The 72,089-nt window shown below is 37.6% G+C and overlaps 4 protein-coding genes across 6 annotated transcripts in view; 2 read left to right on the top strand and 2 right to left on the bottom strand.

The window, feature by feature from the left end:
* Positions 1-3,353: 3,353 nt before the first annotated feature.
* Positions 3,354-7,266, bottom strand: thoc3 (THO complex 3). The gene is made up of 6 exons (XM_048176798.1): positions 7,039-7,266; positions 6,111-6,267; positions 5,831-6,035; positions 5,566-5,727; positions 4,194-4,294; positions 3,354-4,111 (listed from the first exon to the last, which is right to left on the bottom strand). The coding sequence occupies exons 1-6, from the start codon at positions 7,216-7,218 to the stop codon at positions 3,948-3,950; spliced, it is 969 nt and encodes a 322-aa protein (XP_048032755.1). The 5' UTR covers positions 7,219-7,266; the 3' UTR covers positions 3,354-3,947.
* Positions 7,267-14,267: 7,001 nt separating this feature from the next.
* On the bottom strand, positions 14,268-43,195 carry shtn3 (shootin 3). Of its 2 annotated transcripts, none has more exons than XM_048176987.1 (18): positions 43,078-43,195; positions 42,890-42,948; positions 41,565-41,625; positions 32,969-33,063; positions 30,307-30,469; positions 30,087-30,184; positions 29,773-29,854; positions 27,627-27,721; positions 27,274-27,420; positions 23,141-23,294; positions 22,892-23,051; positions 22,726-22,796; positions 22,527-22,630; positions 21,687-21,710; positions 20,080-20,184; positions 19,704-19,824; positions 17,710-17,986; positions 14,268-16,622 (listed from the first exon to the last, which is right to left on the bottom strand). In XM_048176987.1, the coding sequence occupies exons 1-18, from the start codon at positions 43,106-43,108 to the stop codon at positions 16,481-16,483; spliced, it is 1,989 nt and encodes a 662-aa protein (XP_048032944.1). In that variant the 5' UTR covers positions 43,109-43,195; the 3' UTR covers positions 14,268-16,480. The 2 variants fall into 2 exon arrangements, with proteins under 2 accessions (XP_048032944.1, XP_048032946.1); XM_048176989.1 differs by having other exon boundaries at positions 21,687-21,701.
* Positions 43,196-57,786: 14,591 nt separating this feature from the next.
* On the top strand, positions 57,787-69,222 carry slc26a2 (solute carrier family 26 member 2). Of its 2 annotated transcripts, XM_048176441.1 has the most exons (5): positions 57,787-58,096; positions 58,913-58,970; positions 64,143-64,748; positions 64,833-65,572; positions 66,384-69,222. In XM_048176441.1, exons 3-5 carry the CDS (start codon positions 64,161-64,163, stop codon positions 67,156-67,158), a joined length of 2,103 nt encoding a protein of 700 aa, XP_048032398.1. In that variant the 5' UTR covers positions 57,787-58,096; positions 58,913-58,970; positions 64,143-64,160; the 3' UTR covers positions 67,159-69,222. The 2 variants fall into 2 exon arrangements, with proteins under 2 accessions (XP_048032398.1, XP_048032397.1); XM_048176440.1 differs by lacking the exon at positions 58,913-58,970.
* A 1,835-nt stretch (positions 69,223-71,057) lies between these two features.
* Positions 71,058-72,089, top strand: part of LOC125258749 (5-hydroxytryptamine receptor 4-like) — a 209,375-nt gene continuing 208,343 nt past the window's right edge. The window contains exon 1 of the mRNA XM_048175761.1: positions 71,058-71,190. Coding sequence (XP_048031718.1) covers positions 71,121-71,190 — 70 coding nt within the window. The 5' untranslated portion in view covers positions 71,058-71,120. The remainder of the gene's footprint in view (positions 71,191-72,089) is intronic.

Genomic DNA, 72,089 nt, shown 5'->3' with positions numbered 1-72,089 from the left:
GCGTGCTGTGAAAGTCTGTCACAGCGGAGAAAGATTAATGACGGGGCTGTACCTAATCTCACTGGCAAACTATTCCCTGCTGACTGGACACGGCTCCAAGTCTACAGACTACTGCTGACCCCCCACCACACTGCCATCTCAGAGAAATCACCACATCAGCATTTATTAAGATTTGAAGAACAAAGATCAGAATAGCTGAACATGATTTCACCAAGTAGAATAAGTTTCTGGATCAACATCCTTGTTGATCCTGGAACAACTTTCCAATCAACCAATCAGATTCAAGGGATTTTACAACAAGGGCTTCTACATCATTCTTAGTCACCTTTTATTTCCCTCTGATTTTAGGGATAATGGGTAGGGTTAGGTTTAAGGGTTAGGACTATGTTTTTATGACAGGAATGTTTTTTCCAGGATCAACAAAAGATCATTCAGGAGCATGTATTACTTGGCAAAATCATTCATACATGGAGGTCACTACAGTGGACAGCTAATTAAAAAGCATTTTCTTGCTTATGGGTTTTGATGGCATAGTTGCACATCAACCACTACAGTGGACACTAGTGCATCATTCTATACACTGCCACCAAGTGGTAAGCCTTTGTATGTGGAATTTTTGTTTCCTCCCAAGATGGCCGACAGCTAGTCTGAAATGCCATGTTTCTCCAGAATATCCATCCATTCTTCTATCCTAAGAGAATCTTGAAGGTAAAAAATGTAATATCTAAGGAGTCATTTCATTATTACATTTTAGATTGGGAGAAAATTCTGACTAATCATCTGATTAAAGGCACAGTATGTAATTTTCTGCTGCTAGAGGTCACTTATTCAAAACAAAGGCGTAGCTTGATGAAGCCTTGATTTCACCGAATCGTAGGAGGTTGTCTTCATGTCTACAGCCAGTGGAAAAGAATCCGACGGGACTCAGGCAGAAATCATATGCATGGATGAGATAATGTATTAAAGATTTATTAACATTACTGTAGTATGAAGCAGGGTGTCGCTGAAAACCGCTGGAGCATTTGCTAATGAGAGATGAGCGCGACACACGGCTCGAGAGCAGCTGAGCTTTTATTATGGCGCAGACGAGCTCTTTCGCTTCCGGTCATGAGTATGTGGAGTAAAGCAGTGCTGTTTATCATATTAGATAGTTGTTATAATGCTACTGAGCGTTCACTCGGCGGCTGCTGTGAGACACTTGATGCACACTGCAGTGAGCTAGATCGATATTAGGCATGGTAAAACATGGTAATGTACTCAGGGTAAATCAAGAAAACTGGATTTAAACAATAAGACTTACTGTGTTGAGCTATATAACATGATTAGTTTTCTGTCAATGAATGTATCCAAACAGTTGCTCACCGGTGTAATAAAACATGTAATATATTAAAGTATCTTTGGTGTTTCCATGGTTTCAAGGGTAACAAAGGTATGACATCATAGATAGTCGACGCATGGACACGGTCTGTGTCCTGGTTAAAATTGCTTATTTCTCTGGATTTAAACATTCCTGGAAACATTTGGGATAATGTAAGTACAAAAGTCAACAAAATATATATAAAATCTTACATATTGTGCCTTTAAATTGGACATCATGCATCACTAGCTCAATAACTCAATTTGTCCATTATTTATTTCTAAAGATACACGACAATGTATAAAGGGCTCCATTACCTTCTATGTTACATTATGGCCCCGTAGAAACAGTTTTTGTAAAAATAGGCTAACGATTGCGTCATAACCACTCGACTCTCTGTCGCACAGTAGAGAAATTACCGTACAGACAGGAGGAGAAGCTCGCAGGCAATAGTATGCATTAACTTAATATGGTGTACTGGCGTTACATTTTAAAATACTATACAAAATAATTAATCAGAATAATTACTCCTGCTCACTCACGCCAAAGAACTCCCCGCTCAAGCTCGCCGTCTCTGCAAGATTAACGATGGCAGTTTGCACGCACAGCTACTAGAAGATTTACATCTGTCAGACAGGTTGCTGACGTCATCAAGCTTAGTTTGAGTCTGCGCATCAGAAACGGAAGTGCTAAAAATCGCTAAAAATGGGCTTCACTTGTCTCAATTGAGTTCCAATGGGGTCGCTGTGTCCATTTCTTTTACTGTCTATGGGCACTGGTCATTTCACTCGGCGGCCATCTTTGAAATGCAATCTGTTTGAATGGGGAAACATCAAATTCTCCAAAACTGTTCGCCAACCTTATGATTAAATTTCATATTTGAAATCACCAATGAAATCTAACAACAACCGGCTCATAAATTTAGTTTCTAAACGCTCGAATCATGACAAAAAAAAAAATGTATTTTTCATGCTGGATCAAGCTAATGCGCATGCGCAGACCTAAATGCGCGTCTCTTCTGAGGCTCGAGTCTGACTGTTTCTATAGAAACCGGTGATTCTAACGGCCGCTGAAGTGACGCGATGACTTTACCAGTCGACGATTGGCTCTTATTTAGAAGGCGGGACTTATTCCGCCATATTGCGCGTTACACTTTCTCCCATTCAAAACAATACGAGTGACACGTCTTGTGTTATTCCCCGCCCCTTTTCAGCGCTGCGCTCGTTGTCTTTTGACTTCCGGCTTTTATTTCCACAGGGATCTTATGTATTTATGAATGAACTACTCATTTTAAAGTCTTCCCGTTCTACTGACATTCGTCAAGACACCCGCTTTAAACATTACAATGCTCATGATAACTTTTGTTAACTCTACAACACGTAAATCCACTTCACCAGCTAATTATTCAACAGCGATGCCATAGAAATATACAGGGCTACCGCGAAAACGGAAGTTCAAAGACAATATTCTAAAGATGGCGGCGCGCATGTTTCTCTGGAAAATAAGGTCTATAGTCTTCGGTGTTACTCCCAACACTGCTCATTTCAGATGAGATTTGAAAACATCTGATTGCTAGTAGTAGCAACTTGTATGAAGTTCTTCTGTCTGGTAGTTGAACGGGAACAAACCCAGTTACGTTTGCAATTTAATTGATGCTGTTTTATATTTTTTTTGTACATATTTTATAGTTTTCACATAATTTTATAGCATTTTATTCCTTGGTTTGTTAAATACACACAGTATTACTATGTTATTACTGTATCATGTTTGTTTTACAGCATCTCCAGTTAAAAACAAACGCATACTGTCTACTAAGTGGACATCTGAAAAATAAATAAAAAGTTCATATCTTGTTTATGCCCTAAGAGCATTAAAAACACAAATGAAAAAAAATCTTGACAGTGGTTATAATTCATGCATGAAAGGGTTAATATTTTCCAGCAAAGGATTTTGCGTTTACCATAAAATCATAAACACACAAAACATGTCATACAGCTTTTAAGTCAACCATACTTTATGAAACAATTTTCATTAAAAAATACATTTATTTCTGTAAAAAAAGAAAAAAAAATTCCTGTAATGGACAGCAATGCCATGCCTTGCCTCTTTGAGCTTATGATGCCCTCTGCTGGTCACTTATAAAACTAGAGATACAAGACATGCGTTTGAACAAAAGAATGTCAAGATTCCTAAAAGGTAAAATCCACACATTTTTCCCCCAAAATGGTCAATGATGGAAACAGCAGCATGCTCTGAAAGTCAAATGATTTTCAAGTCCTCTACTCAGATGTGATAACACCACTCAGACTAGACTTCTATCCATGTCTTGCCATCAATTTTTGGAAAAAGACTAACATTCTTATGTTCTAAAAATGAGCTGCAGGCTGTAGTTATTTATACTTGCGATTTAGACCTTGATCATTCAGGAACACATCAAGTAATATGAGAGCAGAACACCACAGTATCTTTGAACTATTTACAGCATTTGCTTCAAAATAAGTTGAAATCTAATACAAAGTAAGTCAATCGAACGAACTATTCATTAAACCTCAAAAGAGGCCGGAATAAGCTTGGGAAAAAACACTAGTCCTCAAGAGTCGTTGGGAAGTCCAAAGAGCTTGACGGTCCCTGCCTCTCGGTTGCTGTCGTATTTGCCCTCTTTGTCATCGCAGGCATACGCCAGCAGCGGTCTCTTCGGATGCCACGCTACAGTGAAGGTTGGAGACTCGCACTGAATCTCCCACAGCTTCTCACCTACAGCAATAACACCAAACATGAATCAGCTGGTAAAACACAATTCAAGCTTTCATGATCATTTCAAAATGCTTCTGCTCACCTGTCTCTACTTCAGCAATGTCAATGAAATGGTCCTCCGAGGCGGATGCCAGCATTTTACCATCATGACTGAAACTAAGCGTCCGCACAGGCCAGTCTAGTCTATGGGATTCAAGATATTATAAAAACATCACTTTATATAATATAAGATTAAAACATATTACAATGTGTTTGCCTGTCAACAATTAACAATCAATATAGTATTGTGATATTTTGCGTGGGGATATTGTAACGATGCACAATACACAATACATATGTGCTATGTGCTCATAATGCAGAAAAATAATAATTTAATAATTGTTCTTTGTAAAATTGCTTATAACAATATGCATTGTAAAAACAAATATATTGAATTGAGTGTGCAAACATTATTTGACAACTGTAATTTCTATTAAAAACATGAGGGAAAATATTAAACGTGAAATGAACAGACTGAGAACTTTATATGATAAAAACTTGTGGACATTTGTGAGTTAAAGTAAAAAGGTAATAAATCACAATATATTTTATAACAACATTAATTGCATTAAGTCATTTAAATGTTTCGGTTTTGTTTTGTCCATAGATAATCATAAAGTAAATACACCATAACATGAGCCCAGTGTTATTTCAGTATTATTTATATACTATACTGTATATTACTGATATACAGTATTAACATTTTAAATTAGTTTTTTTTATATTTTCTGATTTCATTTTAGTTATATATATATATATATTTCTTTTTTCTGTATATGTTTGTGTAAAATATATATATATATATATATATATATATATATATATATATATATATATATATATATATATATATATATATATACACAGCTATGGAAAAAATTAAGAGACCACTTAACATTGATTTCTGAACTTGGAGTGGTCTCTTAATTTTTTCCATAGCTGTATGTATATATATATATATATATATATATATATATTTTATTTCTTTTTTCTGTATATATGTTTGTGTAAAATATAAGTTTTTGTATATATATATATATATATATATATATATATATATATATATATATATATATATATATATATATATATATATATATATATATATATATATATATATATACCAAAGTTAAAAATACTAAAATTCATAAAACATATATATGTTTTGGCATTTTTAACTTTGTTTATATATATATATATATATATATATATATTACATAATATTATATTATATATATTACATAATATATTTTATTTCAGATTTATTTCAATTCACTTTTTTTGTTATATACATAGTAATAGTTAACAATAACCAGACTGCATCAACTGACCTAGAAAATAAATAATAAGATACTAAGTCAAAACTAAAAATTATGATTAAAAAAAATAAATAAATAAAATTACGATCATCTGACCTGGAGAAGCAGCGAACACACACCAGCTCCTCCACATCCCACAGGCTGACCAGGGCATCTGCACTTCCTGTGGCAAAATACTTGCCAGTGGGATCGAATTTAATGCAGATGCAGTTGGACGGATGGGCATTAATGGACTGTATGAGCTTGAGATCAGGGTAACTGGAACAGAGACAGAAACATGACATTTGATTTCCCATTATAAAATCACCCAAAAGTTCTGCTCCGCACACCAGCAGTCCATCACAACTACAGATAAACATACCTTAATATATTGATACAGCCGTTGCCGTTTGTCAGGAAGAACATGTCATTGTCATTATTCCAGGAGATCTCATTGACCTCAAACTTGAACTGCTCCTCGGCACGTGGACGGTGCGTCTTGGCATCGATGAAGGTCACAACATCGTCCTTGTTGCCTACAGCAATGGTCTGACCATCAGGACTCCAACATATGTTGATATTCTCCCCTAAAAGATGACAGTCAGTATCCCACAGATAAATAAATCTCATGATAACAAAAGATGACAGGTTTAGAGCTTCACCTTTCGTGCTGACTGTGGCCATGCATTTTGTGGTGCGGACGTCCCAGATGCGGATGGTCTTGTCTCCAGATGCGGTGACGAAGAGATCAGGGTTGGTGGGATGCCAGCACAGCTGATCCACACTGTCTCCATGTCCACGGTAATTGTTTTCCTTCACCTGATACAAGCAATATAGGTTCAAAGGTGAGCAAGATCATGTCTAATAAAACAAACAAACACAGCCAGCCTAATGCTACCTGAATCACAGCAGTTACAGTTATCATGTGGTATTACTTACAGGATTAGTCCACTTTTAAATAAACTTTTCCTGATAATTTACTCACCCCCATGTCATCCAAGATGTTCATGTCTTTCTTTCTTCAGTCGAAAAGAAATGAAGGTTTTTGATGAAAACATTCCAGGATTATTCTCCTTATAGTGGACTTCAAACGGTTGAAGGTCAAAATTACAGTTTCAGTGCAGCTTTAAACGATACCAGACGAGGAATAAGGGTCGTGCAAGGCGATCATTTGTGTTTATAAAGCATATACAGTTGTATTTTTTTCGAAAATGACTTATGGTTTCTCTAGATAAGACCCTTATTCCTCGTCTGGTATCGTTTAAAGCTGCACTGAAACTGTAATTTTTCTGTAATATCTTTTCGACTGACAAAAGAAAGACATGAACATCTTGGATGACATGGGGGTGAGTAAATTATCAAAAATGTTATTTAAAAGTGGACTAATCCTTTAATTACAGGCTAATCAAAGTAACAGAAATCTTGAAGATCGGTTATCATGGATTTTGTTTGTAATATAAAGAACTCTAACTGCTGAAATGTCGCTTAAATATTAATAATAACTTATTATTACTATTTAAACGACATTTCACAATAATTGTCTTATATATTTCAGTGTATACTGCAGATGATGGAGATGATAAACCTCACCAGTCGGTCTTTTTCCAGGACAAACACACTGGCGGTTTTGTCAAATGATCCAGACGCCAGACGTTTTCCATCACAGCTCCAGGCCACCGAATGAACTTTAGCACTGTGAGCCGGGAACTCTCTGCTTTTATTGTTATTCCTGAAAACCTCCTGCATCTCCTGATAGTACGAGGACGCCATGTTAGCTTGTCATTCGGCGCTTATTTCAGCTGCATCTTTAGTTACTTACTGCCACCCAGCGTACGGGAGTGACATGACACGCTAAATCATGTAAAAAAAAAATGGTATTTGAAAAACTGATATTAAGGAAGCCAATTTTCCTCTACATAACATGCTTTAATAAATCATAATTATGATTAAAAAGTCATTATAATGACAGATGATGCCAGCTCTGAATCAACAAACACAACTGCCAAATTTTCTATATATATTTTTTAATCATTATGATCACAACTTGTAATAATTGCTTTAATGAGATCATTGTTTCTGCCTAAAATAAATACATGATGTTAGCTAACTGAATGATTTGTATTTATAACATATAAACATTATTTTGACAGTCAACTCCTTAAATTGTAATGTAGAAACATGCATTTTCTGTAAAGCTGCTTTGAAATATGTATTCCCACATGAAAAAACACTATTATAGTAAATACTATAGTGTTTTTGAAGCATACTATAGTAAACTGTAGTAGTATACTGTATATATTATGGTATTTAAACACTTTGTTAATGAATGCTGCAGCATACTGTAGTAATAACTATAGTGAACTGATCAACTGTAATAAATACTGTAGTATACTTTAGTTTTTACTACAGTAAACAGTATTGGAGTATAATATACCCTATAGTTGTAGAAAACTTAGTGCAGTATTGGGTAAAGTAATTTGTTTATATTATAATTGTTATATTACCACAGCAACTATAGAATTACCACAACAAATTAATTCAAGTTTAATATAGTATGGTTTAAAAACACTATAGTATTTACTATAAATTACTATAGTATTTTTATGAAAAAAGCGCTATACAAATAAAATTGAATTGATGTGAATTGAACATAAAAGTCAACATTATGAGATAATATGTACAAAATTAATTCAAAAAGATGACATAAATAGTCATAATTATGACATCCTAAGTCATTACTATGAGATAAAGTTTAAATTATGAAATAAAAAATTATAATTATGACATCTATTATGAGAAAAAAAATCAACTTTTTATTTCCTAATTACTTTTTAATCTCATAAGTTGCATCCCAAATGACACACTATACACTATGTACTTATACACTATGCACTTATGCATCCATGTAGTGTGTGAATTGTAAAAGGTTATTTTGTCATTTAACAATGGGGTCTGATTCCCTTTCCTCCTCCAATACGTAATTAAAGCTGCGACAGTTGAGTGCATGAAGTGTCCAACATTCCATACTTCCTTTTTTCCGTTAATAGTGCATCATCTGGGTATTTAAAGCTGCAGTCCGCGATTTTTCCTCTTTGTCGCCATCTCTTGTTTGAAACCTGCAATTGCAGTCATATGCGGAATAGTTATCTGTACGTGCGTTGTGCATCGGCACAGCTCGTCAGCGCGGATGAATCTAATGCTTGCTGTCAGTCACCGCACCGGTGTGGATACTGTACTTCAGAATCACAGATTGAAAGTATGACCAATATAAGAATTTTCACTGGAAAATATCATCTGAACAAGTAACATGTCTGCCACTTTTGTTCTGACCAACTGAGGAAAAAAGCATTAGGCCTACGTAAATCTAACGATCGCTTAGCTCGGATCATGCCAAACCGTGCAAATTATTATTACTGTTATACTTTGTTCTCAAATCTTTAATTTGAGAACAAAGTATAACAGACGAACTGCTGCATGCTAAAACTTCCCACGGAAATCCACCATGTCGCTCTTATTATAAAACATTATTACAAGCTTACCGTTATGAATCGTGCTAAGATAATGAGATAGTTTTGAACACTGGCTGGTTATGTACTTGCTCAAAAATTGATTTTGGATCATTTTTAACCCAAAAAAGTTACTTTAAAGTGCACTTTTTCTTTTTGGAATTTTCTGTGTGAACACTCCTCTCGCACTATTTATACTTAAAAACATCATAGAATAGTGCATAAGTACGCGAATTGGGACACACCTAAAATTCGACTGTCATGATTTCAACTTTTTATCTCATAATTATGACTTACAGCATGTTCAAAACACCAAACTGCAAAAAAACATGACCAACATAAGTCATAATTTTGTAATAAAACATTACTAAAACAATATAAAAACTAAAACTATACAATTCTAAACTAAAAACGTAAAACTTTTTATATGTTTTAGCTGTTCATTTACATGACAACGGTGTTTTGTGGGCCTGAAAACGCTAACTTTTGAAAATAGGTTATAAAGTGCAAGTTTTTGAAAACAATACCATTATTATCTCTGTGTAAACTACAAAAACACACATTTATGAAAACGGTGACGTCATGCGCATGCGTATTTCATGTTTACGGAGCCCCGCACATGACATGCAAGAAAAAAAATTAAATCGTGAGCACAATTTACTAATTCGCTCCTTCGATTTATTGAATCATGCACACGATTTACTAAAACGAAATAGTAAATTATGCGCACATTTTAGTAAATTGAGGGAACTAATTAATAAATCGTGTGCACGATTTAGCCTACTATTTTTTTTCTGCATGTCATGTCCAGGGCTCCATACATGTTCAATCTATAGGCGCATAGTGTTTCTTTACAAATTGACATCGCCATCTACTGGCCTGGCAGCAGAATACAACGTATTTAGTCGTTTTTGAATAAAAATGGTGTAGTCTGTACGCGAAAAATGCAAAGATTTTTGGTACACTGTTTTAATGTAAACATACCCTAAATGATAACTAAACTTTTGCAATGTAAACACTGCATTTATGATACATTTATTTATTTATAGAAATTCTTAATTTTAAATTTTAGAAAACTGAATAAGGGCAATAATCTGGAAATACAATTATTTTCCAGTACTCTGTTTTTCCTTATCCAGACCTGGAAATTACTTGAATCAAACTGCATACTTTTTCCAAACTGCGTAGGAGCCCTGGATTATGCTGTACTCTCTACACCAACCTGGAAAAGTTCATATAGTGTGTTGTCTCCTTTTCTTCTCCGTCAACTCCTGCCAATCCCCTTCACACTAATTGTCCAGGTTCTGTTTCTCACTGGCAGATCCAGTTGCATTACCTGCTAATGCCCTCATGTATATTTCAATGCGCTCTTTGTAATGTTTTGCACTTTCTTTTGTTACAATGTTAAACTGAACGCAAAATCCCTTTTAGTATACAAACCACTTAGAGAATCTACAGACCAACTACCTAGAGAAACACACCACTTAAATGTTATTTTATCCTAAGGTACAACTTTTGTGTAATTAAATATTCAAGTTCAAGTTGATAAGATGTGGTGCTGACATGCATTTGTTTGAAAAATAGAAAAAACGAGGTATAAAGAGCAGCCTTTATTTCTTTGTAAGTTTATTCAGTTGAGTTTAAAAGGTATGTTGAAGAGGGATATTTAGATCAGTTCAAATAAAAACAAATACACTCAGTTTAAGCTTCAAAACACACTCATTTCAAGATCACAAATCAGATCAATCACCTCTCAGAGCTCTTATACAAAATCAAGCCTACACTCCAATAAGGCTGAAAAGGAAGAAGTGGTGCAAACAGTAAGGCCAAAACACATTCCAGAGGTGGTGAGAAATTAAGGAGCAATTCAAACAAGTCTCCTACATTAAAAAAGAGTGTAATGAGTCACGTCAACGTGGGTTATTAGAAACTCTACTGATGACAGTGTGAAAACAAGAATATATAATAATTAACCATTCAGATTTCTGATAAGTGATACACAATTGCAACCACAAGTAATTCAGTATTTGCAATTAATGGCCATATATTATTGCAGCTGTCAGATAGCCTGATGTCAAGAGGTCAGACGACCCAGGTAACAAAAATATATTCTAAGAACGTTTTGCTAATGTAAGTTATGAAAACGTTATTTCTTAACGTTCTCTCAGTGTTCAGAATGTCCAGTTTTTAAATGTAAAAAAAAAAAAAAACGTATTGGTTATGCAAATATTACAGAAACGTTACTTTTAAGAGCCCATTCACACTAGTGCGTTTTCGTTTTAAAAACGCATACATTTTGCTCAAAAACCTCGAAAACAGAGACTTTCAAATACGTTGCAGAGCCCATTTTAGTTTGAAAACACCAGGCTGAGGCCCTGTTTACAATAGTACGTTTTCATTTTAAAATGCATACGTTTTGCCACGGTTACGCCAGTCGCCTACACTACGCCGGCGTTTTCCAACCTCGAAAACAGAGACTTTCGAAAACGCTGCGGAGCCTGTTTTAGTTTGAAAACACCAGGTTGAGGCCCTGTTTACACTAGTATGTTTTCGTTTTAAAACGCATAAGTTTTGCTACGGTTACGCCAGTCGTCTACACTAAGCTGGCATTTTCGAACCTCAAAAACAGAGACTTTCGAAAACGTTGCAGACCACGTTTTAGTTTGAAAACACCAGGTTGAGGCCCTGTTTACACTAGTGCGTTTTCGTTTTAAAATGCATACGTTTTGCTACGGTTACACCAGTCGTTTACACTACCCCGGGTTTTTCGAACCTCGAAAATGGAGACTTTCGAAAACGCTGCAGACCCCGTTTTAATTTGAAAACACCAGGGTTGCATTTCAACGGACCAAAACTGAGACTTTTGAAAACGATGGCATGGCTGCCCACATTCGCTCTGCTTATCCTTGACAACCATGTAAACAATAACATGGAGACTGAACTGCAATCTTTGCTGGCTTTGTTGTCATTTTTAGCAGTCATTGTGCAGTTAAACTGCATTTTTTTTAACACTGCAGCTGCCTACATGCGCAAGAGGCAACCGTTTACACTTGTACGCACATGCCCAGTGTGCATGAACAGTCATGTGACATGCGTTTTTGGTTGGTTGTGCAGTGTAGACGAGGATCGTTTTCATTTTAAAATGCCGTTTTAAAACAAAAATGCACTAGTGTAAACGTGGCCTAAGTGTTCTCCGAACATTCTGAAATGAGCAGGAGAAATGTTAGATGAATATCCAACTATTTCAGAGGGGGAAAAAAAGCATAAATAACATTTTGAGATAACTGACGAACATTCTATTAACATTACTGGGAGAACCTTTATTCATAACTTACAAGAGAATCTTACCAGAACATTAGCCAAAGTTCTGAGAACGTTCCCTGTTAGCTGGGCAGTAAGAACAGGACAACTGAGATGGCCAGAACTCTACTGTCTCATTAATATTAATAATCACGTCGCACCATTTACACGATCCGCTTAGAGTCAAGAGGAGTCACAAGGCAAATATTCGCAGTTATTAGAGGCAGCCTGATCCTGCACAATATTACAATTTTCAGATGATATTGCATTGGATCTAATCAAGACGCAATTGTCAATCAAAGCCAAACTTTTGTACAGTGCATTCATGCAGTGCAAAGTTTTGGAAATGGCGGAAGACATGCATGTGTAGCCCTCCATGACTTGATGGTATTCATTTTCCTAATATCTAGGATGTATGATCTCAAATCCCCAAGAGGTGAGTGTGTCCTAAGAGGTAGACAGAACAGACCACTACAGTTCCTCTTTAAGGTAAGAATCGATTACATGGCTTATAATTGCATCTCTTGATTAATTTGGATAGTCTAGTCGACACTTAGGACCTTTTTAGAACAGCAAAGGTGCCATGATGTGCAGTGCAGTGATACTGTCAGGATTGTTCTGCTGCTTTGCATTGAATATGAAGTAAATTCTGTGCTACTAGCAGCATCTGCCATTGTTCAAACAAATAATCTCGCCCCAAACACACACCATTGATTGAGCCAGTGTTTCCAATTGGCCCGAGGCTTCAAGGTTTGACTGGTTAGCAAGCAAAATGCACCTTTCTTGAAGAGATTGTTCAAGGTATAGCTCTGTGAAACAACAAAAGAAGAATGTTTCAACTGCTCAAGTCAATGGGGTCCAAAACAACACTAGACCACACTGACATTCATTGTATGGAGAGAAAAAAACACTGAGGCTGCGTCTGAAATCGTATAATCTCTTGAGTAGGTACTTATTTGCATAAGTAATTACTTCCTGGCCACTAAAAAAGTGTGTTCTATATAATATGAATGTAATCTGGACGTACTACGTGTTGTCATTATCACGTGACCTACAAAGAGTCAGCTGTATCGCTTCACTGCCATTCACAAATCTTCTCCCGTGGCCTCATGGGATAGTAAAGTTTCCATAGTTTGCACACTTCAGAATCTCGCTGGACGTAGTAGATCATCCGGGTACTTTTTGCCTACTCTTTTATGAGTACTGTGACTTTGGGCATACTTCTTTAGTCACTATAGTATGCAAAAAACAGTATGTGACAAAATAAAAATGTAAACCCTAATGCTCAAAACACTTAATTGGTTTGAGTAGGACAAACTTAAATTAAATAAATTAGTTCAGTTAAATTAACTGTTATGAATATTTATAACTTGATTTTTTTTTTTTTTTTTTAGTTCACAGCACTGGCATATTTCAAGTAAACTGAACTGTTTCATTGTTTTGAGTTGTATGAACTCATTTCTTTTCATTTAGACAAACTTAAGTTTAACAGAAACTGGGCTGGGATTTCTATTTCCCAGCATGCTTTGCCCATGGTACTCGAAATGGAGAGTAAATGCTAAAATTACGTGTTATATAATGTTTTTTTGTGCAAGATTAATTAATAAAGTGAGATTTAGTACTGATTAATGTTCTGTTATGCTTCAGTAAGTGCTATACCATACTATTGTTAACATGTTAGCAAATTAGCAAGTTGGCATTTTCTGAATTGGCTTGTTATAGCTAGCAAAATATTTACATTAAGATAACCTCATATTTTAAGTTAAATGTATAAATTAGTGTATTCAAATATTTCAAGTTAAGAACAATAGAAATGTATGAGTACAGAATTAAAATCTTTCTTAAATTAAAAAAATTCTCATTCAAATTTTTTGAGTTCTGACAACTTATTAGGTTTTACAGTGAAGTAAATAACTAATTTGATTTGCAAGAACTCAAAATAAAAAAGTTAATTCATAAATCTTATATGTTAATTGCTATCAAAATGTATGAGTTAGCTAACTCAGTACTTCAAGTTAGGAGCAATTAACATGCGTGAGTACTACAAACTCAAAACTTGATAGTTCTGCTTACTTAAAATTGGATGTAACTAATTACCTCAATTTTTTTGAGTTAGCCCAAATTATTTGTGTTTATGTAACCCTTCCTGCTTGAAATGCCCGCTCTAAGAGGGACTCGAACCCAGGTCCGCCGGCATGGGAGTCGGGCGCTCTAACAAGGAGGCTAAAGACCGCAGTCTCTAGAGCGCCTCTTGAGATCAGGTGAGTAAAGTTTACATGCACAGCTCTTACCGATCTACGTCCGTCACACTCACCCCCCTAAATCTCACTCCCATCCGGGTCACTGCACCAATGTAACCCCTCCTGTTCGAAACCACCCACTCTAAGCGGGACTCGAACCCCGGTCCATCCACATGGGAGTCGGGTGCTCTAACAAGGGGAGTAAGGTTTACACGCACAGCTCTTACCGGCCTACATCCATCACACTCACCCCCCTAAATCTCACTCCAATCCGGGTCACGGCACCAATGTAACCCCTCCTGTTCGAAACCACCCACTCTAAGCGGGACTCGAACCCCGTTCCATCCACATGGGAGTCGGGCGCTCTAACAAGGGGAGTAAGGTTTACACGCACAGCTCTTACCGGCCTACGTCCATCACACTCACCCCCTAAATCTCACTCCAATCCGGGTCACGGCACCAATGTAACCCCTCCTGTTCGAAACCACCCACTCTAAGCGGGACTCGAACCCCGTTCCATCCACATGGGAGTCGGGCGCTCTAACAAGGGGAGTAAGGTTTACACGCACAGCTCTTACCGGCCTACGTCCATCACACTCACCCCCCTAAATCTCACTCCCATCCGGGTCACGGCACCAATGTAACCCCTCCTGTTCGAAACCACCCACTCTAAGTGGGACTCGAACCCCGGTCCATCCACATGGGAGTCGGGCGGTCTAACAAGGGGAGTAAGGTTTACACGCACAGCTCTTACCGGCCTACGTCCATCACACTCACCCCCCTAAATCTCACTCCCATCCGGGTCACGGCACCAATGTAACCCCTCCTGTTCGAAACCACCCACTCTAAGCAGGACTCGAACCCTGGTCCATCCACATGGGAGTCGGGTGCTCTAACAAGGGGAGTAAGGTTTACATGCACAGCTCTTACCGGCCTACGTCCATCACACTCACCCCCCTAAATCTCACTCCCATCCGGGTCACGGCACCAATGTAACCCCTCCTGTTCGAAACCACCCACTCTAAGCAGGACTCGAACCCTGGTCCATCCACATGGGAGTCGGGCGCTCTAACAAGGGGAGTAAGGTTTACATGCACAGCTCTTACCGGCCTACGTCCATCACACTCACCCCCCTAAATCTCACTCCCATCCGGGTCACGGCACCAATGTAAATCCTCCTGTTCGAAACCACCCACTCTAAGCAGGACTCGAACCCCGGTCCATCCACATGGGAGTCGGGCGCTCTAACAAGGGGAGTAAGGTTTACACGCACAGCTCTTACCGGCCTACGTCCGTCACATTTACAGTGTATATAGTAGGGAAGTATGCGATTTCAGATGCAGCCTGAGACGTTTCTCAAAATATCTTTTTGTGTTTCGCAGAGGAAAGAAAGCCATACGGTTTTGGAACAACATTGGGGATGAATGAGGACACTGGCTGCAACGATGGCAGATCATAAATCACGTATATCCATGGGGTCCTTCACCGTCACCGTGAATTGAGATGAATGGGAATGCTAAAGGATCCTTCAGGTATTACAGACTTCCTTATTCAGGTCTCTCAAACAGACTTAAATTCTTCTGCTAGTGGCACAGAATTTACACACTTCATCATTAAAGTTTCCTTGCTTGCATTCTTATGGAAATGCGACTCAGATGTTGAATCCATGAATCTAAGATGAATCTAATAGCAACTATTGTGCAGAATGAATCTGAAGTGTATGACAGATGTTCCTAACGTCTAAACACCCTGTGTTTATTGGTAAAGGCAAATACAGTACATTATCAGTGAAAGGAACAAAAAATGTGTCTGGTAAGATGTTCTTTTTTTTATTCAATCTGTAATTGTAATCAAGCTGCAAATGATGAAATGACCTTTCTACAGTAATTTAAAATATGAACAGCTGATTTTAAATTTGGAATAAACTAATTTTGAAAGCATGGTTTTGTGCAAATAATGCAGCTGTCCTTGCAGCGCCACTTGCCGTTAACATTCGGCATCTGTGCTACCGTTTGCTGCATTGGGGCTTTGTGCAGAGGAGCTGATGGTTTGCAGGTCGTCACTTGCATCCGTATGGCCAATCCCGTTGGGCCCCGTCCACTTCTCTGGATCTCCGTCCTTCACTTCACTGATTATAAAAGTACATGCAAAAATGACAACAAAATTAAACACAGAATATAATATTTGTTGCACTTTATTTTACAGTCCTGTACATACGATGTACTTATTACAGTAATTATAATAACTGGGTTATAACTAGGTACTAACCCTGAAACTACCCCTAAACTTAACCTTAACCCATGAAGTTACCTTATATTACCCAGTATTTTCTTAGGTAAGTACACTGTAGGTACACGTACTGTAAAATAAAGTGCAACCGTGTAACCATATACAGATGCCATATTAAAGTGCCCCTAATGAAGGATTAGTTCACTTCTAAATGAAAATTTCTTGATAATTTTCTCACCCTCATGTCATCTAAGATTTTTATGTCTTTCTTTCTACAGTCAAAAAGAAATTAAGGTTCTTGAGGAAAACATTCCAGGATTTTTCTCCATATAGTGGACTTCACTGGGGTTCAACGGGTTGAAGGTCCAAATGTCAGTGCAGCTTCAAAGAGCTCTACATGATCCCAGACGAGGAATACGAGTCTTATTTAGAACAGATATCGTCTGATATCTAAAACAACGATTTTGAAGTTGGAGGAAAAAATGAGATGGAGTTTTTCGCCCTACCGCGGTACTTCCACCTACATCACACGTAGGTGTGATGTAGGTGGAAGTACCGTGATCCTGGACCCTTATTCCGCGATCCCAGACGTGGAATAAGGGTCCACGATCACGATTCTTTTTTAGAAAATGACATATCGTTTCTGTAGATAAGACTCTTATTCCTCGTCTGGGATCATGTAGAGCTCTTTGAAGCTGCACTGAAACTGACATTTGGACCTTCAACCCGCTGAACCTCAGTGAAGTCCACTATATGGAGAAAAATCCTGGATTGTTTTCCTCAAAAACCTTAATTTCTTTTCAACTGAAGAAATAAAGACCTTGAATGCATGTATTGTAGGAGCCCTCCAAAACAAAATATATGAATCTTTAAAATAGTATAATAGGGGCACTTTAACATTTAGCAAAATAGAGAACAAAACCCAATCTTAATCGATTTATTGTGGTTTAATGCTGAACAAACAAGTTGTGTGAGCATGACCTTACCCTGAACAGCAACCGTTGGTGACCGTCTCAGTGGGCTCTTTCTCAGAGAGAGATCTGCAGACACTGTCTGTCTGAGCGCCTCCTTTGAACTCCATGCCAGAATCTGAGCTCTGTCGAGCCATGGCTGGCTCTCGGCCCGAGTCTGAGCTGGTTCTTGATCCGCGCTCACTGCCTGACAGAGAGCTGCTGCCCAGCCCTTCTGTGTCTTTGCCAGAGTCAGAACTGTGTCGCCCATTCAGGCTGTTTGATGAGGAGACTTTACTCAGCTGCCCATCATCTACAGAGCAACAGATGAAGGACCGTCATTATTCGCTCAAGTTATGCTGCATGCTCAGAGTATTTTCAATAATCTTAAATCCAAACGTGATTCTTTAGGTCAACAATAAATATAAAAAGTTTACAGTACCAACAAGAAGACTCATTGTACTTATACTTGAAACATATTATTCATAAACATCATCATCACCACAACTTAAAGTCATCAAGTATGATGTTTGTTCAAAGTTATCTGGTCTTTAATCATTTTCTCTAAACATTAGCACAAAAACATTATTTATATATCTGTCACATCCGCCAGCTGGAGTGCCCATGATATCCACTCCTCCCTAGTCCATTGCTACCATTTTAAGGAACTACATTTCCCATAAACCTTTGCCTGGACTCATGTGCTGATTACTTCCACCTGTTTGTCATTAGCTCGTTTATGTTTGCCTATTTTTACCCTGTGCAGTGTTGCCAAGTCTGTGGTTGTCCCACAGAATTGGGTTAATTTAACGTTGTTGCTGTGGGTTGGTTTTCATGTCCAAGACCAACGTGATATTTAGTCTATGGAATAGCGTATTTTATCAGGGGGAACACTGCCAAAAAGCTAGTGATGGGAAACCGAGGCTTTCTGAAGCATTTGAGGCTTTCATCAAATTATGCCGAAAAACGGTTTATTACTCGAAGCTTTTAACACAGTGCGCATTAGCGACATCTGGTGGTCAGACTTGTTTTCTCCACCATATCTAAATCATCACAGAGCAGATACGGTTTGAAAAAGCATGTGACCAAAGCTTCGGAAGTCCATGACAGAATCACTCTTGTCTTGAATCAGTTCTATCAAATCTGATGTAATCTCATCTAAATTAATTTGTGACAATGAGACCACCACTCGTGTCATGTGTAACCTGGTCAACGGATTCACATATTGATCAATAATATAAAATATACAATTATGTGATCATAATTGATGTGAGTAGTTGAAAAAATATTTTGGGTGAGCTGTTTAACCCTTATCTTCTGTTCGGGGTCTCTGAGACCCCAGCAATAAAACATAAATGCATTTTCCTTTTATGCATCAGCTGAAGCGCCAATTTTTTCAAACCAGTGGTCTCGACTTTCCGATACTGCATGATGTTCGAAGCTTCAAACGTCATCAATCACGTGGTATTGTCATTTCGATACAAGCATCAGTACAGTGTGTGATACAGTTGTGCTTTGAAAACTGTGTCGGAGCATCGAAGCCCCGGTATCAGCCGTCCCATCACTACAAAAAGCATATTTTCTCTGTTTTGCCGATGCTTCTTGGACTGTGTTTTATGCTTGGATTGTTTTCCCTGTGTTTGACCCTTTTGTTTTTTTGGATTTACGATTCTGGATTACTCTCAATAAATAATGCATTTGTATCTTTTTGTAGCAGTTTGTGACAATATCATTCATGGAATGCTTTTTAAACTGGATGTTTGTGTAACATTTTTTAAACGTTACTACTTGTTTCAGAATGTTTAGAGAACTTTGAAAAGTTGCAAAAGTTTGCTTAGTGTTCTTCGCATTAGCAAGAAATGTTTAAAATTTAAAAAACTATACAGAGAACATTCTAAAATAATGGAACATTAGCAGAACATTCTTGGGAAGAACCTACAAGCCCTTTGATAAAATGTTACACTTCCTGTTTCAATAGCAAGTACATGCTGTTTCATGGGTTCTTGAAGATCAAGTGTCTATCCTCTTGCCTTCTGTGTCGGGATCACAGGCCTGTTTGCGTCTCCTCCTCAGAATTACTTCCAGTTCACTGTCCTTTTTAGCATGAACTACTTCCTGAAACCCACGACTGGGACTCTTCTTCACTGTATCCTATAGGTTCAGAGAGAGAACAGAATTTGATGAACAGTATTCATCAATGCTAAGCAAAGAATACTTCAGTATATTATCCATTTATTTGTACAACCACTACTGAACACTATGATCATCGTCATAAAACATTTTTTTTTGTAAACAAACAGATAATGGGATGGATTTCTGTCATCTGTGGATCAGCAGATGACCATAACAAGGGGGTATTAACATCAGGTGACTGAATGGCAAGCAGAGGTTAATCAGAAAGCCTACCAGAATGCCTTTCAGCTCTTCCATTGCACTTTCCTGGTGCTTTTCCTCAACAACTGCTGCTGCTGCCGCTGCTGCTGCTGCTGCTGCTGCTGCTGGGATCGGCTGCTGTGGATCAGGAACAAAGCAAAGTTACATTATATGATCAAATCACAAAATATTTCACAAATAACATTACACCATATTATATCACTGTTATAATATTACTCAAAACTATTAAAAATCATTTTTGGTAATTGAAATAAAGCTGAGATAAATATTAGATGAAAAACTAAATTTTTAATTTTGTTTTTAATTTGTAATAAAACAAAAATGATGCCTTGTCAGCTAACTACGGAAGAGGATTAGGGCCAAGCAATAATAAAAAAATAAAACCATCTTGAAATTAAAGTTGTTAAATTTCAAGAAAAAAAGTTGAGATAAAATGCTGAGAATAAACTTGTTAAATTACGAGAAAAAAACATGTTAAATTTCGAGATAAAAGTCGAGATAAAATGTTGAGAATAAACTCGTTAAATTACGAAAAAAAAGTTGTTAAATTACGAGAACAAATTCGTTAAATTATGAGAAAAATGGCGTTAAATTTCGAGAAAAAAGTCGAGATAAAATGTTGAGAATAAAGTCATTAAATTATGAGAAAAAAAGTTGTTAAATTACGAGAACAAATTTGTTAAATTACGAATTTGCTCTCATAATTTAACAACTTTTTTCTCAAAATTTAACGACATTTTTCTCATAATTTAACGACTTTTTTCTCAAAATTTAACGACATTTTTCTCATAATTTAACGAATTTGTTCTCATAATTTAACGACTTTTTTCTCAAAATTTAATGACTTTATTCTCAACATTTTATCTCGACTTTTTTCTCGTAATTTAACGACTTTATTCTCAACATTTTGGCCCTAATCCTCTTCCGTAGCTAACTGAAATAAACATGTTTAAGTTGTAAAATTATTTAATATTCAAAGAAAACTAATAAAAATGACAGAAAAACATATCATTCTTAATTAACTTATTTAAACTAAAAGTATAAACAATTAAACTGTTAACAATTAACAATTAAATGGTTCTTATTTCAGTTAGCTGACAAGGCATCATTTTTGTTTTCATTTTGTTTTATTTTTAAGTAATACTAAAATAACACTGGTGATATAGCATGTGTTGTTTTTAAGTTTCTTCATAGGTTTTCGAAGAGTAATGTCCAAAAGTCACAAACAAAAGACAATCTGCCTGTGCAGCATAACGAGAAGCAGGCGATCTCTAAAGTCAGGACTACAGCTATTGATCTGAAGTTATACAGCTCCTCTGAGCCTCAGGATGATCTGGATGGCTTTACCCATCAATAACTTTAAACAAGATGGATCCCCTCTCAGCCTACATGCAAAATGCTTTAATGACCCGACCCGTCCTCAGGGAGGATGATCAAATGCTATGAACCATTTCTGCAGGATCTTTGTATTGACAAATGGTATTGAGTTGTAAAACACAGGGTTTGCTTTGATTGTAATGGAGCAGTCTGAACTGTTTGACACTGGTGCATGTGGAACAGTGATCTGGTGTGATGATTGTTGTTAAACACTGTAAACAATATGTGTGATTTGAACATACCTTTGTGCCAAATCTCTGCAGATGATGGTACCGGGTAGAGAAACACAACAGACAATACATCAGTACACACAATATATTCATAACCAATATAAGACACTGTGTAGCACCATTTACAACTGAATGAATAAATTCAGATTTAGTTTCTGATTTGAGTTGCAATTAAGATGTACCGTTGTTATTTGAATTTATTAAATTTATTCAATTGGAATGAATAAAAAGGATGAAAAACAAGAACAATAATACATTGATAAAATATTTGATCAAAAGGGCATTTATAATGTTGCAAAATATTTCTATTTCAAATAAATGCTGTTCTTTTTATCAAAGAATCCTGAAAAAAGAAAAATATCATGGATTCCACAAAAATATTAAGCAGCACAACTGTTTTCAACATTGATAATAATGAGCAGCAATAATTTCTTGAGCAGCAAATCAGCATATTCGAATGATTTCTGAAGGATCATGTGACACTGAAGACTGGAGTAATGATGCTGAAAATTCAGGAATACATTATAATATATTAAAATATTAACGTCTTAACTTATATAATATATTAAAATATTAACGTCTTAACTTAACGTCTTAAATAGAGCAAAATAGAATATGAAGCAGGTCTACCAAATGGAAACTTTAAACATAAATTTATTTGTTTTTGCCAATTTTGTTGGTTTGGGTGAATGAAATTGCTCTGCTATGTGACTGTGTTGAATTTATTTAAATTGCAATAGAATATATTCCTTTGCCTGTCATTACAATTCAACATCCTGTGGGGCTCATAAAGCGATCCAATTAAATTTCGAATTTTGTCCAACCTTAGTCCCTCTGGGTTTAAAAACTCACCTTAGTGTCCTGACTCTTCACAGGCCTGAGGACCACTCCGTGTTTAATTCTCTCCATCATTTCATTGACGGCTTTCACTTTGACATCATCCACAGCTTCAGTTGCTGCATTGAGAGGGATTGTGTTTGTCAGGGTACCAATAATAGGGCGACGGAATAAAAATACACCGTTCTGACTATAGGGAAAATGGGACAATCACCTGGGGCTTGCTCTAGTTTGGGGGTTGCTTTACCTCCCTTGGAAGATTTCCTCATAATCGCAATGAGAGAGCTGTCGTAAACAAAGAGATGTAATTAGATGTTCACGGTTGTTCTTAATGATGGTATATGACAGTTTGGCTTCAGTGCAGTAAAGTGGGGCGTTACCTGAGGGGGTTGCAGCGAGAGGGAGGAGGTGGGGGAGGTGGAGGAGGAGGGGGTGGGGGAGGTGGAGGTGGTTGAGGAGGAGGGGCCGGGGGAGGAGCGGTCCCAGGGGAAGGGCCTGATGCTGAATCACAGCTCCTACTCGCCTCCTGCAGCTCTTTAACTGTGACAAATGACAAAAGGATGATGGGATGTTATGCTTCTGCCTGTATGCTGTTATAGTAAATGGCCTTCAAATGGCCTTAATTTTACCTTTCTTTTCCAAAATAGTGTTTTTCTTCTCTTCCTCCTGCAGTCGTCCCTCTGTCTCTTTCTTTTCTTCATCTAATATCTCTAGTTGCCTTTGCAGTTGAACTAGCTGCTTACGCAAAGCACATTCTTCCAGTTCAGCCTCTAGAGCCTTTACCTGCAAACAAATGGGACATATGGTACGTTCAAGTCATGTTGAAAAGATTGTATTTATAAGTTGAATGCACAGATGTTATTTAAGTCTCTGAGTTGGGGGTGTGTCAGTGATAAAACATGTCGGATGCAGCAATGGATGCAGCATCTGTGTTAATGGTAAATTTACTAAAATCAATGAAATACATTTTTTTTTATTTACAATAAAATCAAGTTGTATGTGCAGAACAACATAGTATTGTATAATTACCATAGAATATACACTATATAGTTTTGGGACGCCTGCCTTTACGTGCACATGAACTTTAATGTCATCCCATTCTTAATCCGTAGGGTTTAATATGGAGTTGGCCCACCCTTTGCAGCTATAACAGCCTCAACTCTTCTGGGAAGGCTTTCCACAAGGTTTAGGAGTGCGTTTATGGGAATTTTTGACCATTCTTCTAGAAGTGCATTTGTGAGGTCAGGCAGTGATGTTGGCGAGAAGGCCTGGCTCACAGTCTCCGCTCTAATTCATCCCAAAGGTGTTCTATCGGGTTGAGGTCAGAACAGTCAAGTTCCTCCACACCAAACTCGCTCATCCATGTCTGTATGGACCTTGCTTTGTGCACTGGTGCGCAGTCATGTTGGAACAGGAAGGGGACTTCCCCAAACTGTTCCGACAAAGTTGGGAGCATGAAATTGTCCAAAATGTCTTGGTATGCTGAAGCATTAAGAGTTCCTTTCACTGGAACTAAGGGTTAAAGCCCAACCCCTGAAAAACACCCCCACACCATAATCCCCCCTCCACCAAACTTTACACTTGGCACAATGCAGTCAGGCAAGTACCGTTCTCCTGGCAACCGCCAAACCCAGACTCGTCCATTGGATTGCCAGACAGAGAAGCGTGATTGGTCACTCCAGATAACACATCTCCACTGCTCTAGAGTCCAGTGGCGGTGTGCTTCACACCACTGCATCAGACGCTTTGCATTGCACTAGGTGATGTAAGGCTTGGATGCAGCTGCTCGACCATGGAAACCCATTCCATGAAGCTCTCTACGCACTGTTCTTGAGCTAATCTGTTAGTTAATGACAAGTAACTAACCCTAAACCAAACCCTAACTCTAACCGTAACTCTACAGTAAGTACACGTAGTTAATTAATATTACTCAGTACTTATTTGAGTAATTAAAATGTAACTACGTGACCTTAAAATAAAGTATAACCCATTTTTTTGTTAGTTGAGTTGCTCCGACCCAAGTTATTTTAATGCAGCTAATGTCATAATTACGACTTCCCAACTCGTAAATATGAAATTCCCAGGAGGACTTGAATGCTCCAATATTCAAAATTGAGTTAAATGCCCATAAATGGTGTTATTTAAATTATTTGTTCATATAGAATAATTCTTTTAGATTTAATTGGTACAATAAACTAAAATGGAACCCAAACCGGTGCAAAAAAAATGTCCTTGACTTTGGTACAGAATTAGTTCATATTTACAGGCTGACTTGTAAACAAGGTTTTGCTAACATAGCCTATTGATTACGTGACGTCTGAAGTTAGGATCCATGCTCTTTGGATTTGAATTGTGGGTCAGACTGTATATTGACTGATGACACAACAGTGCTACTGATTTACAAACTCTAAATCCTATTTGCTAGTATTAGTGATGCTGTAACTGCACTTTTGTCACTGCCTGTATGAACAGAATATTACCAACAGTACATCTGATTCTTTGCTCATCCAGTCGGTAGCTATCATGTGTAAAAAATATCTTCTTTATTCGCTGCCACTTCTTATATGACAAAAATCTGCTGAATGAATCCCCAAATTATCTGTCAAGCCTCCGGATGTCTCCTCTGGTGCTCTGAGATTTTTATTGGTTTAATATGGTTGTGGTTGTGTTGACAGCCATCCACTCACATACATTTGTCATTTAATGTGGTTTGAAAACTATGTTACTGCTGATGATGCAAATGTACTGTAGAACAGAATAGCCACAAGAGAGCCAGATGAAAACAACGTATTATCCACAAGGCATTGTGGGGGAACTGAAGAATGAATGAATGCCCTCTATGATCTTGCATACTCTAGTCTACTGGGAATGTACAGCATCATACCCGACACCTGAATCAGCTGTTTGAAATGCCAACTTCACTGCATGCCTGGATATGTGCTGCTGATGTTACAATACTACTGAAATAGTCAATACTATTTTGTCTAATTAAATGGGAAATAAAACACTAAAAACTATAATAAATCATTATAATTCAACAAGTGAATTAAGGCATCTCAACATTATAATGTGATTGAGATTTTCTAAAGATTACATTTACTGAGGGTTATTAATTTATTAGAACACTTTTTAAAGGGGTCATGAATTGAGAAATCAACTTTTCCTTGAGCTTTTGATATATAAGACGTCATCGTATTATAAGAATATCCTGTAAGTTTCAGAACTGAAAATTCCTTGTTAGTCCAATAAAAGCTTTTATTGACACCAGACCCAGCGAACAACTGATCCTGGAATGTGTCTATCTATAGGTGAAACGCTGCCTCTGCAAAAGAAATCAACGCCTACTTCATCATTGCAACGTTTGCCCCGCCCACTGGCATGTTAGTGAGATGAAGGAGAGAAGAGCGATACAGGACTAAAAATAACATTTCCTTTCAAAGGATCCTAATGATAGGAATATGGTTATTTATTTTCAACAATGTGAATGTCTCAGTTGTACTTTATTTATTTGTATTCAGTACATTTCACTCTGGATTCTTTGGTAAATTAATCACATTTCAGCACAGGCTTTGCAAACATACTTTTACAATATGTACTTGACAGTAATGCAACAACATGTCAGTAACTGTGTTAATTCTAATACCTGATCTGATATTAATGATTCATGTACAGTCAGATATTATTTGTCTATGTGTCAGTAAATCAAACCAGTGACTAAATGCTCAACTTCACCTTGTTTCTCTTAGTAGGATGAAAATAATCTGTTATTTAAACTGTGATTAAATTATATATAGAAAGCGATCAAAGAACGCTCCCTTTACCATCGCTGGAGCTGTTAATCCAACAGCGAGAGTTTATCAGTGACTTGCACCAAAACTCCCACATCGAGTTTGCCTTAGTTATGATGAAAGCATTCATTAGTGGGCAGAAATTGAGTTGCAATGATGAGATCACTGCTTTCATGCGCTCAACAACATGTCTGTGATTGGCTACAATGTTCATCACTGCAACCTTTCATGCCAAAATCTAAATACAATGCCATAGATCTAAATATAATCAACACTTTTCATGATTAGTAAACCTTGAGAGCTGTAATAGTAAAAATGTGCTAAACGTTTTCGAGAGAATAATACTTAGCTATTTCATATGCAAAGATGTTAGCCAATCACAGCAGTGGGCGTTTACACTGAAGTCTCACAGCAGACACGCCCCTTAAAACAGAGCGTTCAAATCAGACGGCTAAAATAAGGGTAGGAAAAAGCCTTTTATTTCTAAATTATGACCATTTTTGATGTAAAAAGCATACTAACATTATAAATGCACCCCAGGAAACATTATAAAACAATAAAACAACACAGTTCACGACCACTTTAATGATTAACTTCAAGTAAGTTAGATAAATGCACAGCACTATTTCATCCCATTTAGTGCCTGCTTAAACTGGATTGTGTGTGGCTAGTGATTAAGAACACAGTCAAAACCGTTTACAAAGTTCTAAATTAGAGGATTAATATTTATGAAAGGATTTATGTCTATGAAAAGCCCTAACAGACTGGTTTAAAAAACTGAAAAGGTTTAAGATTTAATTCCATTGTCTAATCCTGTCATACAATCCATGATTAACCATTGTGTTCATGGCAATATGGGTACAATTTCACTTTTTTTTCCTGAAATGAGCTAATTAAACTGAAGACATATACACCAGTTTTGCATATTTAAAAATCAGATTCAAATGTGTTTAATAGACTCTGGGGTTTCCTACCTTGTCTTGGTGCTGTATTCTCTCTTCTTCTAATGTTTTAGTCACATTGGCCACATCTTCTAAAGCTTTAAGCAGTTGAATGCTGGGATCTGCCTGTTGCAGCAGAATCATGCTCTGTCTGTTTGCTTCTTTTTGCTTCACCATCATCTACAGGAGAAAATGAACACGAGGAAATGACAATTTCAGATGGAGGCAACCATGGATAATTCAAACTCTACAGTCAATGAATACATTTATCTTGTCTTTTGGTTGGATTTTGAGGTCACCAGGTCACAGTTTGTCACACCAGGGACAGAAGTTGGCCTGTCACCCGTGTACTGATGAAGTGAATTCAGATGTGTTTTGTCTCTTACCTCATGTGCATAGGTCTCTGCTTTCTGCCTGAGGCTCTGCTCCAGGTCCAGCTGCTCCTTCATGTTTTCATACTCCTGAGTGGCCATCATAGACACTAAAGAGATGATAATAAAGCAATAGGCTTGGCAAAAAATCCCTGTTTCGGCTATAAAGCAAATAAATATCATAGTAGACACAGTATTACAGGCATAGATTATTCGATGGACAGTACGGATGGGAATCGCAAGAAAATTATTCTTTTAGTTACTGGTTGACTGGTTCTAACTATATGCTTAACAAATACAGTAAATAAAAAGTATTGCTTTATGACAATATACACTAATGTTCAAATGTTTGAAGTCAGTAAGATTGATCAAATAATTATCAAAAGGTACATAAAGATTTGTACTTCAAATATATGCTGCTTTTTGAACTTTCTATTCATCAAAGAATCCTGAAAAAATGTATCCCAGTTTCCACAAAAACATATTAAGCTATAATATTAATATTTTCAACATTGATAATAAAAGAAATGTTTCTTGAGCACCAATTTAAACTGGAGCTGCTGTTCAGCTTTGTCATCACAGGAATAAATTACATTTTAAAATACATTAAAAGAGTTATTTTACATAATAATAACCCTAAATATAAATTGAGATTTATACATCATCTGAAAGCTGAATAAATAATCTTTCCATTGATGTACGGTTTGTTAGGATATGACAAAATACAACTATTTGAAAATCGGGAATCTGAGGGTGCAAAAAAAAAATATCTAAATATTGAGAAAATTTCCTTTAAAGTTGTCTTTAGCAATGTATATCCACTCACAAAAATACATTTTTGATATATTTACAGTAGGAAATTTACAAAATATCTTCATGGAACATGATCTTTACTTAATATCCTAATGATTTTTGCCATAAAATAAAAATAAATAATTTTGAGCCATACAATGTATTGTTGGCAATTGCTACAAATATACCCGTGCGACTGGTTTTGTGGTCCAAGGTCACATATGTTTTTACTGTATTTTGTACTGTATATTAGAGCTGCATGATTAATGTCTACGGAAGCGATCAAAATAGAGCAAATCCTTTTAAAAAATTAACTTTGCGGTTCGAATTATGATTTTATCAACTACATCGTTATGCCAGCATACATAAAAATGTATGTCACTGAATCACTGATTCGAGAGATTCGTTTAAAACGCTGATTCATCCAGTAATGAAACAAGTGAAGTATTTATAAGTGAGTCATTGAATCATTCATTCAAACCAATTTTTTTTTTAATTCATTCATTCATTCAAATTAATTAAACATTTTAAATGGACTGCAGCAATTAACATTTTATCACAACCTCAAGTAAATGACATGTTATTTTGTTCCCAGTCTTTTCAGAATCGTGAACTCTCAATTTATCCAGAATCGTGCAGCTCTACTGTATATAAATGGCCTCTTTGGTGAGCATTATAGACTTCTTTAAAAACATACCGACCCCAAGCTTTTGATCAGTAGAAACTTTTTTTGAGGTTTTTAAGCATTTTAGGCATTTTTATTCAAAAGAACCAGATCATAATAGTAATTTACTTGTGAAAACATATTTTGGTAGTATTGTCTCTTTACTGTCATGGCATATAAGACAAGGAACTGGTTCAAAATAAGAACCGATTCTCCGTTCCCAGCCCTAATGAACAGTGGCACATTAATACATTATTCGACCGATATTCAATCACGTGTGCATATATCAGCAATTTTACAATGTAGCTCCTTCCATCAGATTTCATAGGCAAAACTTTGTTTGAAAATAAACAAACATTTTAAACCCGCTGCATAAGTCAGTGTCACAGATGACCTGAGCACTGCTGTTTCCAATATTCCAGTCAGCTTAACAACACAAATGAGCAAAGAGGGAGCTGGGAGGACGTCAAAGCAAAGTGCATCACCCCCAGCTGGAACACAGAGACTTCCTGTGGTGAATCTTTTACAGATAATTTGATCAAGGACTTTGACGGGCGGCCGGTAGTGAGTGGGCTGGTGGGGAACATTAATCTTCTTGGAAGGCACATGCACAGATGCACTGCAGGCCATCTGAGATGATGATGTCATGCTCATGCATTTGAATACAAGTGAGGAAATGAAGAAGCTCATAACGTCCACACTCACCTCTGTTGAACCTCTTAATGGTCTTGCTTTGCTGCTCAATGGTTTTATAAAATTCCTTCATCTCAGCCTGCTCCTTTTCAGTCTGTAAATTAGCATAAGGCTCATATTTAAAAATCTATCAGCAAAGAAACTCAATTAGACATTGTTACTCTGATATCCTTTTAGGATCAGCAATACCGCAGGTCGCTAAGGCTTCATTTCAAGATCATTTATTATTAATGAACAGGTTAAAATACTGGAAGACACTTTGCAGACCGAGCCCCCATCCAAGCCTAACTGAGCTCGGTCTTCAAAAGAGCTGCTTTGCTACTCACAAGTGCTGTCAGCTCCTCTATCCGCCTCTGCTGCTCTTGAAGCTGACAAGCCAACTGCTTCTTCTCCTCCAGCAAAGAACTCACAGTTTCTTGGAGATCTGTGGAAAAATGAGAATTTGGAACGGACATACTATTGACAGATTCCTTTGCGAAGGAAATTGTGCACAAGCTTATTTTTTATTTGTACAACTGCACCCCATTTTAATACACTGGTCTTTACCTTTGACCTGCTGCTTATACTGAGAAAAGGGGTCAGAGCTGGGATCTTGTTGTTCGGTCTCCTCTTCTAGGGAAATGCAGTCAGAAATACTGGGGAGCAGCTCATCCAGACACGGCCGTGATGACAGGCTCAAATACTTCAGCTTCCTGTTCTCACAGTTCAACTAAAAGTGATCAAAACAAAATTATTTAAGACCAGGGCTTGACATTAACACCGGCCAACCAACCTGCCAAATGCGGGTGGATTTCAGCAGCGGCGTGTAACACAGTCACTCCTACTAGTGACTTTGGTGGGGTGAATTTTATATTTAACATATGAAGAGTTTGGTTCCAAAACGCAATAACTCCATTTTGATTAATTTGAGTAAAAATGTGTTTTCTTTACCAAGAAAGTGGCAAGATGAAAACCCCTATTTTCTGTTTCAAACTTTCACATAGCATCTTTTGGATATAAAAAACATTAAAAATTCAAATCTACATTTTGATTTTAAAAAGTTTATTATAAAAACGTATTATTTTTTCCCAAAATGCAATAAATCCATGACACTTTTTTTTTTCAAAATGCAATTAATAAAAGTTATTTTTCACATTGAAAATACACAACAAAGTAAGTTGATTCACATATATGACAGAGTCTAAACTCTGCCAATATTTATCTTATATTCAGGCATTTTACTAAAAATACATTCAGCCGTCGCTCCCAAAATGGTCATTTTATTAATGTTATGAATTATTTGTCATTACCGATTAAAGAGTATCTGGCGCCACCGCACGGTTAAATAAACACATTTGCTGAGTACATTGGTATTAGAAACGGCTTTTAAAAAGCCTTCAATGTTTACAGTGGGTGGAATGGTGCGCTGTGATTGGTTGAGAGCTGATATAACGCGTTCTGCAGAAAAAAGAGACTGGCATTTGTCGGGTTTTGGAAAGAAAGGGAGGAAACATGACAGAATAACATGACAGTTATCGCATTTTGCGCAAAATTAATAAATGACTTTTCAATACCGACCAGATACAATACTGATTTTGGCGGAAACTCAATTTTTTGAAAATGGAGTTTATCGCGTTTTGGAACCAAACTCTTCATATACATTTTTCAATCTTTTAAAAAGGCGTCTGAAATAATAAACTAAGTGCAATGTGGTGTTGTCATAAATATCGATTTTTTTCGATACATACACGTTTCCGATACTCATTTTCCTCTGAATAGATACACAATACCAGTGAGTCGACACACAAACCCGCCTCCCCTCACAAACTCATTTAATTTGTTCCAGATGAATATTGTTGGTGTTACAAGGCTTGAATTTCAGCGTGGGATTGTGCGTATTGCACATAATATTACTCATTCCCGCAGATTTTGTTCTCACGCCCAAAGTGCGCACACATAAAGCCGCCTCTCAGTACTAAATTGAGTTCTTTGTCGCTGCTTATTGCACTTAAACAGTCAAATACACACAAAATAATGTCAAAATGCTGATCTTGGTGAGTATTCATGTAAACACAGTCAGTTGTTTTAAGTGAACGTAAACAATTGAGGAAAAAAAGGCATGTGTAACAGTATAATGGATCTGTGCATCAGCTCTTAAAGTGACAGCAGCCTAATATACCTGCTGCCAAATTATGAGATAATATTAAAATATCTATATGTCAGTTTTCTCCATGGTATCGATGTCAAAATTGTGGCCAGTGAAAATGCTGAGTGGCTAGTGACTTTGAAAAACCACTAGCCACAGTGAAAAAGTTAATGTCAAGCCCTGTTTAAGACCATAAATTATAATAAAAGTTTGAACTTTTTGCTATAGCTCTCCTTGGCACATTCTACAAAAGTGGTCTAAATGATTCAGTCATGAATCAGACTGAAACGATTCACAAGTTCAAAGCCACGACCAATACATTCTTCAAAATTTCTCCTTTTATGTTCATCAATTAGAATCATTTTAAAATCAATAAAGGCCACGACATACTTCAAGCGAAATAGAAAAAACGAACTGGTGTGATGTCATTTTGAACAAAATCAGGTCAAAACAAAGTTTGTTTGGAGTTCGTTTCAGGAGTTTGAAACAGCTTGCCAAAGTGAACTTTTCAGAAAAGTTAGCTCCTGCTGGTAAACAACTTCGAATTTCCATTGGTCCGTGGCGATACATAAAAGGTGCGGTGGAAATCTTCTCCAGTTCATTTCTTCTGTTCAGTCCATCAGAGTCAGACATGAGTAAAAACTAGAGAGCTGAAGTTGTATTTCTAATTGAAAGAGACACTGTTTTTTTTTTTCATGTTTAATACTGTAAAGCTGCTTGCTTTAAGGCAGTCTATTGTATAAAGTGCTGAATAAATGTGACGGGACTTGAATGGAGTGCCGAATTAAAGAGCTTATGCAAACATATCCACATCGCTATGATCAGATGCTTTCTGAACTACTGTTTTCACACCTCTGCCATTTTTGTTGTGTTTATTTTGCTATTGAGAGGAAATCGTGCCTATAAACATATTCATTTAAACGCAGCTCTCTGTTTGCAAACAGTATAGCGCTGAAAAGGTATTTTGAACTTCTTTCCTCTTTTTACCCCTAAGGGAACAACGTAAAAGAACTTTGCCATGAATATCTCTGGGCTTTTAAGGTTTTCTGATGAAACACAGGAATAGTATTGTTGGATAAACACCTTGGTGGCCAGAGCCTCTGCATTTTCCCGGCAAGATTTCTCAATCTCAAGCTGGGTCTGTAGTACGTTCACCTCCTCGATCACCATTTGGGAAACTGTGCAAAGAAAGGAAATGCATTTATGAGTAAATGAAACCACAGCAGGTCATATTTCCAATCCAATCCATCATGCAGGAACTGTGTTTCTGTGCTCTATTGAAATAAATACAGTCCTGTGCGACAGAGACACACATTTTAGATATAAGCATCAGCTAGGAAGATATAAGCCTGTTCTCATGGTTTATAGTATAGTTATGTTTTCAACTATTATTTATTTATTTATTTACACAATCTTCTACACAAAGGGGTCAGTCAAATCCAGATGCACAGAAATGATTCACAAATGCTACTTTTTAGTATATAACTTATATTTTAAATGAGGAAACAGGTTCATCAGACCAGAGATGGGGCATATTTGAATATAGACATAGCTTGATTCATTAACAGCATATAAAACAAGTATTATAAAAATAGCTACTGTATAAAGTATGTTTTCATTTAGATGTGGTTTTATTATCAGTGAAACATTAGCAGAGTTTAATGAGATAGACAGTTATCAGTTACACACTCACAATGGGGACCATTTCCTAACACTTTGGATACCATTGAAGGACTGTTGCTACAAAGCGCTGGGACTGTAACTCTATACACTACACTGGCCTCTCAAATAGAGGATTGAATGTCATAGCAAATGTCAGAGAAGCTCACATCAATGTCTAAACAAGTCTTTTGTATTTAGCGGCATTGCACTATTTCTAAAATACATATAAGTGGCACCTGAAAACCCTAAACTTTCAGCAGTTCTTTTAAATGGTAAATGCATGGTCTTTTTAAATCAAATTTAACATAGAATATGCGTACAGTCAAAGAAAATGGTAAATACATCATTTGTGCCAGTGTGTTTCACAGGAAATGATCAAGAGAGGGAGTTTATTATACATTATTCTATGAAAGGCTGTTGAATTATGCAGGAATGATTCATTTCTCCACATGCAGTCACAGCAAAGTGCATCACCAGCCTGCCCTGGAGCCCTTTCTCGGAATAAATACTCCTCCTCATTTTCTTTTTATGTGGTAACATACTGTACATTGTGAGAATGGAAAGCAGGACGTTATCAGTGCATGGCCTCACTTTGACGCCTTATTTAGGGAGTGATCCATTAAACCGATTCTGATATCACCTCATATCAGTACATTATGGGAAAAAAGCAAACATGCAAAATTGATGTGTAAAACACAGCTCAGACTGTTGAAACAACTCTCAGGGTAGCATTTTCAGAAAAAAAAACAATCCTTTGATGTAATCTGTTTTTATTTAATAAACATTTACTATTAAAATGTGGTTTTATACTATCTAAATTCACAACATATTGGATAATCCAAATTCAGCAGGATTCAACACTTATTTCTTCATTCCTGTTAAATATGCAGCAGTGCGGCAGTGAGCAGCTCTGCAGAGCCAGTGAGAGAATAACCTGACAGGGACGTGTGAAGTTCACAGCTTTCAAAAACTATCAGAGCTCTTGCTTGAACCTGAAATCAAAATAGATTTCAGTATAGCCATAAGAGAAATGCATATCAAAAAGCATACAAAATTCTTTCCATTAGTTTTTTAGCTTACTGATCCATCACAGCCATTGACCCAACACATAATGGCTATTGTCTACAAGCATACTGTACATCAAGTAATCACAAACAGTTTCTGCTGTGTTTTTAAAATATTTTCCAATGTGAACAAAGCAGAAGCTGTTTGAAATTTCATGTCAACTAACCCAAATACTGTATAAATCACCAGATCTGCCATTTCTAAGTTACAATACAAGCAAAATAACCTGAATCTGGGCAGTGTTGGGGAAAGTTACTTTTAAAAGTGATGCATTACAATATTGTGTTACTCCTGAAAAAAAGTAACTAATTGTGTTACTTTTTTTGAAAAGTAATGTGTTATGTCCCTTTTGCATTATTATTTTCTCACCTGGGCTGGGCTTGTTTGTTTATTTTCTTACAAAAAAGTTCTATTTTTGGCAAATGTAAAGGCTCTTTCACACTAAAAGTGAAATGAATAAGCCTCAGAGTGAAGAAAATAGAATTCACACCTGTACAGTAGAGGGCGCAGCTCAAACAAACCTTTCAGCAGTGCTGTCATTCTGGATCACAGAATAGAACGAAGGAAAAGAAAGTTTAACACTCTTACTTCAGCAATAAAGAAAAAAATTAAACACAAATGTGATGCTTAACTAAAGTCATTTTTGCTTATTGGTGTGGTTGAATTGGTTCATCGAAGGTCAGCAGCAAAGACATTTTTTGTTTTTTGCTAGCTTCAGCCCAACGCAGTTTTGATTTTCACGTCAAGCGCCACTTTGTTTAAATAGCAAATGCATTTGCGCCCATCTGTTCACCCGCGGGTGTGATGGTCTGAAAACAAGGTGTGTTCAGGAGCATTGTTGGCGTGTTGCTATTTTGAGGCAACTGAAAACAACTGCGCCATTGACCAACAAAAACCTGCTCTAAAGTCAATGGCGCAGTATTTTATTTTTTATTTTTTTTGTTATTTAAAGGGTGCATTAGTAATATGTGCCTATAGGCGGGTGCACAACACGCTTGTTACACACACACACACACGGATGTGCAGCAGCGCACAAACATGCCAAATATTAAAAATAAAAGGATTACAATGTATAAGATTATTATTGTGTGCATAAAGATCAAAATGCTTTGGTGGAATCCGGCTTTTCCCGTAGATGGTCTGCTCACATGCTTTAACCTCACGCACGAGCAGGTCCGTTTCCTCGCTAGAGAAGCGTTCAGTTTTTCCACTTGCAAATTCCGCCATGTAAATAGCGAATCCGCCATGGCACGAGCACAGCTGGCTTTTAAAGGGAATGGGAGATGACATTCTGATTGGTTTATTGCACGTTACTCCCAAAACACACCCATGACTCATTAAGAGACTAGGGACACCCTTTTAGACCATGCACCGGGCATTTGTCCCGTCGTTAAACTAGCAGAAGTGGATTCGGACACGCCTTAAGTGCACTTGCGTCGTGCGCTTTAAACCATGTGCTTAGATCATTAAAATAGGCCCAATGTCTAGAATTACAATAACCATCATGTTCACACAGCAGCGCAAACAACGTCTCTGCACTTATGCTGCCTTCAGTTGATAATTACCACTTCCGAAGTCGTGATTACGAGCTCTGTTTCGAAATGGCAGGGCATTCATGTCAATTTTTACCTAGGAAATTCAAAGAGCACGTGAAGGCAGCATAACTCCCATTTTCTCTCAAAATTAGGTTAGGAGAGCTGTCAGTCAATAAATAAGAAAACAAAGTAACACGTTACTTAAAAAGTAATGTGTTACTTTAACAGTTACTTGAATAAAGTAATCTGATTACTTCACTTAGTAATGCGTTACCCCCAACACTGCATCTGGGTCATTCACTAATTCTGCATCCGAGGGTGTGCAAGTTTCCATGAAAATAAACCAGGAAAATAAAAGGGATGTGGCTCCCTCTTGCCCTTGCAGATCAGTCCAAACTCATCTGCTCAACTCATTTGGCTTCTAATGATTGTCCGAAAGAGCACTGCTTCTGTGCGCAGATTCTAGGTCAGCAAATCCACCACACGCTTAATGCTGCATGAGCAAAATATGGCTCTGTGGAGTCAGTCGAACAGAGACGAAAGCTTAAAGTAATGCAGTAGCATCCTTTGCAGACAGGAAACAGCTGCTTCAAACAAACATTTGTCTACCACTTTAAGAAAATGTTAGGCTGGCATTAGTCTAAAGAGCTTCCATTCCAATTTTGATCACAGCGATTAAGCTCTTTTAATAAATCGTAACAGTTCAGGGTTAATCACCCAGCAATTTTGATTTCAACTCCAGGACTAATTGTGCCTGTGCTTGCAACCTATAATCTACTCCAAACGCTGGGCGGATGTGTAGACTGCATTAAAATGCAGCATTCATTTTTATGTAAATATAGGCCTACAGAATTCACACAAACTGTAAGATCTGTAAAGCGTAAAGGTAAATAAGCTGAGTAATGGGGCTGATAGCTTAACACACGGGCCTGTGTCTTAATTTGCATAAGTGCAGAGGGTATTCTTAATGAAGCTCGGTCAGGCGTCCCAAAGAGGAGGTGGGAGACAGCTGCTTTGCCAGACACAGATCCAGTACCTCCCAGATACTCAACAGCAGTTCCCCTGCAGCAGCCAATCATTAAACAGAACACAGACCAATCACATGCACCCTGCACAAGACTATTGTCCTGTATGTCAGCAAGTAGGGCAAACTACTGTGACATTTGCTGTGTCATGTTTGTGCCATTTACTAAGGTTATAAAACACATGCACTGCCATTTTATTAAAAAAATCGCAACTCACAAGGTTATTGTAGCCTATCATGCATTTTTGTATACATTACATTCATATTGAATATATTTCCACTAAATCGTATTCAAGGTGACGTGCATTTCAGAAATGATATGAGAGTGCATGAGGGGTATGGCATGAACTACAATGGAAGGTTGAAAGGCGGGTGCCTATTCATTTTCTACTGATAAATAATTCATAATTGGTGATTTTTAATAATTTAGTGTTATAACAAAACAGTGATGAGAGCTGAATTCATCTGATCTACATTGCTTCCCTAGGGAATGTCTGACAATTACAGGACTACAATAAAAAAGCAGGAAACATATCCTAAAAGCAGAAGCCAAACTAGTCTAAAATAAAACTGGATTCATCACAATATTCCGTTATGCACAATAACTAATACTCACAATATTCTAATGATTGACCAAATAGGCTTCCAGGTCAAATGATAAAATGACATGCACAATTTATCACTGAATAAAGTTCATATATATATATATATATATATATATATATATATATATATATATATATATATATATATATATATATATATATATATATATATATGTACATACATAAACATTCCACTGGGAAATATCCCATGCATAAAATTACTTAAAATTACTTTTAACTGTAGTAATTGTACAAAAGTCTGTTCATACTGTATGTTTTTTTCACACTTTAAAAAAATGCTGGGTTAAATGTTTGCCCAACATGTTGGGCAGTTTTATTTAACCCAACTATTGTTTAAAACTGACTATATGTCTGGCATAAATGAACCCAAAATAGGTTGGAAATTAAAAATCAGACACATAATTACTAGAGTCAACAATAATAATCAAAAGGTGAACATTTATTAATAAGCAATTTAATACATGTTTAGTTTAATTATTATTCATTAAAATTAATAATAAATGTTAATTTACAACATATTTTGGGTTCATTTTAAGCAAGCAATACAGTCATTTGTAAACAATAGTTGGGTTAAATAAAACTACTCAGCAGGTTGGGCAAACATTTAACCCAATCGCTGGGTTAAAACAACCTAATCACTGGGTTTGTCCATTTTCAACCCAACTTGGATTGTTTTTAACCCAGCACATTTTAGAGTGTACTATTTTCTACATACATAAGGCACTTCAAGTTGAATCTGTGATTAAAATACTCCAGAGTGCTGCACATATTCACTATATAAACACTATATATGAAGTACAAAAGTTCAACATTGGGCCTTTTTATGTAAAAGCAAGTGAAACCCTGTTAAACGAAACTCTAATTTTAATCTCACAGAGAAGAATTAACATTTTCTCACCTGAGAACAATTTCCGGATTCTGTTCTTGGCAGCCGTTAGAGTGTTGTCAGAGTGCTAACAAATTAGTAACTGAGGCTGGGTTTCCTTACATGTCACTAAATGGAATGGAAGCAGGTAAGGTCACCTTAACTCTAATGCATCTCTACGGTTGGCTCCCGGTAGCCATGGAGACTGGAGTACCTGCTAACACCTACGAATAATAGACCATTCAGAAGAGCCCCCGGGTGATGTCATGGTGATATGGGTGAGGGTAAAGGGATAGGAAATGAGATAAGACAACACCAAGAGCCATCTTAGTGGGATGAGCCAAGTGAGATCATCTTCACCTCTTCCTCTTTGCAAAAAGGTGATGTATGGAGTTCAGTGAGGTCAGGATCACCAACATACTCACAAACTTTATAGTAAACTTCTTGAGCTTTTACTTTTTACAGTACGATGTGTACAGTGTATATCAAGTAGAGCTGCACAATTCTGGTTAAATTGAGAATCATGATTTTTTGGTAACACTTTAGAATGGGAACACATATTCACCATTAACTATGATTTTTGTCTCAATAAACTCTTAATTTACTGCTCATTAATAGTTAGTAAGGTACAGTAGTTGTTGTAGTTGTCAAGTTTAGGTATTGGATAGATTAAGGGATGTAGAATATGGTCATGCAGAATAAGGCATTAATATGTGCTTTATAAGCACTAATAAGTAGATAACATGCAAGCTAATAAGCAACTTGTTAAAAGTGAGAATTGTTCCCCATACTAAAGATCACGATTCTCCCATAATTCTGAACAGACATCTAAATAAAATAACACGTGATTTACTAGAGGTTCTGACAAAATGTTAATTGCCTATTTGTCTATTTAAAATGTTGAATTAATCTGAATGAATTATTTTAAAAACGATTTGGATGAATGATTCAATGACTCACTTATTTCATTTCTGGAGGAATCAGCATTTTTAAACAAATCTCTTGAATGAATGATTCAATGACATACATTTTTAAGTCACTTGTCGCCACCTACTGGTGTAGCGATCTTTATTTGAAGTACCACATGTTCCTGGATCAAAATCTTTGTTGATCCTGAAACAACATTCCAATCAATCAATCAATCAGATTTGAGGGGCAAGCTTGCAACCAGGGTTAGGTGCTTCTACACCAATGTTATTCACCTCTCTTCCCCCTCTGATTTTAGGGATAAGTTATGGGTAGGATTAGGTTTAGGGGCAGGAATAGGGTTAAGACTAAATTTTCAGACAAAACATGTTGATTCAGGAACATGATTTACTTGGCAAAATCACGGTGACCTGCCCCGCACATGACATGCAGGTAAAAAATAGTAGGCTAATTCATTCGCACAATTTACTCATTCGTTCTCTATTTGCTAAATCATGCACACAATTTAGCAAATCGTGGGAACGGAATAGTAAATCGTGAACAATTTATTTTTTTCCCTGCATGTCGTACGGGACTCCTTATGATCGCTTCTGTAGACGTCAGTGTTTATACCTGAACTATAAACTTTTATCCTAGTACTTCTGTGATAATATGAATATTTGTAGCACAGAAATAATGAAACTGTGTTGAAAAGACTTTGTGAAGCTGTTTCATACCTACATAACTCTCTCTGGATCAGCGACAGCGCAAACTCAGATTTGAATGTTCCAGTGTTATTATCGTTCTTTCAATGATTAATCGTGCAGCTCTAATACCAAGGAGGTATTTAAAGAGGACCTATTATGCCCCTTTTACAAGATGTAATATAAGTCTCTGGTGTCCCCAGAATGTGTCTGTGAAGTTTCAGATCAAAATACCCCACAGATAATTTATTATAGCTTGTCAAATTTGCCCTTATTTGGGTGTGAGCAAAAACACGCCGTTTTTGTGTGTGTCCCTTTAAATGCAAATGAGCTGCTGCTCCCGGCCCCCTTTCCAGAAGAGGGCGGAGCTTTAACAGCTCACGCTTCGGTTGCTCAACTACAACAAAGCTGGAGAATCACACGCAGCCAAAATGAGGATTGTCAGTAACGGTGTTCAGCCTTACATTGTTCAAACCGGAGTCGGACACTGATGGATTTCTGAATGGTTAGTGGATAAATTTAGTTGCTGTGGAATTGATTCAACTAGCATGTGCCGTCATGTAATCTTTTGTGCAAATCCAGCAATTCTTGTTTTTGTTTTTATATATGGAATACTGCAGTATTTATTATAAATGATTTACAGTGCACATCATTATTTTTTTTAATTAATGTGCTCTCATTATCTTTAATGTAAATAACGTCCCCTCCCTCTTGCAGCGACATCTTTTCTCTTCTCTGATGACGTGTTTACTGGTGCAAGGGTGGGGCAAACTGTCACTCACATGATATCACAGCTACAGCAAACCACAACCATCCAATCAAATCCCCATTACATTTTTTCTTGTTTGAGAAGCTGTTTCACTTGGATGTACATCACAATATGGAAGAAAAGCTTTTCTCAACTTCCGTTTCATGTAACCTCAAGACTTTTAGACCATCTTTGTAGTAAAAGAGCCAGCAAGGGTTACGTGGGGTTAAATTAATAATTGTATAATTGTATTAATTTAAAAGAAATGATTTGTGGTCCAGACTGAGCTGGGATCTGGACCACAGGAAGCCAATCTGTGACTACACAGAAAATCAGAAAATTAATTTGACCACTATGGCTTTTTGACCACTATTGCTTTACCACTATGACATCCAAGTGATTATGGGCTGCACCTATAAACAGAACCTTCTCCACAATACACATTACAATACTGATCTTCAGATTTTGAATGATAAACATGCTTTACAAATACACAAAAAAAGCAGAAGATGACTTTCACATCAGTCAGGTTTCTTGATCTTACCTCGTTTAATGTGCTTGAGTTGCCTTTCAGCCTCATCTCTCTCTGCAGTGAGTCTCAGGCACTGAAAAACAGAAAATATGTTGACATATTGACAAAATTTATATAGAAGTTATAACAAATTAAACAATTTGAGGGCATGGAGGTTTCTAAAACATTATATATGCACTACTGTTCAAATGTTTGGGGTCAGTAAGATAAATATATAACATAATAATATTGTAAATTCAAATAATTAATACTTCTATTTAGCAAAGATGCATTAAATTGATCAAAAGTGACATTAAATACATTTAAATGTACATTATTTTAAATAAATGCTGTTCTTTTGAACTTTCTATTCATCCTTAAAAAAAATATATCATGGTTTCTACAAAAATATTAAGCAGCACAACTGTTTCAGTTGTTCAACATTGATTATACAAAGAAATGATTTCTTCCAGGATTTTAGAATGATTTCTGGAGGATTTTTAAGAATTCCCACCAACTCCTAACTTTTGAACTGTAGTGCATATTCACACAAATGTACTGAAAATCACATAGCATTACATTTAACACAATAATGTTTCAGAAACCTGCAAATAAACATCAGTGTAGTGGTTCTCTGACAGGTTGCTCTGCCATTTGAGTTACTGTAGATACGAGGGTAAGTGTGTCCCTGCTAATTTATTATGGATATCAATCTGTCATTAAGGATGTGTTGTGCCACACAACTAATACATCTGTTTTAGGTCCTACACTATAAATATTAAATGCTACTTTTGAGATTTGTCAGATATAGCAACAGTGATGCAATGCTCTTTATAACTAAACCACATATTTCTCCTTCACATTGCAAACACAATACAATAGTGTTGCTTTGCCACACAAATTGTGATTCTCTGATACCTGAAACCTTAATGTCACTATAAACCATCAATTGGTTTGTAAATTTAAAGAAATGCAGTTTATTTTGGACATATTAATATGAATGAAACCACATCAGAAATGCAAATGAATGAAACAACAATAGGAGGAATGAAGAGGTGTTATCTGCAACCACAAATGATGCCTGTCAAAGTAAACTAATGAATATTTTTTCATTTTAGGTCATCATCTGTATGATCTACACTCTTAAATGAAGTACAAAAGATGCGCAGACACTGTCACATGAAAAGGGTGTCAACCCTCGAATGGATTAAAAAGCCGGTTAACTCACACACCCATTTCCGTTTGCACACTACTCTGAGAATAATGCATGTTCATGAACAGATAGTATTATAGCTAATAATTAGATGCGAAGGCATTAAAGATTTAGCCTATTCTTTTATGCATGCATCTTCTCTCACCTCCGCGCTCTCCTCCCGAGCCTCTCCCTCTCCATCTCCACCGGCCTCCATCTCACTCACTGCATAAATCAACACAGTTACTCATACAACAATACACTAAACAATCATCTCATATGCTGATTTCCTCAGTAAAATCGTTGCCATTTAAAAGCAGTGGACTCGAATGTTATATGTAAAATGTTCAGTACCACAGCCGGTAGACAGCGGCGGCGCATCCATCTCCCCTCCTCACAGCAGACTCAGCCCGTCAGTGGACCACTAGTGTGTCTACTACGGCGAAGGCTCGACTCATGAATATTAAGACCGCTTAAGTTACGTTCGCCCAATCGACCTATTTGATTTGTTGAAAGGCGGCCGAATATTACTACTGAATATTAATTTGGGTGACGTGACAAGACGCTTGCTGCAAATCTCCTCCTCGAGAGGGAGCCAAACTCCGCTTAAAAATGCGAATTTGAATGGAAGTCAACGAAGTATGCTAACCATCACCAATAATAAGTATTCCTGTTATACAGTGACTTTTACTGTCTCAGTGGTTTATTTACACATATATTTAATAAATGGCTTAAATTGTATATTTAGGTCTTCTTTATCACTTAAACAGAGATAATAGACATTATAAATATTATTTTGTTTTTTACACACCTTTTTGTTTTATGTATGCATTCAATCTTATCGTCCTCAGTACAAAGCAATCAATGTGCACATGAAATATAAACCATGAAATGAGAAAAACCGCAAAATATTTTTAAATTAAGATATAGACTAGGCTAAACTGCCTCTAATCATACATATAAATCATGTGAAAATATAGTTTTGTTTTGTTTTGTTTTGTTTTTTACAGTTTTCCTCAACTGCCGTGTCCCTGAAGTCATCTTCCACCCCGTTAGTATGTTAGTATGTCATTGAGACCATTTTCAAGATGTGACATCATTTCTTTTTCCTGCTGGAATTCAACTGTACAAACTGAGGTTAGCTTCAACTCTCACTCCTAATTTTTTTTTTTTAGTTTTTGAAATGTTATCCTGGTTGTCCCACCCTTAAAGTTCCACCCTGTTAGGCTATATTATGGAGAATGTTTGTCCTATCAAAAAAATGTAAAAACAAATCTGACATAGTTACAAAATTTCTGTTTATCTGTAGAAGGTTAGCTAGCTAAATGTTGATCACTCTATGGCTAACTTAGCTCAGTATTTTCCACCCTGTTAGGTTTATAGACCAAACAGGGTGGAATGTGAAACTAACAGGGTGGAAATTCTAATAGAATAAATAGTATTTAGTGTATAGCAAATTCTGTATGTATATATTATATATAAAATACAATATATACAATATACAGTATAATATACAGTTTGGAACCCTTAAGCTCCCAGGTCATTGGTAGAGAACTCGAGCTTGGAGGTAAAAAAAAAAAAAAAAAACACCCACTATGGTGAACGGGGAAATATTAAAATAAAAAATGGATTTGAAACAATATTATATAGATGCAGTTCCACACATTGGACACCATGCAGGACAATGATGGAAAGCTCATCCACTGTTAGAACCTGTTCCATTCCACCCTGTTATGCTCCTTTCCACCCTGTTATACTCCATTCCACCCTGTTATGCTCCTTTCCACCCTGTTATACTCCATTCCACCCTGTTATGCTCCTTTCCACCCTGTTATGCTCCTTTCCACTCTGTTATACTCCATTCCACCCTGTTATGCTCCTTTCCACCCTGTTATGCTCCTTTCCACCCTATGTTCCTTTCCACTCTGTTATACTCCATTCCACCCTGTTATGCTCCTTTCCACCCTGTTATGCTCATTTCCACTCTGTTATACTCCATTCCACCCTGTTATGCTCCTTTCCACCCTGTTATACTCCATTCCACCCTGTTATACTCCATTCCACCCTGTTATGCTCCTTTCCACCCTGTTATACTCCATTCCACCCTGTTATACTCCATTCCACCCTGTTATACTCCATTCCACCCTGTTATGCTCCTTTCCACCCTGTTATACTCCATTCCACCCTGTTATGCTCCTTTCCACCCTGTTAGACAAGTCATTTTAAATAATAATTTGACAGCAGCGTTAAATGTTTGGCATACTTTTGTCTTATTTTGTGAGGTGAGGAGCATTAACAGCATATATATGTTTTTGAGCAACATTTTTGTATTATTTACCATCCTATTGGCAAAAATGGGCACAATAAAGTACCTGTTCTTAATAATCAAGACATATTCTATTCATCAATAATTGTTTTGTTATTGTTTCAAAACTAAAAAAAAATACTAAGATGGCATAAGGGACATATACTATCCAAGAAAAGCTCATTATTGTTTAACATTTACATTATTAACATGCTGTGATAACTATGTATATGTCCCTAACAGGGTGTCCCTAACAATCTATCTATAATTCTTATTTTTTGAGTCCCTGAGCTTGACCAATATGTATTCCTAATAGTTAAACATGTCACTGTTTTGGTAGAACGCTAAAATCATGTAAATCATGTACCTTTTTTTCCAATGTTACCGCATACCAGGAATGACCCGTATGCTAAATGAATGACTTTTGAGTGGAAACATATTGTAATATAATAAATTGAGTGCCTTATCTGCTTGATGCTGACATAACGTTCATTTTAGAGAAAGCTATGCGATTTCATCTTTAAAAAAAGAAAAAATCATAAATCCCTGATGTAATTGAAAATCGCGCCAAAACAGCTCAGCGCGCCAACCGCTCACTCCCATAAAGCACTGTGAATAACATCAGCGAGATTTATTTCTACAATAAGATTAAAATATGTTGTATTTGTCCTTAAGTTAATATAAAAAATATTAGTTTTATTTTCTTATTGTGACATATGACATTAAACAATCGCAATGACATCAAATTACAATACAAATCAATACCACAAACATAGAAGAAATCATTAATAAGATGATTTTTATTAACAATATTTCTTCCTATGGATTGATATAATACAAAAAAAAAAAAAAAAAAAGAAGAAGATTCAAAGGTAAAACATCAAGAAGCATTATGGTTAAACAATTTATTAGCTTATTGCTATCCCTTTTCCTTTAAATGTAAATATTTTATTGGGATCTCTTGAAAATCGTCTCAATAGTGCCCCCTTCTGTGACTTCTGAAGGCTTTCGCTGGGTCCTCCTCCCAAATCATAATTGAACACATTATTGGGAAAATTTGCAGTTTTTTGCATCTACGAATCTTTCAGATACTTTTACTGTCTCCATTTTGTCTGTTTCTGATACTAAACAGAAGTGTCCTCTATTATTATCCTCCATCCCTTTTTATTTTAAATTTTAGCCAAAGCTTCAACAAAAGTTAAAGTTCTCCTATAATAGCTTTTTAAAATGTAATAAGTAAAATAAAAATTTAATTCCCAAACACTCTGTACATCAAAAAAGATTATTTTAATGGAAGCATAATATGTAAATATTTTAAAATGGTTAATAATACATTAATATTAACATGGTATACACATATTACTATAGACCAGACATAAAATACAATGCTCAGTTTCATATAATATTTAACATCTGCTCAGTCTCTGTCCACCAAGGTGTCCTTGGCCTATAGATTGAAGGCAGACGTAAACACATACGCCTCTGACGAAATATGCTCAGTTTCATGAATAATGTAGCTTGCTACCTACTGAAAGTAATGGTTTTTCTTAAGTACTGAGGTTTGTTATCACCAAAGTAATGCAAGAATGCATGCAGGTTAACACAACAGGACCACTAGCAGTGCACTGGCCAGGGAATAACGTTCGTGTACTTTTGTAGAGAATGTTTCTGACATTAGTCAACTTTCCCTTCCATTTTTAGTCCTCATTTCAACAGCTTTCACAACTTCTGCTTATGATACTCCTGTTGCACTTACAGTTAACACTTAACTCTAGCACCCTCTCCACATTTGCTCACTTTCACAGCATGCATTTCTCATCTCTTGCTTACACAGTGCTGTAGTGTGCACATATTTCTAACAAAAGAGTCTACACAAATTCTTATTCTCTAGCAAAAACTTAACCATCTTCAGTCTGTAAAAAAAAAAAAAAAAAAAAAAAACTAATTTTACGGAAAATAACAGTATGAATCTCAACAATGGTGAAAATCAACAAAAAGGTTTATTTATTTATTTTATTGCTTGATTTGTGATGTTCAGATCTGATCTGTTTATCTGAATATTTTGTCGATTGTCACCGTTGTTGAGATTCATATGGTGATTCTTGATGTCTCTGTGTGTCTACATATTACTGTCAAAATATTTACTGCATAATGAGATAAGTGAGTCAGGCTACGATGTGATGACTATATTATCATCAACAATAAGTAGCCTACTTCATCCAATCAGAATTTCTCTTGCATTTTTTGCTATAACAAATGGTTTTTATAAAGTTAAAGCAGCCAGAGAAAAGCTAATGTCAAAAATTCAAGGGTCAATAGCCCAACTAAAACACACATTGATCACCATTATGGTGACTTCAAACTTTATTATTTTCAATAAAACATCAAAATTTAAACCTCTGTTAATTCTCATTATGAACTTTTGTATGAAATAAATCAAGTCAAACAAGTTAAGTTGCTGAGATCTCAAGAGATCTGTTCGTGTTTAATGTTCTGTTAGAAAATGTGCTTTAGTCCAGGATGTGCCAGAAAACATTAACAATATGCTCCATGTTGCTTTATTTAAAAGCCATTAACTGTGTAGTCGCTGACACTAGTGCATTAGCATATACTGTATGTGTGCCATTGCTAGCCAATGATTAACTGCAAGAGATTTGCATTTTACAGTGAATTTTAAAGTGTTTGTAGCCTGACGTGGTCATACTCAATTCTAGTTCGAATATGAGTCTGATACTGTAACGAATGGAGACTCAGGCGGGAGATCCAAGTGCAGCATTTATTTACAAGTGAGAGTGGTCGTACAGGCAGGGTCAAAACAGGAACAAACAGGAACAGTGAGGAACAGGCAGAGTCGTAGTCAAGGGACAGGCAAAGATCAGGACAGGCAGCAACGGGTCAAAAACAAGAAACAGGCAGGAACGATAACAAGCAGGCAGACAGGATAGAAACGCTCAGAAATGACACAATGGTAATCAAGACTTTGCGGTGAGGTGGTGTGTGTGACAGACTTTTATAGTCCTGTAAATGAGCTGCAGCTGGCTGTGGTGATCAGTGAGGTGTGCAAGGGTGGATGTGGCCGATGCTGATTGGTGGTGAGTGTGAGCATGTGACTGGCGAGGGGGATGATGGGAAATGGAGTCCGGAACTAGACAGGGGCAGACAGTGATCGTGACATAGCGCCCCCCTCCCAGAAGGCGCGTCCTCGCGCCGTAGAGGACACCAATAAGGGAGGGGGGGTGGGTGCATTGGAGATCTAATGGGGAACGGGAACGGATCTCCAGTGCAGGTTCCAGGAGCTTGGGCAACCATGGAGGGTCAGGAGCCTCGGACAGCCACGGCGGGTCAGGAGCCTTGGGCAGCCACGGCGGGTCAGGAGCCTCGGGCAGCCACGGCGCTTCAGGGGTGTTAGGAAGCCACGGCGGGTCCGGGGCCTTGGGCAGCCACGGCAGGTCAGGAGCCTCGGGCAGCCACGGCGGGTCAGGAGCCTCGGGCAGCCACGGCGGGTCCGGGGCCTTGGGCAGCCACGGCAGGTCAGGTGGCTCAGGCAGCCACGGCAGGTCAGGTGGCTCAGGCAGCCACGGCAGGTCAGGTGGCTCAGGCGGCCACGGCAGGACAGAGTCCATAGGTGACCCCAGCGGGTCAGAGTTCATAGATGGCCATAGCAGTTCAGGGGCCCTTAACGGCCATGGTTGAGCAGGGTCCCCACCCACAAGCTCCCCACCCTCAGGTACACTGCCCCCCCCAAAAAAGTTCTTGGGGATTTCAGCAGGGCCCTTCGCAGGTTCGTGGGGTGAATTTTTTGAAGTTCGGGTGGCGCCGGCAGGGCCAGGCGTGTGGGTGAAGCCGGCAGGGCAAGACGCCTGAGTGGTGCTGGCAGCGCAGGGAGCTTGGGTGGCGCTGGCAGAGCTGGAAGCTTGGGTGGCGCTGGCAGGGCTGGAAGCTTGGGTGGCGCTGGCAGGGCTGGAAGCTTGGGTGGCGCTGGCAGGGCTGGAAGCTTGGATGGCGCTGGCAGCGCAAGGAGCTTGGGTGGTGCTGGCAGGGCAAGGAAGACCTCTGGAGTGGTCACCAGACCCACAACGGGTTCGAGGAGGGCCTCCGAGCCCTGAAGAGGGGAAGAAGCCTTCTTCCTCCTCCTCCTCTTCTTCCGAGGATGAGGCGATGAATCACCAGTAGGAGTGGATTCTTGAGCAGACTCACCGGCTGAAGCAGGTTCTGAAGCGGACTCACTGGCTGCAGCGGTTTCTGGAGCGGACTCAATGGCTGGAACACCCCCTACATCCTTAATCACCGAGGGGGCGGCCATCTTGCCCGTGGGCACTGGCAAAGTAGCCATTTTGTCCATCGCGTCCAGGTGGCTTGAGTGCGTGGCATCCGGCTGGCTTGAGGGCGTAGCGACCGGCTGGCTTGAGAGCGAAGCGACCGGTTGGCTTGAGAGCGAAGCGGCCACCGGGCTTGAGAGCGAAGCGGCCACCGGGCTTGAGAATGAAGCGGCTGGTGGATGCTTAGGGATGCCAGCCGCTCGTGCTGACGTCATCGATCAGCGGAGACGTGCCGTTGCTCTGGGCGATCAGCGGAGACGTGCCGTTGCTCTGGGCAATCCGCGGAGACATGATGGGGCGTTGTAGCATCCGCCATTTTGTGTGCGCTGTCTGTAGCGGTCGCCATTATGTGTGCGCTGTCTGTAGCGGTCGCCATTATGTGGTTCAGCGTGGTGTCGCGTTCCTCTGCGACCCCCACAGTAAAAGTTGAACCCACTGTGAGCAGGGCAAAGTCCAGGAATTCCACAAACGACCCTCGGGGACCATTGGTGAGTAAATAGTCCTTAAGTGGTTCGTTTAATCCGTAAGTGAAAAAGTCAATGAGGGCACAGTCAGGTAGATCAGATAGGTGGGCTATATCCAGAAACTTCTGAATATGTGCCTCCAGGGTACAGTTACCTTGACGAAGGCTGACAAGACAGATTGCTGGGTCCATACTGAGACTGGAAACGCTCGTGGAAGCTGCTGGATCGTAGATGGCTAAGTCTTCTGTTACGACTGGGAGACTCAGGCGGGGGATCCAAATGCAGCGTTTATTAAAGATAAGCGTCGTCGTACAAGCAGGGTAAACCAGGGGCAAACAGGAACAGCAGAGGGTAGACAGAATCGTAATCCAGGTACAGGCAGAGGTCAGAACGGGCAGATAACATTCACAGGTCGGTAAACAAAGCAAGGGTCAGAGGTAGGCAGCACAGGATCGTGAAACAGACAACAGGCAGGAACGGTAACACAGGACAGGCAGACAAGGAATAACGCTTAGAAATGACACACTGGGTAATCAAGACTTAGCACCGAGGTGGTGTGTGTGTGAGTCCTTTATAGTCCTGGTAATGAGTATCAGCTGGGTGTGATGATCAGTGTGGAGTGTGCATGGCTGTATGTGGCAACAGGTGATAGGTGGAGTGAGTGCATGTGATTGACAGGGAGGATTATGGGAAATGGAGTCCGGAGTGAACAGGAACAGATGGTGATCGTGACAGATACTGCTCCATTGGGCTTTGATTATGGGGGCGTATTTCAACCGATCCAGGAAAGACCTCAATTGGATAGACCTACAACCAATCAGAGCTACAGAGTAAGTGACGTATGTTGAGCGACGCATAGTTGTCAACAGAACTCTTCTTAGCGACCATCGGGGCCAGCTGATAAATCAAACTTTTGCCGAATCTCGTAGGAAGGACAGCAAAGACATCTTTCCCATCGACAAATGCCTTGATCGCGGTCCTCTATTCCTCTTTTAAAATTAATGCGCTGTCGATATCTTCTATAACGGACGCGATGGCGGAATCTACACATCTCAGTTCTTCAACAGCCATCATTGTTGTAAACGAATTGACCTTTCGCAAAGACCCGCCCCCCTTAGTTACTGTTGCTTTGTCCGACAAGCCGTGGCGCTGTCACGCCACACAGAGTGGAAAATACATCGTGGAGCAAAGAGGACACTGACAACACATCGACAGACGAGACAGAGCAGGTTACTTATGATATTAAACAAAGTCCCAGCTTTCAAACTGTGTAGTTATTAAAAAAATTCAAACAATAAAAACCGTTTTGTGGCTCTTTAATGGGTTGTGACCATGATCGTGACAGATTGCTGTAGCGCCTCAGCTCAAGAGGCTCGTGAACGATCATCTCTTCCTACTAGTTCATTTATAGCATCAAATAAACATGAATGAACATGAGAATGAATGTTGTTTCAAACGCGGAAAGACGTCAATATGCACAATTGTTCAAGTTTAACTCCACCGATGTTAATCTTCTAACTCCTGACTGCTTTGTCGGACAAAATGGCGGATGCGGCGTTCTGATTGGTTAGATCGCTTGTCAATCAAACTCCCCAAGCGCTCTTTGATGATTACGTTTCTGGTGATAATCTGTCAATCATCGCTCTGACAATGTGATTGGTCTGAACAGTTTCTGTTCAGGCATAATTACTCCTCTATGGATCGAGTCCAGACCGAACTCCCCGACCTCAAAATGTTGTGGGCGGGGCTAAGTTCGGCTGGCATCTAGGCTAAAGTGTTTGATCATTCAAGAAATACCTGTAAAAAGAACAGTCTTTTTCTGTAAAATGTCTAATTTACATTGTACAGAAGCTATTCCTTCTACATTCACCTGCAAATGCCTTGTTTCTCATTCACCCACATGTTTTTTTAATTCCTCTGTTGATGGTTCCAATTGTACTTCAATGATCCCTCCACATTGCTCCAATCACCCAAGACTTTTGCCCTTGTTGCAACTCACAAGCTTTTTACATGCCATTATCAATGTCATAATTATGGAAGCCCATTTCCACCACATAAGCAAAAAAGTACAGTTTTGTAAATCATAATTATGGCATAGAACTATGCCATAATCAAAAAGAAAAAGTTGTAATTAGAACAAAAATTTAAATGATGACATAAAATATCAAAATTAAGAGATACTAAGTCATAATCAGTGTGAGTATAAGTAGCGTGAGTTATGTAATCAGATTACTTTTTTTTCAAGTAACTAGTAAAGTAATGGATTTGTTGTAGCCTACATTTACTTTTAAATGCAAATATCTGAGTTACTTTTTCCAGTTACTTTATTTTCCTATGTCTCCTGTCCTCATGTTGAGAGAAATCGGGAGTAAAGGCCTGTCCACACCGGGACAAATATTGCACACGTTTATCGCCAGCGTTTTTCGAGACGTTTTTTGTGTTCACACCCAAGCGATTTTCACTGGCGATGTGCAGAGTGGACGTGCAAATTCACTCCCTGACAGTATGTGGCGCTTGTCCTTAACTGTAGTGCAAATAAACATTTATGATATTAATAAAATTAAAGAAGATAAAAATGCAGATATTAAATGGCATATTATGACATACGAGAGATGGTAGTCAGAAACGGAAACAGAAATAGTGCAAATAAACATATTTATGAAATAGACATTCTCAACTAAATTTCTTGAATGTAAAAGAAAAAAACAAACAGTAAAAATACAGAAATAATATACATGTATGTATTGGTGTGGCCAAGAACTGGCAGTGCATCCATAGCGTGCATCTCAATCAGCTCCCTAGTTCACTAGTCAGGGCACTGATCAGGGAGTAGTCAGCCACATTCATTTACACGGTATACTGATACAGGGATCAGTTTGAGACACAGGGATAGTTTGTAGGGGTCTTCCTCGACTTGTCGTTCTTCTCTTCGTCATCTTGGTATCAATGTGTGCTCAGCAAGACCGTTTTGTGCTTGAGCGCCACCAAGTCGTGTTTTACTGTAACTTTAGCAGCTCCAGGCACGTGAACAAAAGTGCCACTCACATTGGTCTGCCAGTTTTTAACACGGCGCGTCAAACCAAAAAAACGAACCCGAGGCGTTTTTTAAAAAATGACGCTTTTACGCCTCGCGTTTTTCGCGTCAGTGTGCACACTCACATTGGCGCCCTTTGTTTAGTCACGAGGCGTTAAACGTCGGCGAAAATCGCGTACGATATTCGTCCCGGTGTGAACAGGCCCTAAGGTGCACTTTATTCTCCTCCGTCCTATTCTTCTGTGTTCCAGAAAGGTTTGTTTGAGCTGCGCCCTCTACTGTACAGACATGAATTGGCATTTTCTTCAGCCTGAGGCTTTTAATTTTGGTATAACAGGGCCTTTACAATTGACAAAAATAGAACATTTTTGTTATTAAAAAACACAAACAAAACCAGCCCATGTGAAAATGTAACACGAAAGTAACGTATAACGTTACTTTCTATAAAAAGTAATGCACTACTTAGTTACTTTTTAGGGAGTAAAGCAATATTGTAATGTATTAATTTTAAAAATAACTTTCTTAACATTGGTTATAATGAGATAATATCAGAAAAAAATTATGAGGAAAAGGTCATTATTTTGACATAAAAAGTCCAAAATTGTCATAATTATGACTTTTTATTTAATGTAATATAATACTATATAATTGTTTCTTCATCAAAAGAGGCATCAAATTTCAATTGCAAATGTCTAAACAGGTTTCCTGAACACTCCTGCTGTTCATTTGCATTGTATAGTGGCTCCATAATGGGCTCAGTTGTGAACTTCCTTTCACAGCCTTAAATTACCACAGCAGAGTTTGTTTAGAAAAAACGTTTGTTTTAAAGACTAATTAAAAAGGAGATTCCATACTGTGTGATAATTGAGAATAACAAACACAAACAAAGAAACAAACTTTCAAAGAGTTAAGTAAGGGCTTTACTTTCATGAAGATTAGGAAGGAAGAGTGTATTTCAGTAATGAACAGAGGCATTTCACTGATTTTAAAGAGATTGTTCTGTGATTTCACTGTTCGCTGTAACACAACATGGGCTATTTTTGCACATTAGTCCTCACATGTTATTACCTATGACGTGCTTTATCTTGAATGTCGTAATAATGTCCATTGAAGGGCTGTCGTATGTGTTCCTGAAGCTTTGGCATGTTTGTCATTGGTGAGTCTGCTGAGCTTTTGGTCAACAGCTCCTCTTTGGTAACGTCACTGCATGTATTGACAGTTCCTGTTCCTGTAAGGGTTATAGTAAAACAAGGTCATGTGTTCAATGTCTGTATTATTGTAGGCTAAGTCTGAATGCATGAGAAGCTGGATAAAAATGCCTGCCAGACGTGTACATAAATGCAAATGTAGGATTGCAGTAACACCTAACAGTTAGAGCTGCGTTTTTGACACTGTAAATCTATATCGAGGTTTAAATGAAGCTTTATCCTTCAGCGGATACGGTGACTCAGTTGAACACATTGCAGTTTTGCAGTCATGTTTTCAATAGTGCCATTCATAGAGGAATACACTGTGACACCAGTGGATAAAGTTCCAGTGCAGTGTCTCTTTTGTCCAGTTATTTTCAACCAGTCCATTGAAAAGATGGTTTCTAGCAGCCAGATGCACAGTATAGTATATTTGAAACAATGTAAAAATGTTTCCAGCTTTTTTTGTAGATACTGTGAAGTAGATATTGTTTCATTCTTAGAGCCCAGTAACGGTGTAAACATCGTTTGTCTCACAAGAGGAGATTTGTCCTCCTCATCTACCTGCCACTGAATCACTCTACTGTTACATGACATTGCCTGCTTCCTTCATATGTATTAGCTGATTGTTCATTGTATTTATGAAAATTTGGTGTCATCTGTTGAAATGACTAACACTCATATAATAGTGAGCAACAACACCAGTAAACAGCTTTTCTGATTGCTTGATGAGATCTGGATTTCAAGAAATCTGCATGAGATCATGGGTCAAAAACAGGTCAAAATAGATTAGATCAAAAATAAGATACCAGTCAAATCAGCATATGATTTCTGAAGGATCATGTGACACTGAAGACCGGAGTAATGATGCAGAAAATTCAGCTTTGCCATCACAGGAATTGATAAATTCCATTTTAAAATATATTCAAATGGAAAAGAGTTATTTTACTTTAAACTGGAATTTATTTCTGTGATCAAAGCTGAATTTTCAGCATAATTACTCCAGTCTTCAGTGTCACATGATCATTCAGGAATCATTCTAATATGATGATTTATTATTAATGTTGGAAACAGTTGAGCTGCTTTAATTTTTTTGCTTTTTTTTTTTTTTAGAATTCTTTGATAAATAAAAGTTAAAACAGAACAGCATTTATTTAAAATAGAAATCTACACACACACTAACTTTCAAAGTTTGGGATCAGTAATTTTTTTTTTTTTTTTTTTAAACAAATCAATGCTGTTATTCAGCAAGGATGTGTTAAATTGATAAAAAAAAGTGATAGTAAAGACTAATATTATTAGAAAAGATTTCAATTTTGAATAAATGCTGTTCTTTTTAACTTTTTATTAATCAAAAGGTATCACATGTTCCAAAATTATTAAGCAGAAACTGTTTCTAACACTGATAATAAATCATCATATTAGAATGATTTCTGAAGGACCATGTGACACTGAAGATGCTGAAAATTCAGCTTTGATCAAAGGAATAAATAAGTATATTAAAGTATATTAAAAAAGAAAACCATTATTTTAAATTGTAATAGTATTTTACAATATTTCTGTTTTTACTGTATTTTTGATCAAATAAATGCAGCCTTATTGTAAAGTTATATATATAGTAAATATGTGTGTGTATGTGTGTGTGTGTGTGTGTGTGTGTGTGTGTGTGTGTGTGTGTGTGTGTGTGTGTGTGTGTAAAAAACATGTATAGTATAAATTTTCAGAATCATATATCTTTTGCTGTTATAGTTTCTATTCCATACATGAAAGCAGTATACTTATGTAAATTGATTTGAGAATGATATGTTGATTAAAACATTGCACAAATTACTGTCACATGTTGAGGAGTGGAAAGATTCATCAAATCCCTCTTCGTGTCGTAGGAACATTCACACACACACACACACACACACACACACGCACACACTGTTCTCTGTGTTTCTTCGAGGGGAGTGTGGCTGAATTTCCTCAAGCATATGTAGAATTTGAAGGCTGTATTAAACCCTGTGGCCCCACAGCAGCTCTTATGCTCTTACTCGACCCACAGGGTTTCATTTACCCTATAAGACGTAAATATATTTTTGGTGCTCAACAAATCTGTCTAGGAAATGTTCAAAACTTTAGACCAGACAAATTTCAGTGAATTCATTACAAAAAAATCTTACTATAAATACAAAATAAATCATAGGGACGTTTTGGTAGTTAGTGAATTGTAGCCTCATTCCAGTGCATTGATTGATTTTTGATGAATCAAATCAGTTCTGAAAGTAAGACAGCCACAAGATTTGATTAACTGCACTGGATGTTTACTGTAATCTGAACGTTACATTAACATCAAAGGCCTGGCACAGTGTTTATATACTGCTGAGTAGTTTGCAGTAAAACCAAAGTACATTTGCTCTACATAGGCCTAATCATTAATCTTTTATGGTCTTCATATGTTGCGATGAATTTTGACGTAACATGAACCCAGTCACACCAAAATAAAATTAGAGTTCGATTGTTGCCTCATTGATAAGAACAAACATGCAGCAGATAAACTCTGAGACTGACAGATGCTTCTTATATTTTTGTTTCTACTGTCATAATGAGTGATAATATTTGCCATCTGTTTTCTCTAATGAAAAAGTTGCTGTATTTTTTTGAAAATTAATTGAGAGAGTCAATGTCTTGGAAATTGTACAATAGTGATTCTATGATAAAGTCTGCTGATGCTGACATTGATGGACTGATTTAATGAGACATGACTGATTTTTGAAAAAAAGAGAAATGTGAAGTCCGCACACTGAAAATAAATGCTCCAATAAATAATTTATTAAATAATGCAACATTTCGACCAACAGGTCTTCATCAGACACAAACATGTGGCATACACTCAACTCTTTATAGATAGATATCAGGTGTTGAACTTAATCAACCTGAATCAAGAAACAGGCTCATGTGAGGGAAAAAAAAAAAAAAAAAAAAAAAAAAAAAAAAATATATATATATATATATATATATATATATATATATATATATATATATTCTTTTTTTTTAAAATATATATATATATATATATATATATATATATATATAAAAATATATATATCTTTTTTTTTTTTTTTAACATGATTTAACAATACATCATGTGAGGCTTTAAGGAGATTGTAAAAATCAATCATGTTTAAAAAAAAAAAAAAATATATATATATATATATATATATATATATATATCTTTTTTTTTATTTTTTTTTTTTAACATGATTGATTTTTACAATCTCCTTAAAGCCTCACATGATGTATTGTTAAATCATGTTTTTAACATGTCCAGATTCTCAGCCACTCAGTAACTTCCATAAAAACATTCATCCTAAATGCTGAGCAGATATATAGTTAAACATGTAAAAATTAATTAATAAGAAATATCATGTTATATACTTCATATAGGTCCCCTTATACCACCTTTGACCTAATTAATTTCTTCTGACAATCTCAGCAGTTGACATTAGATCATATGAATTTCTAATTTAGATTTGAATGACAGTAAATTAAATATGTAGCCTATTATGATTATACTATTGCGAAGGTTTAACTTATGACTATTAAATAGGCAGCGCCGCTGACGTTGCTTGGAAGCCTTCCTGTAGCGTCAATTTGTCTAATTAATATTCATGAGCCAAGCCTTCAGCACAGAAAAATTCGGCCAATCAGGTCGACCTACTGAGCGCACAGAATTAATATTCATAAGTCAAGCCTTCGCCGTAGTATTTTCGCAAGCCGGACACAGGATCTGTGTCGAAACTTTGTGGGGTTGTGCTGTCGACTTTAGAAACTACTGAGAAAGCACTGTTTTCAGGTTTTGGATCTAGCCAGGAATTAGCAGTCACGTGACCAGTGGTAAAAGCTTTTCGCGGTCCACGTGATATTACAAACTTAGCATGGCTTCATATGTCACGGAATACTGTAGATCCTCAGTATAGATCTATATATAAATCTGTACATGCAGTCAGGCGAAGCTCTCGAGTGATTTAAATGTTCTCCCGGATGACAATGACTTAATGAAACGATTTCTTAGCGCAGAGGTGAGTTTTCAACACACTCCGTGCAGCTTTTCCTTCCGCGGATACTGTACTTGAGACTTCGGTAAAGTTGGTTTTATATTCGCACATTCGGACATCCGTATTCAATAGCCTTGTTAATCACACTACATTGGACATTCAGTGGACATTCACAAGTAAATATGCCATTAAAACAATACTTGCCTATTTTGATCGACTGTGAAAAATGTTGTAAGTTGAAAATCGTTGGTTGTCAATATCATGTCACTGCTTAAAATTCCTAAACATTAATTTATTGCACATTTATTGGAAAGTCTGAATTTATCATAAGTCCGAATGTGCGAATATAAAACCAACTTTACCGAAGTGTACTTGAGTCAGTTGTACACGTTGCAGTTTTGTTTTCAATAGTGCCATTCATGAAGTCAGAGCACAGAGCATGAAACAAACCACTGTTAAAACACGTCGTTTCTTTCGTATAGGCTAGTTATTTTTCATATATGAATGTATTTCATTTACTTATCATACATTTTAGACGATTATACGAGAAGTTTAAGTTTGCGGATGTTACTGGATTGATGCATTTATCGTCTTATGTGTGCATGATTGTTATTTATGAATGTTTGGTATTGAAATGAGCGAGAAAAATGGCTCCAGTAAACAGTATTAAGTTTATAAAGTTTGCATGTCAGCTTCAGACTATGTATTTGAATGCTGCGATTTTTTTTATTTTCCACGCCACACCACATTACTGTTTAACTTAAAAAGAAAAAGAGTAAAAATGCGCTTTCTGCAACGTGGCTTTTCTGATTATTGTAAACAAATCTTCTCTTTGATCAGTGTTCCAAGGAATTCCAAGGAATCTTTGAAGATGAGATCATTGGTGCATAGTGTACACGTCAGTATCACTAATTAACACCACTTGTTTTATAGGCTAAATGTGATTTAAAAAAAATAATTCATAATGTAAAGGTGATGTCAACCACTCAGTCTCCTTTGTCTGACTTTGAAGTTTCACTGTCAAGAGAGCCAGTTTGAAGTGTAATGGACTGATTTATGACCTTTTCTTTTTTACGAAAGACCATGACAGTCTGTGGCCCCAGACTGAACGTTATCATGTTCAGTGACGCAAGTTTCCGCCCCATCTGACCACAAAGTGCCAACCAAAAGGGCACTTTAATAGACGTTAAAAATGTGGCACTATTATGCCACATTTGCATGTAATTGTTAGTAATCAATAGGTGTTGAAGGTGCCCTCGAATGAAAAATTGAATTTATCTTGGCATAGTTAAATAACAAGAGTTCAGTACATGGAAATGACATACAGTGAGTCTCAAACTCCATTGTTTCCTCCTCCTTATATAAATCTCATTTGTTTAAAAGACCTCCGAAGAACAGGCGAATCTCAACATAACACCGACTGTTACGTAACAGTCGGGGTGTACGCCCCCAATATTTGTATATGCCAGCCCACGTTTCCAACATTATAAAAGGCATTAGGCAAGGGCAGCCAGTATTAACGTCTGGATGTGCACAACCAAATCATCAGACTAGGTAAGCAAGCGAGAACAATAGCGGAAAAAATGGCAGATGGAGCAATAATAACTGACATGATCCATGATAACATGATATTTTTAGTGATATTTGTAAACTGTCTTTCTAAATGTTTCATTAGCATGTTGCTAATGTACTGTTAAATGTGGTTAAAGTTACCATCGGTTATTACTGTATTCACGGAGACAAGAGAGCCGTCGCTATTTTCATTTTTAAACACTTGCAGTCTGTATAATTCATAAACACAACTTCATTCTTTATAAATCTCTCCAACAGTGTAGCATTACCCGTTAGCCACGGAGCACTATCAAACTCATTCAAAATCAGAAGTAAACAATATAACAGTATACAGTACTCACATAATCCGACGCATGCATGCTGCATGCATGACGAACACTTTGTAAAGATCCATTTTGAGGGTTATATTAGCTGTGTAAACTTTGTTAAGGCACTGTTTAAGGCAAGCGCGAGCTCTGTGGGCGGAGAGCACGGGATTTAAAGGGGCCGCAGCATAAAATCGCCGCATTTATAATGATGCCCCAAAATAGGCAGTTAAAAAAATTAATTAAAAAAAATCTATGGGGTATTTTGAGCTGAAACTTCACAGACACATTCAGGGGACACCTTAGACTTATATTACATCTTTTAAAAACATAATCTAGGGCACCTTTGAATGATTTCAAAGCTATAAAATCACACAATGTGTTTTCATGATGCCTTTCCCTAATTTCATTAGGGAAATGTTTTGTCTCGTTCACACCAGGACAATTATTGGTGTGAAAATTTGGTGTGATAAACATTTTAATTTCAAGGATCAGCTGTTAAGCCCAAAGTAGGATATACTTTGGTTTAGCATACGCACTCAGTCAAGCGCACAGCATTTCAGGAACAAAAGTCTCCTGTTTCTTTTCAGACTGTGAAACAATGGCTCGGGCCAGTGTTGACACCTTGTTATAGAAGCTTGTTTCTGCCACGAAATAAAAAAAAGTTCATTTTTACCTTTTATCTCACAATTTTGACTTTTTTTACTCAGTCTATATCTAAACTTGGAATTGCATGAAATAAAGTCAGAATTGTGAGTGAGAAAAAAAAAGTCATAATTGTGAGATATAGTAAACTCGCAAATGTAAGAAAAAGTCAGAATTGTGATATTAAAAAGTCACAATAACCAGCAAAGACTATAGAATAACACAAGATGCGTCACTCATATTGTTTTGAATGGGAGAAAGTGCAACACGCAATATGGCGGAATAAGTCCCGCCTTCTAAATAAGAGCCAATCGCGATTGGTAAAGTCATCGAGTCACTGCAGCGGCCGTTAGAAGCTCCGGTTCCAATAGAAACAGTCAGATGCGCGCTTCCTGTAGGGATGCTCACTTAGGACTGTGCATGCGCATTAGTTTGATCCAGCCTGAAAAATAAAGTTTTTTTTTTTTTTGTCATGATTCAAGCGTTTAGAAACAAAATTTACAAGACAGTTGTCAGATTTCCTCATTGATTTCAAATATGAAATTTAATCGAAAGCTTGGCAGACAGCTTTGGAGAATTTGATGTTTCCTCATTCAAAGAGATAGAAGCGGCACTTGAATGCCCAAGAGGTGTTTCAAAGATGGCCGCTAAGTGAAATGACTTGGCTTAAAGGGACTTTAACGATTTACTTTTTTATTTCGTGGTGGAAACAAGCTTCCATACATGGTGGATAAACTAATTATTGAAAAATGTGTTTTTTTTTTATTTTTATGGAGTGTTCTAATATCTATTGCGCTGCAAAGAAATCTGGCCGACCAACTGGATTTGAGCTTTTGATCACATGCCCTTGAGTCACTGCTGTTACATAAAACCACAACTTGGTGGTGCTTACGAATAGTATTTTTCTAAATGAAGAAGAATCCGGAACTGGCTATCTTGTCTATGTACTCTTGTATTTACTATTTATTTGATAAATACAAAAATTTGAACAGATGTTTGAAAACATGTAAATACTATATGACTTCTTTTCTTCTCTGTGACAAGGTGTCAGAAACATAAAGTTACGTGGTACTTTGTGTCCTAACGTAACCAGGGTATTTCTGCTTTTATAAAAACGCCACCTACTGTCAGAGAGTGAATCTGCATTTTCATTCAACCCATTTTGCCATTTTTTTGAGCATTGGTCAGAACAGACAAATGGCACGCAAAAATCGAAAAAAAACGAACATTTGCGTTGGTGTGAACAAGCTTTTAAAATAGAAGACAAAATGACCATTGAATAAAGCAATTATATTCTTCTTAATATTGTGTTGATACTTAAGATACTTTTATTTCTTTGTGCACTGATTTCTAAATGCACTCAGTGTGATCTGAGTGTTTTTCTTTCTCAAGTGGACAATCTGGATTTTTCTTGTCCATTTGGTATAGTTTCGTGATCCAGAAATGTATCTCAACATGTATCATATAGAGTGCTGCAGGGATAATTGCTAACACGTGGCAAAATGGGACAACAAATCTGAGACTGAGAGGGAAGAGTGGGAACCTTAATGATGATGAAGTTGACTGTACTGTAGTTCATTTATAGCTTATGTTAAGCTTTTTACTTCTGGGTTCTGGTGATTTAGGCTTTAAAATTCATTAAGTTGTGTTCCTTTGTGACGATTACCATGATGAACATGTAAGAATCATAATCTTATGTTAGTCAGTCACAGAGCTTATTTTCTTCAATAATCCAAAAGCCAATGGAAAAATCCTATTGTTTTTTTTTTTTTTTTTGTCGAGAGAAACGGGGTGAGGCTAACTTCTAGGTTGCCAACAAAAATACGTCATCACTGCAGCACTCTGTTGTGAGGTAGTTGGTGATATCCATCCCTACCATGCGAGAACTGATACAGGTTTTAGCGCAGAATAACCCCAGCAGGATTCCTATGAAATGTTCAGGCAGTGTTGAGTTTTGAATCGGATGCTGGTCCTGCTTTTCAATACAAGTACAAAACCTGTGCTGACAAGACACAAGTTTCCATTGAATGTAATCTCACTGAGCTTGTCAAGTGCCTCAAGGTGCCTGTCCTTAAAGGTGATGATACACAGGGCAACTTTTTGAGCAATGTTGCCGAGGGATGTTGCTTGGGCACTTTCCGATTGAGAATGGGCAACAAATTTCAATCTAAAGATTCCAGATAGAAATTTGTTGCAGCTGGGGAAGGTTGATTATAGTGCTGGAGGGAGGCATCATCATTTTCCAAGCAGGCTGGTGGTTATACTCACTGTTTAGGACATCATCAGGACTTCTTATCTGTTCCTCTGATCTAAGAACATCTTCAGCATCTCCACAGCAATTACTGCTTCAGACTTGGAGGAAGTACTTAATGATCAGGCTGATTTGTATTAATTGGAATCACTGTGGCACATCCAGTCTGTGTCTGAAGATGATCTTGTTTCTTTATTCACTTTGCTTGGGGATATGTGATTTCTACAAAGACAAATAATTGTAAATAACACTACATAACAAGAAATAGTAATAGACAATAGTGATAAATTGAACAATAGTAAATAACTGAACATTTTTTAATATATATTGCTCATTGTTAGTTCATGTTAGTTGTAGTTAACTAATGTTAACAAATTAAACCTTATTGTAAAGTGTTACCAAGATACTTTAATAAAATACAATTTCTTTACAGTTTTGGGAATGTGTGTATTTATTTTTTTTATGACAAGTATTAAAATAAGTGTGATAAAGAGCATGCAAAAAGATAAATTACTTCAATTTACACTATCTGCGATATCTGAAAACAGTCCAGCTAAGTAGTTAATATACTCAATTTATGTACTATGTATGCCATTTATGTACTTCTAAGTAGTTCACAAGTCACCCAAAGTACATTTATTACTGCTCTATATAATCATTAATCCTTTATGGTCCTCATATGTTACTACCAAGTGAATTTTGACGTAAAGTGAACCAAATAGCAGCCAAATATAATTAGCTCCAATGTTGCCTCACTGATAAGAACAAACATGCAGCAGATCCCAATAGACTTTGAATCCTTTAGTTGGCAAAGTAGCAAGACTGTGACAGATGCTTCTTACATTTTTGTTCCTACAGTCATAATGAGTGCTAATATTTGCCATCTGTTTTCTCTGATGAAGAAGTGTTTTCTTAATGGATTAGGAGAGTCAAGGTCTTAGTGGATGTGTGTAATAATGATTTTATAATAAAGTCTGCTGGTACTGACATTAACTTCTAATATCTTTCTTTGGCAGTGAGTAGTTTATTGGCATTGATACTCCCAATTTAAAAAAAAAAAAAAAAAAAGTATCAGAAAAGTTCATACGACTATCTTCTGCCAGCATGGTGCATTAGTTAAATTAACTAGTTTTATGATATTTTAATGGCTTAAATCACCATCCACAAGTCAATAGTACTCATACTTAAGATTTCCAAAAACCAAGCTACACCCTTTTCTCTATATTCATATATGTAATCCAAACTGCTTTCTTTTTAAATCAAATTAATCAATGTGCTTTTTTGTGTCCTCTTTCAGTAAGCGTTTCTGGACATTATGCCAGTTGAAGAGGTCTGTGATGGTGTTTCAGCAGAGGATGATGCTAAGACAGGGTCAGATGTTCCTTTCCTTTTAGAGGAGCGTGTAAAAGAGAAGGTGCCATGGAAGGAGGTGTTGAGAAGGAAGGTGGGAAAAAAGTGTTCCTGCAGTTCTGCTCGAGTCAAAGCCCTGCTCGTAGACTCCATCCCAATCATCAAATGGCTGCCGCGATATCAATTCAAAGACTGGATCATTGGGGATGCCATGTCTGGCCTTATCATCGGCATCCTGTTGGTTCCCCAGTCCATCGCTTATTCTTTACTGGCAGAACAAGACCCTATTTATGGGCTCTATACTTCCTTCTTTGCCAGCATTATTTATGCCCTGCTGGGAACCTCCAGGCACATATCCGTTGGGATGTTTGGGGTATTGTGTCTTCTGGTGGGACAGGTTGTGGATAGGGAGCTTACTCTGGCAGGATACTCATCGGACACCAATCAGACCATCATGGGAATTGTGGACAACAGCACTGGTCCAATCTGTGACCGAAGCTGCTATGCAATCATGGTGGGAGCAACCTTAACTTTCACAGCAGGGGTCTACCAGGTTGGTCCATCTATCAAGATTATTCTTCTATTAAGTTTTTGAAATCTCTAAATGTATTAATGTCTTGCTCTGCTTGGGTTGCAGGTGTTAATGGGTCTCTTACAGGTTGGCTTTGTCTCAGTCTTCCTCTCGGACTCTCTGTTGAGCGGTTTCGCTACTGGCGCCTCTCTCACCATCCTCACGTCCCAGATAAAGTACTTTCTGGGGCTTCACCTTCCTCGTGTCCAAGGCTGGGGTTCGCTCATAAAAACCTGGGTCTCTCTGCTGAAGAATCTAGGTCATACCAACATATGTGACCTCATAACAAGTGTGATCTGCTTGCTTGTACTTGTACCCACGAAAGAGCTCAACGACCGCTTCAAGGCTAAGCTCAAAGCCCCTATTCCCTTTGAGCTATTTGTGGTCATTGCTGCTACTCTAGCCTCCCATTTTGGAAAGTTCAAGGAAACTTATGGCTCGGATGTAGCCGGCAACATTCCTACAGGGTTTATGCCGCCACAGCTTCCGAACTGGTCCCTCATACCCAATATTGCCGTTGATGCATTTTCGATTGCCATTGTTGGTTTCGCCATTACTGTGTCTCTGTCCGAGATGTTTGCCAAGAAGCATGGTTATATGGTGGACCCTAACCAGGAGATGTATGCCATTGGGTTCTGTAATATCATTCCTTCCTTCTTCCGTTGTTTCACGACCAGCGCCGCCTTGACTAAAACTCTTGTGAAGGAGTCCACTGGTTGCCAGACTCAGGTCTCGGGGTTGGTGACCGCCCTAGTTCTGCTGCTCGTCCTGCTTGTTATTGCACCTCTCTTCTACTCATTGCAGAAGTACGTATAAATTGTGTCAGTTTCACTTGCATAAAATTGGTAATAAATTGTAGGAGGAGTTAAGATCTATTAATTTATTAAAAAAACATTACATTAGAATGCAATTTATTCATACATACCCCTTTTCCACCAATGCAGTTTGAGTGCTGGTTCAGAGCAAGAGCCTAGTTTCAAATCACGTCTTTGTCTTTCAACACCCAAAGCCCCAGCTCTGAACCAGGAAAAGTGGTTTGTAAGTAGCACCAAAACATTGCTGGTCTAGAAGTAAGAATCGCTTGCGCCAGGGGCTAGGGGCAGGGTTACTGTGACCGATGTCGGTTTACAAAGCCATGTTGATGGAAGGCTTGTTCGAGATGCATCGGACCGAGCGGCGTGTGATATTGGACTGCCGCGGGAGTGTTTGGAGAGCATACGTCTCTTGTGCTTTTGGATCGCTCTCGCAGTGCGTTGATGTCATGCGCCGATTGGTCTGCGAGAAGCCGATGCATTCTCAAACAAGCCTGGTGTGTTTGTTTGGCTCTGCTGTGCTAGCGTTGCTGGGAACTATGAGATGTATAGAGTGACGTAAGGCCTGGCTCTGTGGTGGCTCTCTAGCCTGTGGAAAGGCAAACCGGTTCCTAGAAGGCTCGTCAGTCGAACCAACCAACAAACAATCCCATATTACAAAGATAATTTCATAAAATCCACAGTCATTAAAAAGTCATATTACATATTAAAGTCATATAATCAGGTTTTCACATCCAGTCCCATTTTTATGTTGAAATTATGTGTATTTGCACTATTCCTAATTGCGTCCTCTTTAACTCTGCAGATGTGTTCTGGCCGTCATCATAGTCGTCAACCTCCGTGGGGCACTGCGAAAGTTTGTGGACATTCCCCAAATGTGGCGTGTCAACCGTGTGGACGCTATCATCTGGCTGGTTACCATGTCTGCATCAGCACTAGTGAACACTGAGCTAGGTCTGCTGGTTGGAGTTCTGGTCTCTGCGTTCTTTGTGCTAGGCCGAACCCAGTCTGCCCAAGTCCTTCAGCTGGGCCAAGCAGGGGATCGTGAGCTCTTTGAGGACATTGGGTCTTACAAGGGCCTTCAGACCCAACCAGGAGTGGCTGTTTTCCGATATGAGGCTCCTATCTACTACGCCAACCAAACTCTATTTAAGAAGTCACTGTACCGCAGTGTGGGACTGGATCCACTTAAAGAAAAGGCCAGGCGTAGGAAACTAGAGAAGCAAAAGACTCAGAAACAAGGTGTTGAAGACCAGAAGCAAGAGATGGATGTGTCCACCAATGTGTATCTGCTACAGCACACCAGTTTACACACATTGGTCATGGATTGCAGTCCAGTGCTGTTTCTGGACACTGCTGGAGTCAATGCTTTGAAAGAGGTATGCAAGGACTACAAGGAGCTGGGAGTCAATGTATTTTTGGCACAATGCAACACCTCCGTCATTGATTCCTTGCGAAGGGGAGGCTACTATGACCCAAAGAAAGGGACCAAAGAAATAAAGTTTCACACTGTTAGTGATGCCATCGCTTATGCCCAAAGTTTGAAGTCACAGAATGGTGATTGTGACACTGTTGTGTAATAATTTGTAATGCATTGATTTGTAAGCAAAGTTGTCTTTGCATTTAATATTTGTATGATTTGGCAATATATAGAGATTTAAATTTAAAGGCACCCATACACTACAAGATAATTGGGCCCAATTCTCCTTTTCTGACAATCCTAGGTAAAGTCCCGATTATCTTGATGGTTCTCTACAGGTTATCTTATCAGATTTTCTGTGGTGTGAGGTGTGCTAAGTGTGATTGAGTCTGCTCGGAAGAATGTCGAGGCCACACCGATCTCAAATCGTAAATATACATGTTGAATATTTAAGATCAGAAATCCTGTTGTGTACACTCTGTAGTTTGTCACGTGGAAAGAAAGGATACCCAGTCACAAAGTGAGCTGATGGATGACGGAGCATAACACTACTTCATCCAAACCTTTTTCTTTTTTCCCCTGAAAAAAGCAGTCCAAACACTATTATTGCCATTTCTTCTTGCCAGTTGTCCGCCATTTTTGTTTACTTTAAAGTCGCTTTAGACCGTGAGAGATTTTGCGAGATTTCTTATGTTCACAGTCGGGACTCTGGTTGTGTGTGGCACTCCACAAAACCGCTAAATCTATGATTTATATTTGTGGTCTCTCATATTTTGAAAATCTGATAAGGGTTTAAGACTTTTAGTGTGGGCCAGCCTTAAATGATTTCAGAATTATATAGTGCACCCAAAAAGGATATTCTGTCATCGTTTACTCACCCGCCTGTTGTGCCTTTATATCATCTGTGGAATATAAAAGAACAGTATTTTTGTCCATACAGTGAAAGTGGTGACCAAAACAATATGCCTCATTTTTCAAACATTTTTTCAAAATATTTGTTTGTGAACTATCTCTTTAAGGTTCTGAAAATGGATAGACAATCATCTGTTCACGTCTCTTTTAACAAAATTGGCATTAAAAGAAAAGATGTGCTGTATTGTTCAGGGCATTTAAATAGAAGTTCAAACACTGTTGACTGTAGGTTATTGTGTATCTCATGACATTTACCTTACAATTTATGTATTATGACATTTACACATTTTATAACACATTTTGCTTAATAGCTAAAGTTCAGTATATAATGGCTCTATTTTTCTACATGAATAGAAATGGTTTATGCTAGACAAGCTCTAGCTTGTATATCTACTCCTTATCTCCTTCCACTCTAGTTTTGTTGCTTATTCAGTAAGAATTATGCGTTATACAATCTCATTTGTGATATTTACCCAGCTTTATGGGTACTTGTGCAGTTTTAAATGACCATAAAGCTTAGATATATACTGAGCAATTGTTGTCTGAGTGAATGCAAGTTGAACTCTTTCACCCAGTCACCAGATGTTTACCTCAATTGCAGAGGCACCAGAGTGCTGATGTGCCTTGTCACTGTGACTGTGCAGTCACAGAGTAGCTTTTGAAAAAGTGCACCCTTCCTTTCTTTTGTCTATGACTCAGCTTTCATTCTGTATAGAGAGTAAAGAGGGCTCAGGTAAAGCATTTTTAATGGCATCATGTCTGACCTGTTGAGCAGGTCTGAAGGAGCTGGAGACACAGCCGGATGATCCAACTGTTACTGCGTACTAAGCTCAGGGAATTGACACAATCTGTCCTTCTTTTGGCTGAATTTGAACAGAATATACAATCCTTCTAAAATGGAGCTTTTGCAATATATCATTAATAGAATTCTAGCTCAAATAGAAATACTATTGAATTGTGTATTTAAACCTTTTAGTGCAGACTCGGAACTATGTAGTTATAAGTTTACGCAGTGTCTTTATTTATTGAAACATTTCTAATGGCTTTTAGATTCTTTTAGTTTCTGTGCATCTTAATTACTTGGTATTATAATTACTGCATAAGCTCACAGGCTTTACTTAATTGTTACAGATGTATTTTATGTTCTTAAAATATCTACAATCCAGGTATTCCCATATCTATGCAACTATAGCTATGACTATATATTGTATGTTTGAGATCATGGGTATTGCTGGGAAGCCTATATCCTACATTTTGTTTTCTACAAATATAATTGTTCTTATAATTAATACAAAATAAATTGAATGTTTACAGAAAACTGTTGTCTTTGTCTTGATGAGAAATCACCGAAAATTGCTTTACTTTTATATTGCATCAGGTGCTTCCTCTGCCAATCTGCTGAACTGATATTTTATTCTGTGCTTTTCTTTTTATAATTATATTCTTTTTAAAGTGAAATTAAATGAGTGAGGGGGAAAATCGTTTATTGCATACTTAAAGGTGCTTTAACTCAAAGCTACCACCAGTGTGCAGCATTGTTCTGCCACAGATCATGTTATGCATGTAGTCTTTAAAGGGATATAGTTCACCTAAAATGATCATTCTTTCATCATTTACTCACTCTCATGCCATTCCAAACCTGTATGACTTTCACTCTTTTGTGGAAGATATAATATTGATAAAATATTGTTTGTGTGTGTGTGTGTGTGCATGTTTTTGTGATTTATGAGGACACAAATTTGTATAATGACATGGGTATTACACTGGTATTTCGACATAAACATGAAATGGGAAATTTAAAATAGCTTTAAAAACATACTAAACAATAGTATGGGGATAAATGGGGTAGTGTAGGGGGAGAGAATATACAGTTTGTACAGTATAAAAACCTTTACGCCTATGGAATGTCCTCACTTTGATAGCCAAACAAACCTGTGTGTGTGTGTGTGTGTGTATATATATATATATATATATATATATATATATATATATATATATATATATATATATATATAAATGATGTCAAACATTTTTATCTTTGGGTGAACTATTGCCTTAACTTTGAAAATACTGACATATAAGTGCTGAGAAACCTCCAACTCCCAGATTTATGGTATAACACAGATGAAAATGTACTAAAAGTCCAGTGTTTTATGCAGCTGTTGACAGGTAATTTTTTATATGGGTGCTCTGAAAGTTTGGCGTGAGAAATGCGCATGGCAGCACATCTGCAGTTTATGATGCCTTTAGATTCAATGGCCAGTTTGTCTGTCCTGTCAAAAATATTTTATTTTTGTCACATCTCCAAAGCAGCCAGAGAGAAAGGATGTCTCAAAGGACATGGAGCATCTCAATGACATTCGCAGGTGTGAGGATGGCACAGGAGACAGCAGCTGTCTGTTCTTTCATCGGGATTTTGACAAAGGACGAAGCCTATGAAAATACACAACCTGTGTTAAAATTCAAGGCACTACAGATAAGCATTTTTTATTGTAATTTAATTTGTAACATAATTATTTAGCAATTATGTAAATATTTTTGGCAACACTTAGCCTACTTTAAAGCATGCATATATTTTTACAGGTGGGACATGTCCCCACCACTTTTTGCCTGAGGTGATATTGTCCCCACCACTGTTTTTGAAATCACGCTGAGTGCTCGTTCCCGCTGTTATCAATGGCGGTGGCTCGTGCACAGATAAGCGCTTAATCTATAGCTAACCGTTGCGGCGACCCTATTTGTTCCATTGAAATCTCAAAACAAATTGCACACAAATGTGTCCCTGCTCTTGGTATACAGTGAACATCTTTGGTTTTCCCACCTCGTTCTTGAGCCATTCAATGTCGGACATTCGACCTGTGAAATCGGTGTACATCGATCAACACATACCTCAGCGAGACGCCATTTCACGTCACTTCCAAGATGGCGGCAAGTCCTGCTTCCAATGAGCATAAACGTAAAAACAAACCGTAATATTATTAGACATTAAGTTTATGTAATAATACCTTTGTTTTTGCTTTTCATCAGCGATTTTATGTTGTTTTTATTCTGTTTTTGCCATAGTTTACACAAAAACACGACATTCTCTCGTTGTGTTGTGGCGGCATCATGTGGTCAACATGTGAACGTGACGTCTGATTGCCTGGAGCTCACCAAGTTCTAAAGTGGGACATTTAATTTGGGATATTCCCACCTCCAACCTCGTCTGGAATGCTGCATATCAACATGATGGCTGCATCTGAAAACTGGAAAATGCTGCCTTCGGAGGACACATGCCAAGGTAGGAAGGCATCAAGGCAAGTCCTAATCCAAATTAGCTTCGCTTTTCCTGTCTCCTGAGATACCTTCATCTGATCGATTTTTGAAGGCAGCATAGATGTATCCTTCGTTGTCTTTGATATCCTACAATCCCATGCTTTCCATTCTGTGACAGTTGAGTTAGTAAAGATGGCGTCTGAAAGTTGTGGTTGGTGGTCAGTTTGTGTGTAAATGAATGTTTTTGACCTTGTTTTCACACTTTTCATGTCATTTCTAATGAGAAATTACTAGTACTTTTATATTTGATTAGTTATCACCAAAGCTATTTTGCTGTAGATAATTAAACCGTTACACTGCCGCAGAAGTCTGTCCGAAATCAATTTCATGAGGTGCCTTCATGCGCAAATGCTAACAAAGTCATTGCCTGATAGGGCAGCGAGGCAACTGCCTAAGTTTTCGGATGCAGCCAATGTTTCATTAGCAAAGTTCGGGAGGCGCACGTGTATAGGATATATCCAATCAATATGTCATCAGCAATTAACACGTCCAATCCTATATCAGCATGAGAGTAGGTCTATATAGGCCTATAGGCTACACAGTCGACTCACCTGTGTTCCTTGACAGTTTTCAGCATCCCTCCACCACCGACTCCTCACTCTTGGCTGGTTCCTATCACAGCCAGGAATAGGAGGGATTACTCTGGGTTCAGGCCAAATACCGTGCTCAGAGCCCTCTCTTTGGAGAGCACACCAAATATGCATTTACTCTGACTTATTTATAAGTGTGAACTCGTGAAATATTGTATAACAGTGGATGTAAGGATGAAACTATCACAACATATTGTGTTTTTCAATCAGTTCAATGTTCCTGAAAATAAATAATTCTAACCACATATATTTAAGGAATATCACACAAGCCAAA

Source organism: Megalobrama amblycephala, linkage group LG23 (assembly GCF_018812025.1).
Source record: "Megalobrama amblycephala isolate DHTTF-2021 linkage group LG23, ASM1881202v1, whole genome shotgun sequence".
Taxonomy (NCBI): Eukaryota; Metazoa; Chordata; class Actinopteri; order Cypriniformes; family Xenocyprididae; genus Megalobrama; species Megalobrama amblycephala.
Note: the sequence above shows the minus strand (reverse complement) of the source record. Positions and strands in the feature narration are given on the sequence as shown.

Coding starts and splice junctions, on each gene's coding strand:
- thoc3 (XM_048176798.1), bottom strand. CDS start 7,218: ATGGCGTCCTCGTACTATCAGGAGATGCAGGAGGTTTTCAGGAATAAC. Junction 5,728..5,830: donor GGCTGTATCAATATATTAAG/GTATGTTTATCT, acceptor TCTCTGTTCCAG/TTACCCTGATCTCAAGCTCA. Junction 4,295..5,565: donor TGTGTTCGCTGCTTCTCCAG/GTCAGATGATCG, acceptor TGAATCCCATAG/ACTAGACTGGCCTGTGCGGA.
- shtn3 (XM_048176987.1), bottom strand. CDS start 43,108: ATGGATGCGCCGCCGCTGTCTACCGGCTGTG. Junction 42,949..43,077: donor GCCGCTGTCTACCGGCTGTG/GTACTGAACATT, acceptor TGATTTATGCAG/TGAGTGAGATGGAGGCCGGT. Junction 33,064..41,564: donor ACTCAAGCACATTAAACGAG/GTAAGATCAAGA, acceptor TTCTTTGCACAG/TTTCCCAAATGGTGATCGAG.
- slc26a2 (XM_048176440.1), top strand. CDS start 64,161: ATGCCAGTTGAAGAGGTCTGTGATGGTGTTTCAGCAGAGGATGATGCT. Junction 64,749..64,832: donor TCACAGCAGGGGTCTACCAG/GTTGGTCCATCT, acceptor CTTGGGTTGCAG/GTGTTAATGGGTCTCTTACA. Junction 65,573..66,383: donor CTCTTCTACTCATTGCAGAA/GTACGTATAAAT, acceptor TTAACTCTGCAG/ATGTGTTCTGGCCGTCATCA.